We start from the raw sequence: 72,089 nt of genomic DNA, 5'->3' as shown, positions 1-72,089 counted from the left end.
TATAATTATCGTATGTAATATACACATACGTTATTTTTTTACATTAGTATCAGCTCAGCATTGCATATAACTTCAGAATCTTACATTTATTCACAATGTATTATGAAGAATCTTTCATACATTATTTTCAGCAACTATATTCTTTTTTCTTTTTTCTTTTTTTTTTGGCTGTGCCGTGCGGCTTGCAGGATCTTAGTTCCCTCATCAGGGATTGAACCCGGGCCTACGGCAGTGAAAAGTTTTAACCACTGGACCACCAGGGAATTCCCACAACTATATTCTTTTTAACAATTTGTACTGTTTTAGATATGTTCCATATTTGTTTAACCATAGCCCTGCTGATGGGTATCTAGACTGGTTGTGAGTCTCACTGTTAGAAGCAGTGCTGCAGTGAACATTCTCATGTACAAGTCACTGCACACATATACAAATGTATCTGTTGCCTGAATTTTTAGAAGCAGAATCGCTAGGCTAAAGAGTGCATGCATTTATGATTGTGATAGATGATGACAAATTGCTTTTCAGAGAACTTGAACCAGTCACACTCCAACCTAAACTGCAAGAGAATGCCTGTTTCTCTATATCTTTGTCAATATGGTATATTATCACAGTTCTGATTTTGGAAAATTTGATGGATGAAAATGGTACCCTATTGAAATTTAACTTGCATTTCATTTGTTACGAGGAAGAGTGTACACTCTTCATATGTTTAAACACCATTTGTATTATCAGCTATGCAAACTCTTTATGGTCTTTGCTCATTTTTTATTGTTTTTTTTTTTTTACTAATATCCAAGATCCCTTTATGGCCTTCCCAACAGCATATGAGTTCCAGGAGGCAGGGAGTTTTAATTGGTTTGAATCCCCGAAAGCTTAGAATGGTGCCTGGCACATAATAGTTGCTCATTAAACATTTGTTGATTAATTAATTACTAAGGGATTTAGCCCCTTGTCTGTCATATATGTTGCCATATTCTCTCCCAGCTTGTCATTTGCCCTTTGACTTTGTGACATTTTTTTCCCGTGCAGGAGTTTTTAATTTTTATACGTTTAGAAATCTTTTGTTTTATGCTTTTTGTACCTTTGCATCTTATTTGGCAAGATGTTCATTTCTAAAAACAAATAAATTCTCCTGTGTTATCTCCTAGGAATTTACAGTTTGATTTTTTTAACATCTTTATTGGAGTATAATTGCTTTACGTTGTGTTAGTTGCTGCTGTACAACAAAGTGAATCAGCTGTATGTATACGTATATCCCCATATCCCCTCCCTCTTGTGTCTCCCTCCCTCCCACACTACCTATCCCAGCCCTCTACGTGGTCACAAAGCACAGAGCTGATCTCCCTGTGCTATGCGGCTGCTTCCCACTAGCTATCTATTTTACATTTGGTAGTGTATATATTGAAACATCTGGAAATTATGTTAGAACAAGTGATAAAGTCGGCATCAAACTCAACGATTTTTCCATTTGGCTGCCCAGTTCTGACATACTCATTGAAGTATCTCGTTCCCCCGGTGGTTTGAAATTCCACTTTATCATCCACCAAATTCCCATATGTGGGTGGTCTATTTCTAGTCTCTCTATCCCTCCATCTGTATATTCACATGCCAGCACCAGGCTGCTTTAATTATTAACGCCTACTCTTTTACATGGTGTTTATAGCGTCTGAGTGATCAAACTCACGTAAATATCACAGTATGATTAACCCATTTTTGGCCTTAGGCCTAAACATATAGTTTTTTAAAAAAGTGTATAAAGTGCTTTTGCAGACATTGTTTCACTTGATTTTTACAATACATCTGAAAGGGAGGTAGTGGTAGTGTTTTTGTTGTACCATTTTACAGATGAGGAAGCTGAGGCTCAGAGAGGTTGGGGGCTTTTTGCCCATGATCATTCACCTAATGGTTTGTGGGATGAAACTCCTGCTCTTTCCTGTAGCAAAGTGTTGCTTAATGGAAAGATGCATTGTTAAAATAACAACTAAGACAGAATTACCCTGAGTCCTATAACCAAATCAAGTCAGTGATTTATTTCCACATATTTTCCTTGTTCTCCTGTATTCACTCCCTTATGCTGTCTTCCTCAGATTTAATGGAGACGCTCAGGTGAGTCAATGTCAGAGAACTTTGAAGAAGATAATGACTCATTTATTAAGAGATTCTTAGCACAGCTCCTGGCATCCAGTAAGTGCTCAATAAGTGACAGCTGTATTTACATTCTTATTCTTATTTGTTTGATTAAGAGCATGAGCTTTCAAGTAGGACAGACCTGAGTTCCAGTCTTTACTCTTCCATTTATTAGCTGGCTGACCTTGGGCAAGTTACTTAACCTCTCTGAGCCTTGGTGCCCTCATATGTAAAGTGGGCCTTGTGATAAAACCTCGGGTTTTGTGATGATTAAATGAGATAATATACGAAGCCTCTATTAGCACAGCGTCTGGCACATGCTAAACATTCAATCAAAGTTAATGGTTTTCTCATTGATTATTTTCTTCTGATGATCCTAAACTTATTTCTCCACAAGTGGGGACATTTCCATATTCTTTTTCCAAGAAAATCAGGGATAGTTAGTTCTTCAGTAATCCTTTATTCACGGACACACTCTTGCATACCTGATGACTCTCTGTTGCCTTATCTGAAAAAATGGAAATAAAAATTAATGGAGGAAACTCACTTTAATTTAGACTCCACTTATTCTTGCTGGACCCCACTGGATCTGTTTGCATTATTTGCCAAGAAAGCGTTTGTGAAATAAATTGAAAGCATACATAAGACTTGGGAAGAGTCTGAAATAATTGAGGGAATGATTTCCAAGTATGCTTAAATATTTGAGGAGTACTCTGAGTACAGACAATTTATCTGAGATCTCTGAACCAACCGTATCCATTTATTAACTAGTGATTACAGCTGACTGTACAGTTATGGACTGAATGTTTGTGTCCCCCTCAAATTCCTGTGTTGAAGCCATAAGCCCCAATGTGATGGTATTAGGAGGTGAGGCCTTTAGGAGGTAATTAAGGTTAGAAAAAAGTCATGAAGGTGGAGGCCCCACGATGGCATTAGTGCCTTCATAAGAGGAGGAAGAGACACCAGAGCTGGCTCTCACCCACCCACTGCCATGGGAGGACACAGTGGGCAGGGGACCCCCTGCAACCTGAGAAGTGGGCCCTCACCAGAACAGAATTGTCCAGCACCTACTTTTGGACTTCCCAGCCTCCAGATCTGTAAGAAATGGGTCTGTTTTTTAAGCTGTGGTATTTTGTTGCTGCAGCTCAAGCAGACAGCCATGTTCCAATCTCTCTCCCCTCAGTGTGTTCTTAAGGATAGGTCACACCACGTCCATCTGTAAGGCCACTGTGCCCAGTATGGCGTGCCTGTCTCAGGAGCAAGTTATCTGCCCACGACGGGTGCTCAGAGAGTGTTGGTAGAAATAGCACATAGTCCAAGGACTTTTGCTTAGAGATACTTGGTTACTCTAGATTCAGTGATTTGATTTATCTTTTTTTTTTTTTACATCTTTATTGGAGTATAATTGCTTTACAATGGTGTGTTAGTTTCTGCTTTATAACAAAGTGAATCAATTATACATATACATATGTTCCCATATCTCTTCCCTCTTGCGTCTCCCTCCCTCCCACCCTCCCTATCCCACCCCTCTAGGTGGTCACAAAGCACCGAGCTGATCTCCCTGTGCTATGCGGCTGCTTCCCGCTAGCTATTTTACGTTTGGTAGTGTATATATGTCCATGCCACTCTCTCATTTTGTCACAGCTTACCCTTCCCCCTCCCCATATCCTCAAGTCCATTCTCTAGTAGGGCTGTGTCTTTATTCCTGTCTTACCCCTAGGTTCTTCATGACATTTTTTTTCTTAAATTCCATATATATGTGTTAGCATACGGTATTTGTCTTTCTCTTTCTGACTTACTTCACTCTGTATGACAGATTCTAGGTCCATCCACCTCATTACAAATAGCTCAATTTCGTTTCTTTTTATGGCTGAGTAATATTCCATTGTATATATGTGCCACATCTTCTTTATCCATTCATCCGATGATGGACACTTAGGTTGTTTCCATGTCCTGGCTCTTGTACATAGAGCTGCAGTGAACATTGTGCTACATGACTCTTTTTGAATTATGGTTTTCTCAGGGTATATGCCCAGTAGTGGGATTGCTGGGTCATATGGTAGTTCTATTTGTAGTTTTTTAAGGAACCTCCATACTGTTCTCCATAGTGGCTGTACCAATTCACATTCCCACCGGCAGTGCAAGAGTGTTCCCTTTTCTCCACACCCTCTCCAGCATTTACTGTTTCTAAATTTTTTGATGATGGCCATTCTGACTGGTGTGAGATGATATCTCATTGTACTTTTGATGTGCATTTCTCTAATGATTAATGATGATGAGCATTCTTTCATGTGTTTGTTGGCAGTCTGTATATCTTCTTTGGAGAAATGTCTATTTAGGTCTTCTGCCCATTTTTGGATTGGGTTGTTTGTTTTTTTGTTATTGAGCTGCATGAGCTGCTTATAAATTTTGGAGATTAATCCTTTGTCAGTTGCTTCATTTGCAAATATTTTCTCCCATTCTCAGGGTTGTCTTTTGGTCTTGTTTATGGTTTCCTTTGCTGTGCAAAAGCTTTGAAGTTTCATTAGGTCCCATTTGTTTATTTTTGTTTTTATTTCTGTTTCTCTAGGAGCTGGGTCAAAAAGGATCTTGCTGTGATTTATGTCATAGAGTGTTCTGCCTATGTTTTCCTCTAAGAGTTTGATAGTTTCTGGCCTTACATTTAGGTCTTTAATCCATTTTGAGCTTATTTTTGTGTATGGTGTTAGGGAGTGATCTAATCTCATACTTTTACATGTACCTGTCCAGTTTTCCCAGCACCACTTATTGAAGAGGCTGTCCTTTCTCCACTGTACATTCCTGCCTCCTTTATCAAAGATAAGGTGACCATATGTGCGTGGGTTTATCTCTGGGCTTTCTATCCTGTTCCATTGATCTATCTTTCTGTTTTTGTGCCAGTACCATACTGTCTTGATTACTGTAGCTTTGTAGTATAGTCTGAAGTCAGGGAGCCTGATTCCTCCAGCTCCGTTTTTCATTCTCAAGATTGCTTTGGCTATTTGGGGTCTTATGTGTTTCCATACAAATTGTGAAATTTTTTGTTCTAGTTCTGTGAAAAATGCCAGTGGTAGTTTGATAGGGATTGCATTGAATCTGTAGATTGCTTTGGGTAGTAGAGTCATTTTCACAATGTTGATTCTTCCAATCCAAGAACATGGTATATCTCTCCATCTATTTGTATCATCTTTAATTTCTTTCATCAGTGTCTTATAATTTTCTACATACAGGTCTTTTGTCTCCTTAGGTAGGTTTATTCCTAGATATTTTATTCTTTTTGTTGCAGTGGTAAATGGGAGTGTTTTCTTGATTTCACTTTCAGATTTTTCATCTCTAGTGTATAGGAATGCCAGAGATTTCTGTGCATTAATTTTGTATCCTGCTACTTTACCAGATTCATTGATTAGCTCTAGTAGTTTTCTGGTAGCATCTTTAGGATTCTCTATGTATAGTATCATGTCATCTGCAAACAGTGACAGCTTTACTTCTTCTTCTCCGATTTGGATTCCTTTTCTTTCCTTTTCTTCTCTGATTGCTGTGGCTAAAACTTCCAAAACTATGTTGAATAAGAGTGGTGAGAGTGGGCAACCTTGTCTTGTTCCTGATCTTAATGGAAATGCTTTCAGTTCTTCACCATTGAGGACGATATTAGCTATGGGTTTGTCATATATGGCCTTTATTATGTTGAGCAAAGTTCCCTCTATGCCTACTTTCTGCAGGGTTTTTATCATAAATGGGTGTTGAATTTTGTTGAAAGCTTTCTCTGCATCTATTGAGATGATCATATGGTTTTTCTCCTTCAGTTTGTTAATATGGTTTATCACGTTGATTGATTTGCATATGTTGTAGAATCCTTGCATTCCTGGAGTAAACCCCACTTGATCATGGTGTATGATCCTTTTAATGTGCTGTTGGATTCTGTTTGCTAGTATTTTGTTGAGGATTTTTGCATCTATGTTCATCAGTGATATTGGTAGTTTTCTTTCTTTGTGACATCCTTGTCTGGTTTTGGTATCAAGGTGATGGTGGCCTCGTAGAATGAGTTTGGGAGTGTTCCTCCCTCTGCTATATTTTGGAAGAGTTTGAGAAGGATAGGTGTTAGCTCTTCTCTAAATGTTTGATAGAATTCGCCTGTGAAGCCATCTGATCCTGGGCTTTTGTTTGTTGGAAGATTTTTAATCACAGTTTCAATTTCAGTGCTTGTGATTGGTCTGGTCATATTTTCTATTTCTTCCTGATTCTGTCTTGGCAGGTTGTGCATTTCTAAGAATTTGGCCATTTCTTCCAGGTTGTCCATTTTATTGGCATAGAGTTGCTTGTAGTAATCTCTCATGATCTTTTGTATTTCTGCAGTGTCAGTTGTTACTTCTCCTTTTTCATTTCTAATTCTATTGATTTGAGTCTTCTCCCTTTTTTTCTTGATGAGTCTGGCTAATGGTTTATCAATTATGTTATTCTTCTCGAAGAACCGGCTTTTAGTTTTATTGATCTTTGCTATCGTTTCCTTCATTTCTTTTTCATTTATTTCTGATCTGATTTTTATGATTTCTTTCCTTCTGCTAACTTTGTTTTTTTTTTCTTTCTCTAATTGCTTTAGGTGCAAGGTTAGGTGGTTTATTTGAGATGTTTCCTGTTTCTTAAGGTAGGATTGTATTGCTGTAAACTTCCCTCTTAGAACTGCTTTTGCTGCATCCCATAGGTTTTGGGTCGTCGTGTCTCCATTGTCATTTGTTTCCAGGTATTTTTTAATTTCCTCTTTGATTTCTTCAGTGATCACTTCGTTATTAAGTAGTGTATTGTTTAGCCTCCATGTGTTTGTATTTTTTACAGATCTTTTCCTGTAATTGATATCTAGTCTCATAGCGTTGTGATCGGAAAAGATACTTGATACAATTTCAAATTTCTTAAATTTACCAAGGCTTGATTTGTGACCCGAGATATGATCTATCCTGGAGAACGTTCGATGATCACTTGAGAAAAGTGTGTATTCTGTTGTTTTTGGATGGAATGTCCTATAACTATCAATTAAGTCCATCTTGTTTAATGTATCATTTAAAGCTTGTGTTTCCTTATTTTCATTTTGGATGATCTGTCCATTGGTGAAAGTGGGGTGTTAAAGTCCCCACTATGAATGTGTTACTGTCGATTTCCCCTTTTATGGCTGTTAGTATTTGCCTTATGTATTGAGGTGCTCCTATGTTGGGTGCATAAATATTTACAATTGTTATATCTTCTTCTTGGATCGATCCCTTGATCATTATGTAGTGTCCTTCTTTGTCTCTTCTAATAGTCGTTATTTTAAAGTCTATTTTGTCTGATATGAGAATTGCTACTCCAGCTTTCTTTTGGTTTCCATTTGCATGGAATATCTTTTTCCATCCCCTTACTTTCAGTCTGTATGTGTCTCTAGGTCTGAAGTGGGTCTCTTGTAGACAGCATATATATGGGTCTTGTTTTTGTATCCATTCAGCCAATCTGTGTCTTTTGGTGGGAGCATTTAGTCCATTTACATCTAAGGTAATTATCGATATGTATGTTCCTATTCCCATTTTCTTAATTGTTTTGGGTTTGGTATTGTAGGTCTTTTCCTTCTCTTGTGTTTCTTGCCTAGAGAAGTTCCTTTAGCATTTGTTGTAAAGCTGGTTTGGTGGTGCTGAACTCTCTCAGCTTTTGCTTGTCTGTAAAGGTTTTAATTTCTCCATCAAATCTGAATGAGATCCTTGCTGGGTAGAGTAATCTTGGTTGCAGGTTTTTCTCCTTCATCACTTTAAATATGTCCTGCCAGTCCCTTCTGGCTTGCAGAGTTTCTGCTGAAAGATCAGCTGTTAACCTTATGGGGATTCCCTTGTGTGTTATTTGTTGTTTTTCCCTTGCTGCTTTTAATATGTTTTCTTTGTATTTAATTTTTGACAGTTTGATTAATATGTGTCTTGGCATATTTCTCCTTGGATTTATCCTGTATGGGACTCTCTGTGCTTCCTGGACTTGATTAACTGTTTCCTTTCCCATATTAGGGAAGTTTTTCAACCATAATCTCTTCAAATATTTTCTCAGTCCCTTTCTTTTTCTCTTCTTCTTCTGGGACCCCCTATAATTCGAATGTTGGTGCGTTTAATGTTGTCCCAGAGGTCTCTGAGACTGTCCTCAGTTCTTTTCATTCTTTTTTCTTTATTCTGCTCTGCAGTAGTTATTTCCACTATTTTATCTTCCAGGTCACTTATCCGTTCTTCTGCCTCAGTTATTCTGCTATTGATCCCATCTAGAGTATTTTTAATTTCATTTATTGTGTTGTTCATCATGGCTTGTTTCATCTTTAGTTCTTCTAGGTCCTTGTTAAATGTGTCTTGCATTTTGTCTATTCTATTTCCATGATTTTGGATCATCTTTGCTATCATTATTCTGAATTCTTTTTCAGGTAGACTGCCTGTTTCCTCTTCATTTGTTAGATCTGGTGGGTTTTTATCTTGCTCCTTCATCTGCTGTGTGTTTTTCTGTCTTCTCATTTTGCTTATCTAACTGTGTTTGGGGTCTCCTTTTTGCAGGCTGCAGGTTCGTAGTTCCCATTGTTTTTGTTGTCTGTCCCCAGTGGCTAAAGTTGGTTCAGTGGGTTGTGTAGGCTTCCTGGGGGAGGGGACTAGTGCCTGTGTTCTGGTGGATGAGGCTGGATCTTGTCTTTCTGGTGGGCAGGTCCACGTCTGGTGGTGTGTTTTGGGGTGTCTGTGGACTTATGATTTTAGGCAGCCTCTCTGCTAATGGGTGGGGTTGTGTTCCTGTATTGCTAGTTGTTTGGCATAGGGTGTCCAGCACTGTAGCTTGCTGGTCGTTGAGTGAAGCTGGGTGTTGGTGTTGAGATGGAGATCTCTGGGAGATTTTTGCCATTTGATATTATGTGGAGCTGGGAGGTCTCTTGTGGACCAGTGTCCTGAAGTTGGCTCTCCCAGCTCAGAGGCAGAGCACTGACTCCTGGCTGCAGCACCAAGAGCCTTTCATCCACACGGCTCAGAATAAAAGGGAGAAAAGGTAGAAAGCAAGCAAGCAAGCAAGAAAGAAAGAAGGGAGGGAGGGAGGGAAGGGAGGGAGGGAAGGGAGGAGGGAAGGAAGGAAAGAAAGAGCGAAGATAAAATAAAGTAAGATAAAATAAAATAAAGTTATTAAAATAAAAAATAATTATTAAGAAAAAAATTTTTTTTAAAAAGAAAAACAAAACAAAACAAAACCAAAAAAACGGACGGATAGAACTCCAGGACAAATGGCGGAAGCAAAGCTATACAGACAAAATCTCACACAGAAGCATACACTTATACACTCACAAAAAGAGGAAAAGGGGAAAAAATCCTAAATCTTGCTCTCAAAGTCCACCTCCTCAATTTGGGATGACTCGTTGTCTATTCATGTATTTCACAGATGCAGGTACATCATGTTGATTGTGGAGCTTTAATCCGCTGCTCCTGAGGCTGCTGGGAGAGATTTCCCTTTCTCTTCTTTGTTCTCACAGCTCCCGGGGCTCAGCTTTGGACTTGGCCCCGCCTCTGCGTGTAGGTCGCAGGAGGGCGTCTGTTCTTCGCCCACAGAGGATAAGGTTAAATGAGCAGCTGATTCGGGGGCTCAGGCTCACTCAGGCCAGGGGGAGGGAGGGGCACGGAGTGCGGTGCGGGCCTGTGGCGGCAGAGGCTGGCGTGATGTTGCACCAGCCTGAGGCACGCCGTGTGTTCTCCCCGGGAAGTTGTCCCTGGATCCTGGGACCCCGGGAGCGGCGGGCCGCACAGGCTCCCCGGAAGGGGGGCGTGGATAGTGACCTGTGCTCGCACACAGGCTTCTTGGTGGCGGCAGCAGCAGCCTTAGCGTCTCATGCCCGTCTCTGGGGTCCGCGCTGTTAGCCGCGGCTCACGCCCATCTCTGGAGCTCCTTTAAGCAGCGCTCTTAATCCCCTCTCCTCGTGCACCAGGAAACAAAGAGGGAAGAAAAAGTCTCTTGCCTCTTCGGCAGGTCCAGACTTTGCCGCGACTCCCTCCCGGCCAGCCGTGGCGCACTAACCCCTTCAGGCTGTGTTCACGCCGCCAACCCCAGTCCTCTCCCTGCTCTCCGACCGAAGCCCGAGCCTCAACTCCCAGCTCCCCCTGCCCCGGCGGGTGAGCAGACCAGCCCCTTGGGCTGGTGAGTGCCGGTCGGCCCTGATCCTCTGTGCGGGAATCTCTCCGCTTTGCCCTCCGCACCCCTGTTGCTGTGCTCTGCTCCGCGGCCCTGAAGCTTCCCCCTCCGCCACCCGCAGTCTCCGCCCGCGAAGGGCCTCCTAGTGTGTGGAAACCTTTCCTCCTTCACGGCTCCCTCCCACTGGTGCAGGTCCCGTCCCTATCCTTTTGTCTCTGTTTATTCTTTTTTGTTTTGCCCTACCCAGGTACGTGGGGACTTTCTTGCCTTTTGGGAGGTCTGAGTTCTTCTGCCAGCGTTCAGTAGGTGTTCTGTAGGAGTTCCACGTGCAGATGTATTTCTGGTGTATCTGTGGGGAGGAAGTTGATCTCTGCGTCTTACTCTTCCGCCATCTTCCCCTCGTCCCTCTGATTTATCTTTAATAAGTTAAAGATACCTTATTGGACAGTCCTACTCAGGTATCCTGTGGGCCCCTCAAATTCAGCTAAATGCATTATTTCATTCTGTAAAGTCAGATCTCACCCCAGTTTCCTATTTTTTTTCCTCGGCACCATCATTTTTCCAGACTCAAAACTTGGAGTCATTTTTGCTTTCCTCCGTCCCCATCTCCTCTCCATTTATTAAGTTACCAAGCCCATGGTTCCTGCCTTCAAAGCAACTCTTGTCTCTCTCACCTCCTTAATCCATTGCCATTCTCTCCACCAGGCCCCTCACCTCATCTCTGCAGTACTGGAATGAGCTTACTTTCCTTAGCAGAAACCCCTTCCAATTCTGTGTTATTTTTATTACATTTCTTTTCTTCTGAAATATACAAGTTAAGCAGTCACAAAAGAAATGTATAATGAAAAATATTAATGTCCCTTCATTTCCCCTCAATCCCACTTCCTTAAAGGCAATAGAAGTTAACAATTTGATATGGATCTTTCCATATTTTCCTGTATAGTTTTAAAGAAAAAGGTCATACAGTACAAGTAATCCAATGGAGAGAAGATAGTTCTTTCAAGAAATGGGACTGGAACAACTGAGTATCATGTGGGGAAAATGAACCTCTATCCTTATCTTGTACAGTAGGTGAATGGAAAACTTACAACTTCTAAAAGAAAACACAGGAGAAAAATCTTTGCAATTTGGGGTAGCAAAGATTGCTTGAATAGAACACACAAAACAGTAGTCATGAAAGAAATAATTGAAAAGTTGGGCTTTATCATCAAAGTTAAAAAATTCTGCTCTTCCAAAAACACCATTAAGAAAATGAAAACTCAGGCTTCCCTGGTGGCACAGTGGTTGAGAGTCCGCCTGCCGATGCAGGGGACGCGGGTTCTTGCCCCGATCCGGGAGGATCCCACGTACCGCGGAGCGGCTGGGCCCGTGAGCCGTGGCCACTGAGCCTGCGCGTCTGGAGCCTGTTGCTCCGCAACGGGAGAGGCCACAACAGTGAGAGGCCCGCGTACCGCAAAAAAAAAAAAAAAGAAAAAAAAGAAAATGAAAACTCAAACATCCAACTTTAAGAAAAAAATTCTCTCTCCCTATGTATATCTAAGAACTTGTGTTTAGATATTTAAATAACTCTTACAATTTAACAGTAAGAAGACAACCTAATTGAAAAATAGGCAGAAGACTTGAAAAGATGGTTTACAAAAGATGTACAAATGAGCACATGAGTAGATGCTTGTCATTAGTTTTCATGGAAATGAAAACTAAACCACAACGAGATACCATTATACATCTAATTAAATGCTTAAAACAAAAAGGCTGACAATACCAAGTGTTGGCAAGGTTGTGGAGCAACTGGGAACCTTGGTGCTGGTGAGAAATTGTTTGGCATTTCCATATAACGTTAAACAGACACATGTGATGGAATATCTCTTGTAAATAGTTAAGAAAAATGAGGGCTTCCCTGGTGGTGCAGTGGTTGAGAATCTGCCTGCCAATGCAGGGGACACGGGTTCGAGCCCGGGTCTGGGAAGATCCCACATGCCGCGGAGCAACTGGGCCTGTGAGCCACAACTACTGAGCCTGCGCGTCTGGAGCCTGTGCTCCACAGCGAGAGGCCACGACAGTGAGAGGCCCACGCACCACGATGAAGAGTGGCCCCCACTCGCTGCAACTAGAGAAAGCCCTCGCACAGAAACAGAAATGAAGACCCAACACAGCCAAAAATAAATAAATTTATAAAAAAAATGAAAAGAAGTGTTTGTACAAAGACTTGTATACAAATGTTCGTAAAAGCTTCACATAATAGGCAAAAACTGGAAACGACCCAAACATCTATAACAGGTGACTGTGGTCCATTCCTATGATAGAATCACAGTCAGAAATAGAAGGAAGGGGGACTTACCTGGTGGTCCAGTGGTTAAGACTCCACGCTTCCACTGCAGGGGGCACAGGTTTAATCCCTGGTCAGGGAACTAGGTCCCACATGGTGCAACTAAGAGCCTGTATGCTGCAACTAAGAGATCCTGCACACTACGATGAAGATCCCGCATGCCGCAACTAAGACCCGGCACAGCCAAACAAACAAACAAACAAATAAATAAACAAAAGAAATAGAAGGGATGGAATTGCTGGTACAGGCAACAATGTGGATGACTCTCAAAATACTATGCTGAGCAAAAGAAGCCACGCACAAAAGAGTACACCCTGTATGATTCAATTTGCATTAGATCCTAAAACAGGCAAGATTAATCTGTAGGGTTAGAAAACAGTCAGTGATTACATGGGACTGGTGGAGGGGATGCACGGCAAAGGGGCACAAAGGAGGGTGGAGTTTTGAATTCCTTGATTGAGGGGGTTGTGAATGGAGGTTCACATTTGTTAAAACTCAGTGAATAGTACATTTAATAGGTATATTTTATTGTATGCCAATTATAACTTGATAAATTGTGTGTGTGTGTGTGTGTGTGTGTGTGTGTGTGTGTGAGATAACAAGAGTGTGTTGTACAGATTATTCTGCGTGTTTTGCTTAATGATGTGTCATGGACACTGCCCTGGGTCAACACAGAGACCAGCTCATTTTTTAAAACAATGCATGTATAAGTTTTTAAAAAATGTATGGATGAGTTCTTTTTGATGGACATTTAGAATGTTTCCTTTTTTCTTCCTGACACACGTGGCTGCTGTAAACATCTTTTTGTGTCTGTTCTTATATTCTGGGGCTTTGATTTCTGGAAGGGTAGATTTTCCAAGTCTGCACTGCTGGTTCAAGGGGGCATGGACATTTTAAACTTTCATAGGTATCATCAAGTACTTTCTGTAGCAGAAAGACACTCTTGCCAGCAACATATGAGAATACCTTTTCCTGCATCATTACCAGAACTGAATATTATCACTCTTTTTGCCAGTAAAAAATGTTATCTCATTTAAATTTGCATTTCTCTTGCTACTATAGGTGTTGAACATCCTTTTTTTTCTTTTTTCTTTCTTTTGATACTTAAATTTTATCTTCTAAAAATCACTTGTTCATATGTATGCTTTGCCAAATATTCTGTGGCATTGTTTTTCTCTTTAAAAATTTAATTTTCCTATCAGTGCCTTAGCAGAGTTTTTGTGTATTGCGTATCTTGTTATTAGTAAATTATTTTTGTCACCTTCTCACCTATCTTATAATTTAAGAAACGCAGTGTAGTCATTGAATGAACCTCTCTGCAATAACCCCCGAGGCCTAGCACCCTTTCAAAGTAAAGTCCCTTGGAAATTTATAAACTGGTTAAAAGAGTTATCGGAAAATAAATTCTCACTTTTTGACTTTACATAAATTTCTGATGATTCAGGTATGCCTTCACCTAAAAATGAAAATATACACAAGGTTATAAAAATTAAATGCCGTGTTCAGTAGTGTAGTTTGTTGGTTTCTTTACTAAGAAGACATTGCCACATGGCACCAATGCTAGATTGGTGTCACTCCCATGTGCTATTCGTTAATAGTAGAATAAAGTCTCAATTATATATACTGAATATTTCTTGTGCTTCTGTAACTCCAAACCCCAGTTAATCCTTTTTCATGTTTGAATTGGAGATTGGTGGGCTCCTGAAACTTCATTAATAGGGGCAATTTCTTCTCAAGAAGTAGTCACACTCATTACAGAACCTGGCAGTTTCTTTCTCAAGAATGGTCCATCTATAAAAATCCCAATGGGATGCAGCTGCATCCCAAGACTACAAGAAGGAAGTGCTTGAGTTTGGGATGTTTTGTGTACTGAATTAGCCCAGGATTATGAACCATAATCCTTTCCCGTGAGAAGGAGGGTAGGTCTCTCCCTGTCCATTGACTGTTCGCCCAGAAACTCAGGTCCTGGTGCCCAGGCTCAGCTACACAGGTCAGCCCTTGGAAGGTGGAGAATTGCAGCATAAATGACCCCTCGTGCCGCCCCCAAGCCTGTGGGGAAGATGGACCTCCTCCCTCCTCAGCCAGAGTGTGGGTCCTAGTGTGGTTTCCCTGCCCCTGGATACACAGCCCTGTGAAGGAGGCCAGCCTGGCACAATGCCTGCATGCCAGGGTGACAGTTCTCAGCAAAGAAACCCCAGGTGACAACCTCCAGTTCGTTTTGCACACCATTCCAGACCAGTTCTAAAACTTTCTCTTCAGCCACTTCCCTCCCAAACTGTTAGCAGTTTCCCACTATCCTCTGGATAAAGAGCAGATGTGCTCCACGGAACTTCATAGCCTGGTCCCCAACCCAGCTCCCACTGTGCCCTCCTCGCAGACAGGGCTGCCATCCTAGCCAGTGAGGGCCGATCTCCCCTTGCAAGTGTGCCCGGCCTGCTCCTGCTGAGGACCTCCTGCTTCCTCTGTCCTAACCCTCTCTCCCTACCCTTCACGGTCTAGTGCAGGCGTGACTTGTTCACAGACATCCCAGATCTTCTGGGCTGTGCTGACCTTTCTTGCATCTGAACTTCACTAGACTCTGTGTTAGCGTTTCTCTGGGCTTTGAGTCACGTGCTGTCATTTGGAAATTACCATTTTATGAGTTTCGGTTTTGTCTTCCTGCTTTAGCACGTGGTGCTTCTCTGTGAATTGCCGTTGAATCCTCGAAGGGAACAGAGACTAAGTCTTACATCCTTTCTGTTCCCCTTCTGGTCTTTACTGTTGTAGTAATGCTGAGCCCATAGAAGAAGCTCCACACAGCCCTGTGTCATCAAATCACGTGCTTGTACTTGTTAGCAACACTACTGAGCTCCATAAGATGCTACAATGCAGATTAAGTAATTCGGATCCACTTTCTTCCAGTTTTTCTGAATTCTTGCATTCATTCATCCAGTATTTTTGAGAATTTACTATTTACAAGGTACTGTGCTATGTGTGGGGGGATGTAATGGTAAGAAAAAAAAAGAGAGAGAGAGAGAGAGGGAGAGGGGGAAAGGAAGACACAGTGCCTGGACTCATGTGGCTAAAAGTCCCATGGGGATGACAGGCATCAAAGAACCACACCCAAAGCACAAACCTAGCACAGAGTAAACGCCAGAGTGAATGGCCACGTGGCTCTGTGAGAGCCCCGCAGAGGAAATTGGTCCAGTGGGAGGGTGACAGAAGTCTTCCCTCCAGAGTGATCACTGTACCGCATGTTGAGGGAAGCTGGACAAAGGTGGGGATGGATTCCAGCTGGAGGGATGGTGCTGGAAGAAACAGGCCACGGGGAGTGGAAAGAAGCTGAATGTGACAGTGCAGAGAGAGGCGAGGCCGGGAGATGGGTGGGGCTGCATCACAGGGTGAGGCCCACAGGCAGGGATTTCCAAGTTGTGTTAAGAACACGAATATCAGTGGATGGTTTTAATGGGGAGACTGGAATACCATTGGTGCGGGGGAAGATCACCCTGGCTGCAGCATCAGCAGAGGAGGGGAGGCCACCAGGGTGAACGTGAAGAGACCATTCAGGAGGCTATGCAGAGGTCCAGGTGAGAGACCATGGTCCCTCGTGTTAGGACGGCAGGAGAGACAGAGAAAGGAAGGCCTCATTGTTAAGAATTAACAGGGCTTCGTGATGAGCTGGGTCTAGGGGTGAGGGAAAGAGGGGTGTGTGCAGGTGCAGAGGTTTCTGGGGAGCACAGCAGGTGGACGGTGGTACCATCCACTCCAATGACACACTGAATCACGACTCTGGTTTTGGATACGTCAAACTTGAGGTGCGTGTGAGAAATCTGGAGCAGAGATGGCTAATACACAGCCATTTCCCCCTTATTCCTTGAATAGGAAGTCCTCCTGAATTTCACTGGGCATAGGGCTGCCCAGTTAGAGAAACTGTTTCCCAATGCTCCTTGCACCTGGGTGTGTCCATAAATCTAACTTCTGGCCCGTGGAAGTGATGTGCACAACTTCTGAGGTCACGCCCTTAAGGGGAATCCACCTGTGCTCCCCTCACCGTCTTCCCCTTCCTGCTGGCTGGGATGCGGATGTGGTGGTGGGGTGGAAATGACCACCTTGGACCCAGAGCTGGGACACTCGTGCGGAGGGTGGCAGAACGTCTGTCAGGCCGGGCCTGCCTGTCGCCTGGCTATGATTTGAGAGGGAGCTACACCTCTGTTAAGACATTGCATTTTGGGGTCTCTTTGTACCTTAACTTGTACAGTATCCAAGCAGAGATGTCAGGTAGGCATTTGGGCTCAGAGGGAAAGTCTGGAAAAGAGGTACGAGTTTGAGAATTCTCAACATGTAGGAATAAGGAAAGCCAGGAGTGTGGAGGAGGCTGTCTGTGGGGGGAGAGGAGAGGCTGGGGGGAGCCTCTGGAGTCCACACACTGAACGCTTGGGTTGGCAAGTGTGAACAATCAAAGGAGGCTGAGAGGACTCAGCTGAAGCAGACCCGGGAAGGAGCGGGTTGAGGGTCCAGGAGCAGAAGGGAGGAGGGAGTGCGAGCAGTGTCGTGGAGCTTGAACAGCGTCCGCGAGCGCTTCGGTGGTGCCGGGCCAGCCTCATCCATGACAGCTGGGCAAGTTGTCTCACCAAGGGGTTGTTTGCAAAGAGGATTATTATTGCTAATGCAACTCCGTAATAACTGTGCACATCTCTGGCAAGAACACAGAGACATCTAATTACTATTTCTCAATCCAATTTTCATGATAAATTATCCAGAAAGATTAGAAATTGTCAAACTCAGCTTGATACTTCATATAAAACGCTAAACAAACCTACGTGCTTTAGTATCCTATCTCCAGGTTCCAGAAATTCATTTAAATTAAAACAAAAAAATTTAAGTTGTGGTTAAAAAAAACACATAACATAGCATTTACCTAACAGGCAGCTGACCACAAGTTTGCTATAACTGTTGTGGAGACAACAACAGGGAAGAATCTATCATAAAACAAGGTCAACAGTTGATTTAGGGAGGTTCTAACAGCGAGCCTCACTGATCAAATGTCCTTAATTGCAAAGTTGTACCACTGTCTTTCCCGATTCTGAAGGAGACAGGCCAGGAGATGTGAGAAAGGCCGGCAGCACAGATGATCTAATGTGGTCCGCTGTCCCCGTCCCAGCAGACAACCCTCATTTCCAGCAAATAAGCGGCAAGCCAAGACTGGGGATAAACTTCCCTGATTCTAGAGTCCAGTGCTTTTTTGCTACATCACCGTACACGATTTTGGTCTTGCTAAAATAATTTTTAAGAAAATTACCATCTTGGCCATTTTTGAGTGCACCGTTCAGTACCAAGTCCATTCACGGTGCTGTGCGACAAGTCTCCAGAGCTTTCTCAGCTTGCACGACTGAAACTATTCCCATGAAACAACTCCCAGTGCTCCCCTCCCCCAGCTCCCAGAAACCACCATTTTACTTTCTGTCTCTGTGAATTTGACCATTTTAGGTACCTCACATAAGTGAGATCAGACAGCATTTATCTTTTTGTGACCGGCTTATTTCAGTCAGCTTAATGTCCTCAAAGTTCATCCGTGTTGTAGCATTTGCCAAGATTTCCTTCCTTCTTAAGGCTGAATAATATTCCGTTGCATGCATACACTACATTTTGCTTTCACAAATTCATTTTAAAAAAGTCAACTTTCCAAATTACTGTATCCTTCTGGTAAAGCTTCTTGTCTACCCAGAAAACACGTAGAAGGGAGATGGCAGATTAGTTACCAACTTTCTCCAAGAAAACGGACCCTCTAAATCAGGGGTGGGCAGGCTTTTCCTGTAAGGGGCCAGGGAGTGAATATCTTTGGCTTTGGCGGTCATACTGTCCCTGTCACAGCTACACAATGACTCTCCTCCCAGGGTGTCTGCCCGGCTCCCGCACTTTTGTAGTTGCTGATGTTTCTGTTCACTGTCTGTCTTCCCTGCCAGCCTTGAAGGCAGGGGCTATCCCCTCCCCCGATGGATTTCTAGCACCTGGTACAGCAGACCCATGGCAGGGACTTCACATATATTATATGTCCTTGGGGGAAATACGGTGTTTGTTGACTGGCTCATCCCTGCAGTGTGTCAGGCTCCTTGGGAAGGAGTTTGTTCACACATATTTGCCTAGAGGACAATGTCTAGTCCTTTAAAATACCAGTGTTTGGATGTCAATGTGCCAGAACCAAAGATGAGAATTTAAGACAGTTTTGATAGCTCTGGGTAATATGAGAGTGAATGGCTTATGTATTAGCATGAAAGTAAATGTTTTATCCTTCTTCTTTCTGTTCTTACTGACCTCGAAACAGCTGTGTATGGTCATGTTTGTTGATCACTGCACTGGGGCCCTGGCTGGTGGGGCACGTGGGCAGACGCTCATCTTTGCTCTCTAGGCCCTATGCCAGGTGTGGCCTACGTCACCTGGAGGGGGTGTCACCTGGAGGGCGCATCTTTTTCTAGTTCATACTAGAACTAGAAAAAGAACTGCGCCACCAGGTATCTTGTGGGCCAGCTGTGCCTGCACTGACTCTGCTTAGCTCAGAATTTTTCTGGCTTATACATTGGTCTCCTAACCTAGCTTTTCTGCCTCTGAGTTTTCCCTCATATAATTTTTTTCTGCTAGATTAATCTCATCATTCCTGTGCTCAGAAAACTTCGGTGGATTCCTGACATTCTCACGAGGGTTTCCTAGCCTTCTCCAGGTCTGGCCCCGTCCCACTTGTCACGCCTGACCTGTGGCCACCGCCCACCACTCTCGCTGTGCTGGCTTCGCCGCAAGTGGACCCTTGCTGGCTTCCTGGCCGCACAGCGCCGGCGGCAGGAGCACTGGTGGCTCACATTTCCTGGCTTCTCAGTGTGAGCCAGGGCTGCACCAAGAGCTTTGCACACCCTGCTCCCCCGCTTCTCAGACGGCCCTCTGACACAGGCTGTGCAGGACTCCCCCCTCGGCCCTGAAATGCTCCACATGCCTTTTCTCCTTTACTGAGAACAGCTCCTTGAAATAGAGTCTCTAAAACCACATCTGATGAATCCCGAATAGTCTTACCATCTTTTCTATCATTCACATGCATTATGTCATTTAACTGTCTCAAGGACTCTGGGAAGTATATTATTATCTTTGTTTTTCAGCTGAAAAAACTTGAAGCTCACAGATGTTACGTAATTTTCTCAAGGGCACGTAGTTAATTACAGGCAGAGCTGTTTCAGAGGCCTCAGTTGGTTTGATACCAAAGGCTGGACTTAAAAAAGACCAGTGGTTCTCAAACCTAATTGTCCATAGGGATCACCAGTCACTGGGAACTAGTTTAAAATGGGCACTAACTCTAGAGATTCTGCCCCAGTGGACCTGGAGGAGGGCCCAGGAATGTGCATTTTCCATATGCAGTTCAGGCGATTCTGCTGCGTTTTGTGGAACGTGCTTTGAGAAACCCCCGTGCTAGACTGTCCTGTCTCAAGTGATGAATATTAACCTCTTCTATTTGGCGGTATATGGTCAGTACATTCAGCTGCTTCTGAATCATGCTTATTGGCCTAGCTCATCAGTTATAGAGCAGGATGCTTCCTTTTTATTTGTTGTGGCAGAGGAAATGCATCCATTTTGTCCCAGAGAGGCCCTGAAATCTTTGAATGTAGATTTAAGAGAAGCAGAGCACAGATCTACTTCGCACCATTTAAAATAGTAATCTGCGGGAATTCCCTGGTGGTCCAGTGGTTAGGACTCCATGCTTCCACTGCAGGGGACCCGGGTTCGACCCCTGGTCGGGGAACTAAGATCCCACGTGCGGCCAAAACAAACAAAGAATAAAGTTAGTTTAAAAAGAAAATAAATAGTGATCTTCTTCAGAGGGACAGTGCTTCCCACTCTGATTCTGGAGGTGAAAGAAAGAATTCTCTGGACGAGTGTTGAAAGCATTGGTTATACATTGAGATCCTGCAGCTTGGCCAATGAAAGATCTATAAATGCTTGGAAAATCCGTGATTTTCCTGATAGGTTTAACAGAGTGTGTCATTAAGGGAAATGGCCTTGCCCAATATTGGGATCGACCACAGAGCATCGAGCCAAAGGGAATTTTCTCAAGCCTGAAAATTTAATGGAATTTACCCTGCTAGGTTTCAGACTTTCTTGGGACCCATGATCCTTTCATTCTTTCCATTTTTTCCCTTTCGGAATGGGAATGTCTATCCTGTGCTGGCCTCCCTGTTGTATTCTGCAAATAGAAACCTTGCCTGGGTTCATGGAAGAGGAGTTTTCCCCCAGGTTGAATCATACCCCAAGTCTCACCCATATCTGATTTAGATGGTATTTAGATGAGATTTTGGACTTAGAGTTAATGCTGGAATAAATTAAGACTTTTGGAGATGTTGGGATGAAGTGAATATATTTTGCATGTGAGAAAGACAGGCATTAACTGTCCAGAGGGTGGACTGTTGATTGTGTATTCTCCAAATTCACATATTGAAGTCTTAACCCCCAGGATCTCAGAATGTTACTTTATTTGGAAATAGAGTCGTTGCAGATGTAATTAGTTAGGATGAGTTCATACTTGAGTAGGGTGGGCCCTAATGCAGTATAACTGGTGTCCTTATGAAAGGGAGGAATTTGTACAAGGACACACACCCACAGAACACCACGTGAAGATGAAGAGAGATTGCAGGGATGCATCTACAGACCAAGGAATGCCAAAGATTGCCAGCAAACCATCAGAAGCTCGGAGAGAGGCATGGAACAGATTCTCCCTTGCAGCCCTCCAGGAGAAACCAACCCTGCCAACGCCTTGATCTTGGACTTCTAGCCTCCAGAACTGTGAGACAATGAAATTTCTCTTGTTTAAGCCATTCAGTCTGTGGTACTTCGTTATGGAGGCCCTAGCAAACGAATACAGATTTTGGCATGATTTAATGCTTTCTGGACACAGAACATCTTCCCTGAAGACTGTCTTTATCCCTGAGTTAATCAGTCAAGGACTCCATTTTCAGAAAATTCTAAGGTAAAGGGGAAATCTCATGGAATGGGAATTTAATTACCAAAATGTTAGTGAGGCTTGGTGTCTCCACAGTACCACTCCCTGAAGCCGTGGAATGAACAAGCACAGCCCAGAACCCACCCTCACAACTGGGCTCAGAGCTAAGCGTTGCTGGACATCCCTTGCGACCTGCAGTAGATTCTCTTAAAAACAAGCACTTGAATGCAGTGACTTTCTGAGTGCTCTCCACTGAGCTCCCCTTAACAATGCTCTCTTGCGGACAGTGCCAAGATATTTTGGGCTTCCCTCCATCTCAGTCCAGCCAGGAGTCAGGAAAGCTGTTCCCCGGCTTCCCAGTTCCCAGAGGCCAGGGCAGGTTTCCATCTGCCTACCACCTGTCGGTATCTGACCCGTGAGGGGCTGCTGTGGAGACAGCTGGGACAGAGTTGGAAACTCATTATGTTAAAGATGGAGGAGAAGCTTTCTGTAGGCTTGTGTCGTGGGCTGCCTCTTAACAGGGTTTTGTCACTGTTAGATTTGAGGTTAAAAAAGTGTTTCTTCCTTTGATGAAAAGAGATATTTCTAAAGGAGAGGAGCATGGGGAAATAATGTGGCCAGACCAGTTATGGAGCCATTCCGAATCCTTGCAAATATTATGGTGGCCATACTGAATACAACTGAATTCAAACAACTGTCAGGTTGGTACCAGGCTCCTTGACAAGGGAAGTATAGGCATGGAGACTGAACAGGTGGCTGAACCGATTAGGGAGGAACACGTCCTTCTTGTGCAAAACCTGGAGACCCCGGGCTTTGCTGAGGTCACCGCTGTCAGCTTGCCCTTTTCTCAGTGAAGGTTATATTGTCAGACGGACTAAAGGCTTGGGGTGGAGGAAATTTACTGTGTAAAATCCAGATTCTCCAGGACAGATGATGTTTCCTTATCCAAGGGAAAGAATGTCAACTCGGGTCTCAGTGTTTAGTTCTCTATCCTGACCCCTTGCCAGCCAGAATTCGTAGCTGCCATAAGGCACATCCCAGTGAGCCCCTGCCAACAGGGAGTGCATGTGGTTGTTTACTTTTGAAGGTTAGCGCGATGGCAGCTGTTGTTTCCCTCCATCACCGGAGCTGGTGGACTCGTTTGTTCAGCTGAGTGGGCTGTTTCTCCTGGTGGGAAGATGTTTAAGGCTTCCGTAGCCAGAGAAGGCTGGGAGGGGCTGGGTGAGGAGTCAGGCAGCTGTGCAGGGGGTGGTCTCTGTCAAGGGCGGAGGGGAACTGGATATGTTTGAGGGGTGGGGGATCTGGAATAGCAGAGAGAGAATATGGTGGGGATCACACTCAGGGGTTGGGGGCGTCCGGTGAACTGACAGATGGAAGAGAAGGGAGGGGGCCCCTCCATCACTCATGGTGCAGCCAGAAAAGAGAAGTCGTCCAAAATGTTTTCAACAGAGAGAACTTAATACAAAGAATTTATTACCTGGGAAGAGCTGAGAAGACACAGGGGGTGGTGAGGCAAATTAGAGATGAATAAAGCAAGAAGCCAGCTGTAGCATCAGGTATATTAACTTGAGCACAGAAGCTGGGGCACTGGCTGGAAATGGGAACCAGTTCGGGCCTGCCGAGTGGGAGCTGGGATGGTGAAGGGAGGGGCTCCTGGTGGGAGGTGGAGCCACTCAGAGACGCTGCCTGAGGTGAGAAGGTGAAGAACCCTGGCCCCTCCCCATCCCCAGAGCCGGGGTGGCGGGGGAGGGGGGGGCAGGGCGGTTAACATCTTTATTGGAGTATAATTGCTTTACAATGGTGTGTTAGTTTCTGCTTTATAACAAAGTGAATCAATTATACATATACATATGTTCCCATATCTCTTCCCTCTTGTGTCTCCCTCCCTCCCACCCTCCCTATCCCACCCCTCCAGGCGGTCACAAAGCACCGAGCCGATATCCCTGTGCTATGCGGCTGCTTCCCACTAGCTATCTACCTTACTACGTTTGTTAGTGTATATATGTCCATGATTCTCTCTCGCCCTGTCACAGCTCACCCTTCCCCCTCCCCATATCCTCAAGTCCATTCTCCAGTAGGTCTGTGTCTTTATTCCTGTCTTACCCCTAGGTTCTTCATGACATTTTTTTTTCTTAAATTCCATATATATGTGTTAGCATACGGTATTTGTCTTTTTCTTTCTGACTTACTTCACTCTGTATGACAGACTCTAGGTCTATCCACCTCATTACAAATAGCTCAATTTCGTTTCTTTTTATGGCTGAGTAATATTCCATTGTATATATGTGCCACATCCCCAGAGCGTTTTTCTTTCCCAGACTCCTGGGAAGCCACTTGGCAAGAGAGCCCAAGAAGAGAAAGCTCATGGATGTACTTGAGAGCGGATGGCAGGTGACCAGCATAGCCATGACAGACAGGCACTGGGTTAGGAGCCACTGGGAGGTGCCTGTCAGTGCTGTTATTGTATCTCTGGAGATCCGAAGGGGACCAGAGGGATCAGAGGGGTGCATTAAGTTGCCCAAAGGCACACCAGGGCAGAGCCAGAATTTGAACGTGGGACTGTCCGGCTCTCGGTTCTTCAGTACCATGCTGAGGATAGGATTGGCCTTATGAGGACAGAGGGTTTCTGGGGATGCTTGGGCAGAAGCGCACAGAGTCAAGAAGACGTGCAGGTGCAGGGTTATTAGGTGGGAGGAGGGCCCACAGATGGGCCAGAGTTGGGAGGACAGTGGAAAGGCTGGGGTGATGGGGTGATGTCTGCCCTACTCTGCTTGGATTCGAGCATCAGAATTCTACGAGCAGCCACAGGAAAAATGAGAAAGCCATTTGGCCATGATTTGGGGGTTGGGGGAAGAAAGAGGGAAACTCCAGGTCATGCCAAGATTTCAAGCAGGGGGACAGCTCTTTGGTGCAGCTGCAGGCAGAGCGCTTGCTGCAGTGCTGTCCGCTGGGCAGCCGGCTCCATTCTGGGAAGACAAAGGCCTCGGCAACCCCAGAGCTTTGAGCACACGCATCTTTTCCGGACTCAGTTGGATCTCCCCGTGAGCAGCACGGTGCGGAGGTTTGGAATGGATGTTTGTGTTGCAACAGTGTTTTCCAGGTGGTTGCCTAAGTTAAGTGATGAGTCTGCATAATGTGCTGGGAGGATTTGAACTCAGATGGTGAGTCCATGTTTACTGCAATGCTGACTAATTCTTGCACTGCATCGGGGGATGGGCTCAGAGTCATTGAACGTGTTTTTAAAGTTCACAAACAGGTTACCCAAGTACTCACTGCACGGGGTGCAATCTATGAAAGGCTTTGTGCTCTTCCTGTGTTCTCTAGAGTGATGACTCCAAGATGGTGCCACCAGGAGGTCAAAGCTCCTTTTCTGAGCCCTCCTCCCTGGCAGCTCCTTCTGAAAGGAAGGAGAAGCATTTTAACCCGTGGCAGCATCTCAGCCACCAAGCCCCCTGCCCTCCACTGCACCCCGAGAGTGGGGCTTTGAAAACACCCAGTCCTGTGTAAGAGATCTTTAAAGTGGATGAAGGACACGCTGCCTTCAAAACGCCCACCTGGATAAATAGAAAACTTCTGAAAGCAAGTGTTAACAATTGAAAGAACAGGGGAAATTGAAATGGTACCTTGGCCCCATGCATCTTACCATCCCCAGCCGTACTTCGGAAGTTTCCTTCTGTGGAGGGCGTAGAGCAACGTGGTTCTTCATCGGGACTGAGTAAAGAGCATCCGCTTTGAGTCTGAAAAGCTCAGTCTAGCAGCTCCTTTCATTGGACAGTTTGGCCCAAGGAGCATTTTATGAATTACACTCATCACAATAACATGCCCAGGAATCTGCTTCTGTGCTTGGAGAATACTCCCGCTTTATAAATGGTCCACTTTATTTAGCCCAGTGTACACACGCATGACTGAATGCTCCCCTGGGAGTGAGGGTGGGTGAGATTGGGGAGGAGGAGGAGGGGGAAGCGAGCAGTCGGTCCATGTACTGGAAAACGGCGGCCACGAAATCTGCTGGTGGCCTGGACCTCATGGTCTAGGACGACGGGACCCGGAGGCCTTGCTCTGACAGAAGCGGCTCTGCCCTAATGGGTCCTGGGCCCGTGGTCTGCCTGTGGTAGCCACGTGGACAAGTGTTGGTTGCATGGCTCCTCGGTGCCACCTTCTGCGGAGGTGCTGGGACTCACCAGGAGGTGGCTCTTGTCCCTGAGGACTGCAGAGTCCTACAGTAAACGAAGGATCATGGGGCCGGTGGCAGGGTGAGGGTGAGGACACAGGGCGATCCTTACCTTGGGGGTGGGATGAGTGGGGGCGGTTGGTGGCCGGTGCTCACTCTTTGGCTGCTGCTTCTGTATTTGTACATGGTAACTTCTAAGTGAACTGTGAGTTTGGGAGAAGACATTCCCACAGAGCCTCTTTCTCTCATCTCTTTTCTCTCTCCTCTCTCCCCATTTTTCCTGTCTCCCTGTGGCGTGAAACCATGAGCAGCGGTCATCTTTTCAAAGTTAGTCCATAGAATTGGGACCAAGTCCATCACAGCAAGGCCAGGGCTTCAGAGAAAGTGGACTGAGTCTGGAGAAACACTGAAATCTGATTGTCAGGTTCCAGAGACAGGCATGGTCAGGGCACAGAGCTGGTCGTGGACCAGGTTTGGCTGGTGAGTGAGGACCGTGGAGGTCCAGGAGGACTGCAGGGGTGGAGGGGAGCAGAAGCAGGGAAGAGACCACCCCCAGCAAGAGCTCGTGGACACAGAGGTGACCTCCTGACCCAGTGGGTGGCCTCATATGCTCTTGCTGTTGGGCAGAGAGCTGTCTGGGAACGAAGGTCGCCCGGGAGCTGCAGGTGGGCACTGGGCAGGGGGTGAACTCGGTGAGGAGGTTACGGCAGCAGCGAGGGCAGGTCTGGCACTCGTCTGGATTTAGTCTGAGCCTTTTTCTGTTTTGCTTAGTTTATTTCCTGGAGCATGGACCCAAAGAAGTCCTCCTGACTTCTGAGGGAACTCTGCTTTGGAGTAACTTCTGAGCGAGCTCTGCCCGTCAAGAAGCAACATCTCGTCGGGACGCTGAGTCCAGGCTGGCTTTCACCTCAGCTTCCTTCAGCTGATTTTCCTTCCTTGTTCTTCTTTTTTAAAGAGGAGATGCTGTTTGTTCTGTCATATGGAACTGTGATTACTCACCAAGGAAGGATGCCCCCTCGAGGCTGTGGCAGGAGCAGGGGAAATTCCTCTCAACACTGGCCCCGAGGAATTCTCGTGACCCTGGTTTCCGTTTTGGTCAAAACTGAGATGAAAGGACTGGACCCTGCATTGGGGGGAACTAGAATTTTGACCCTGAGGGAGGCAGAGCTGGATGAAAAACGAGCCCTTCTCTGTTCTGTGAACGAGGAGGCACATCCTGCTGTAAGTTGGACAACTGTTGTGTGTCAGACTTCTGGCTTGGAGCCCGTCCCTAAATCTTAGCCTCGGGAGGGGAGGAGAAGCAACTGTGGAGAAGGGGCTGATCTTTTCCCCATCAAAGTGTTAGATGACACTATCCGATGTCAGCTTAGTCTGCTTGGGCTGCTGTAACAAAATACCACCGAGTGGGGGCTTAGGAACGACACATAACTTACTTCTCACAGTTCTGGAAGCTGCAGGTCTGAGACCAGCGTGGCAGCAGCTTCAGTGAGGACGCTCTTCTTGGTCACAGACCTCTCTCTGTGCCCTCACACGGAGGAGGGGCTGTGGGCCCTGTGTGGCCTCTTTTATACGGACACTAATCCCACCATGAGGCCATTGCTCTCGCGACCTCATCACCTCCCAAAGGCCTCACCTGCCAACACAATCACCTTTGAGGGTTAGGGTTTCAACACGAATTTTGGGGCAACACAAATATTCAGACCACAGCATCTACCTGCATTTTGACTTTGTGTGTTTGTAATAGTTATTAGAAATGCAATTAGAAATAGCAGGTTTCCTAGAGAAAGTTTCCAGTTGGTAAAAATGGGACAACTTATCTTGGATGATGACGGAAATTTCTAGTTGAAGGATTTTTTTTACATCTCCTTACTTCCAGCCACTCTGATATATGTAACTCTGTGAACTTCATTACTTCTAGATTTGGTATTCTCTAAAAAATTAAAAAAAGAAATTAAATTACGCACATGAAATCGACCGTATTAACCATTTCTAAGTGTGCAGCTCAGTAGTGTTAAGTATATTCACATCGTTGTGCAACCAGTTTCCAGAATTCTTACTTCTTGCAAAACGGAAACTCCCCATTCCCCCCTCCCCCAGCCCCTGGCAGACACCCTTCTACTTTCTGTCCCCGTGAAGCTGATGACTCCAGGAGCCTCACGTAGGCGGCATCGTACTGTGGTTGTCTTTCTGTGACTGGTTTATTTCACTGAGCATAATGTCCTCAAAGATTTGGTATTCTTTTATTTCATCTTTAAAATAATATTTCCACTTAACATCAGAGGGATAGCCCATTCAAACTTTGGAAAGGTCATCGATAGAATGTGAAAAATATTCTCTAAGCCTGGACATTTTAAAGGCATGTATGTATCTGGAAAACAGCATGCTGCTAACAGCAGAGTGGGACATCTCGGAGGTGAAAGTCACATGGGCTGACGCCTCCCTGGTGAAGGCAGAGGGGCCGTGTTAAGTGGTGCCAGCCGGAGACCTCGTGTGCAGCAGGGAGCTGAGCCTGCAGGCCTGGGACCAGGGGCAGGGGCGCTCTGCAGATGTGCCTGCTTGTGGTGGGTGCCCGTGGTCACACTGCTCCCCCGGGGCTGCTGCAACAACTGCCAGCGGAGTGGGTCTGGCAGCCGCGCCAGAGGGGGACATCTGCCTGGGCTCTCGCCGGAATGGGAGGACAGGGGGCAGCTGCAGAGAAGCAGAGACGAGGGCAGGAGCGGAGGAGATGGAAGGCACGCCCTCGACCTCCATCTCTGCCTCCCGCCCCAACACAGGCCCGCGGTTTGGTCAGGGAATTCCGAGGAAGCTGTTCCAGTCCTAAGCAGCTGTCCAGCCGAGTCGCACAAATGCCAGAACCAGGGGGACGGGAGGGGGACACCAGGCCGTTCGTCTCCCAGGCGGGGCCTTTAGACTCTTCTTGGAGTTTCCTTAGGTCTCGGCAGTCAAGCAAATAATCTCTAAGCACCGTGACATCATCTTTTTCAAAGAAATGCAGTTTGCTACTGGCAGTAACACAGATTTCCCACCCACAAGAGCCCATGTGTTTTCTCACTATTTATCAGAACTTTACACTCTGATGAGTGATGGAATACAGTGGCCATTTGTTACTGCTGTGGCATTGTTTGCTGTCAGGAATGACACTGGAACAAAGAGGTAATCAGTTAAACGATTGCATTCAAAATTTATTCTCTCTTGAGGGAGTATACACACACTCACATAGCAATAGGGTTAATGTGTGCAGCCTTTATAAATGATCTGTGTAGTAATTTTCACTTTAAAATACCGTGTTCCCATCCGTCGTCTCATTCGGGTGTCACGAGAATGCTTATAGGGTTGCTGCAGTTGGCAAGAACAAGACTTAGAGGAGAAATGCTTGTCCGTGGCCGTATAGGAGGTCCACTGGGGCTGCAATATAGGCCTCCCGACTCTTAAACCAGAGCTTTTCCCTCTAAACTGTACTTGAGAAGAAGAACGTGTCAGAACCAGAGCAAGAGATAGACTGTTTCTCCTCCTGACTGGCAGGGCTTCTCCCACGTCCAGCCCGAGCAATCCTGAGGTGTCCAATTAGCGATGACTTGAAAATCAAGGGGATGTAACTGTGAGGTTGAACTGTGCAAAACTTCCATTTTTAAACAGGTTAAAGTATTCAAGTATCAACAATTTCATGTTTCAAATGAATCGGTCTCCCTAGATTTGCATAGGTTGCATTTCCCATGCAGCATCAAATTGGTCATTTTGTTGGTTAATTTGGCCCGTTGCTTTCCTCTCCATTTTGCTGCCCCTTGATCCGCTCTGCAGTGGCAGCAGAGCATTATTTTCGTGGCCTCCATGACCAAATGGAGCCAGCCACAGAGGCAGCAGGCCAAACAGTGCAGTTAAACCCAAACCAGGCGATTCAGGGTCATGTAAGTATGACTCACGAATGACCAGCCCGCAGGAAGTTTCAACAGGTCTAACTGGCTCCTTGTTCCTGCACATTTTACCTGTAAAGGGAACTAAATTGGTACTCTTTTCCATTCATCTGGCATATTTGATGTATGTGTTCTGGTGAGTGGGAGACAGCTGATTTCCAAGGCTGTTGCAGAGGGATGATTAGAAAAGCAGGAGGGTATCTTGGCCAAATGTCAAGAATGAAGGAAGGGGCAGTGAGTCAAGTGGCTAAAGAGACGCACATTAGAGTCATTCATTCTTAACCGCTTGGCAGAAGCTGGAACCTCGCACCGCTGGCCAGGCTTCCCACCATCTGGAGCGAAATCAGGACACTCCCACCAGGGCTAGAAGGGCTCCAAGTGGGGGCAGCTGACAGAAGGGCCACGGCCGCATGGCAGGAACACAGACAGAGGAGGACAGTGCTTTCTGCATTTTCTTTTCTGGTTATGAGATGCTTTTGTGAACTGCTGGAGACTGGTCACAGAGTGATTAAGCTGGACAGCTTCTGGCGCTGCTGCCCTGGAGGCGCAGTGTTTTGAAGGTGCTGCACCCCAGATTTCTCAGGGTCCCTTTTCTGGCAATAAAGGCTTCATTTCTCTTGGTACTCCACATGGTCAGAGCCCAGGCTGAAGAACCCTGATTCCCACGGCAAAATTACAGACCCAGCGAGCTAGAGTTAGAAAGACAGGGCCCGGGCAGCGTCCACAAGCCCAGTTCCAACGTTGCAGAGCCTGCTGGAGGGAAGCAAAGACTTCCATAAGCCAAGGGATAGAGGCATGCAGGAGGTCAGCTCTCCGGGGAAAATGCACGACGACTCTGATTTGTAACATCTGCTGATTGCCGTGGTGTCAAAATCCTCCCACTGTGACCAGTTTCAAACCACCAATAGTCTAACAACCGGCTTGCAAAATTTCTGGATGTTTGATAATCTTTCCCCAGCCTGGACAGCTTGAACGCAGCATGACTTGGTGGCATAAAAACTAGAGTCGGGCAAATGCACGAGCTGAGGTTTAACACGAGGGGTCCTGGCGTGGAAGCGTCTCAGGGCCGACTGTCCCCTCCATCTCCTGCTTCCCTCCCTTCCTCCTAAGCTTGCTCCCTGGACCAGTCGCTGCTCGGGACAAGGGTTCTGGTCTCAGGCTCTGACCTTTAACACTGTGCCCGCCCAGTCACATCCCGAAGCACCCAAAGCCCCACGACTTCCTAGATGAGCTCACACAGGTGCTGGGCTCTCAACCGCTCTCCCTGTACCCAAGCCAAGGGCCTACCTGCCAGGAGGCTGCTGCAAGCCTCCTGTTGGGACACTGGTGAGGGGGTCCCATAGCTGGAGCATGGGTGGTCTCAGATGCCTCCCCTAGTGGTCCCTATGTGGAGTTTAAAATGGCACCTCCATGAGTAAAAATTCAGTTAACTTGTTAGGAAGGTAGAACCCAGCTTTTTATGTAGGATGGGTTTATTCAGAAAGAAATTCCCATGACTCCCAACTGAAAGAATTCAGAATTTAATGATAAATCTATCTTCCAATTATGCGCACTAGGGCTGTGTCATCTGCATTTCGGCAAACACATTTTTAGCTAAGCCTCAGGTTCCTTATTTGTGAAACTGAGTGGCCATAGTGAACTGACCTGTAAGGCATCTGTCTGTTCTATGCTTCTGGGATTCTACTTACGGTCAGTGCACGTTTCTCTACACTTCTCTATATGGTTTTTGGTCCTTTATAAATTTTATCGTTGTTTTTTCTGCTCCGGGGACATCTGGTATTCCACTAAACATCATTATTTAGCTGTGCCACAAATAACTGTTTTAGGCTGAAGGAACTCGGAGGGCATTCTAGGTTAGACCAGTACTTTGCTGAGCATCTTCCTCAGAATCCCTGATATTCTAGGGTGCATTGTGTAACTCCAAAAGGGAAACTTAATGCTCATGGATTCCCAGACTTTTTGATCTCAAATGGTTTTTTTCTAAGGACAGTGTATCAATCTTCCAGGGCTGCTGTATCAAAATGCCACAAACTGGGTGGCTTAAACAACAGAAATTATTTTTTTTTCATGGTTTTAGAGGCCGGAAGTTCAAAATCGAGGTATTGGCAGGGCTGTGTACTCCCCGAGGGGTGAGTCTGTTCCATGCCTTTTCTTCAGCTCCTGGTCTTGCCCGCAGCCCTTGGTGTTCCACAGCTTGTAGATGCATCGCTCCAGTCTCTGCTCTGTCACACGTGCGATCTCTCTTTGTGTCTCTGCATCTTTCCTCTCCCAGGAAGGCTGCACAGACACCAGTCACACTGCATTAGGACCACCCTAATTGAATACGACCTCATCTTAACCTGATCACATCTGCAAAGGCCCCTTTTCCAAAGAAGGTCACAGTCACAGGTACCAGGGGTACAGATGTCAACATACCTTTCGCGGGACGCAATTCAACCCGCAACAGCCAGCCATTAAAATTTCCTGAAACTGGTGGTCCAGCAAACACATTTTGGGAAATGCTGCCCCAGGAGCTTGTAATTAGGATTCACTCACCAGGTATGTGGTCCAACCCTTAGGTCAAGAGTTCTTAACGTGATATCAAGGGGTTTGTGCCCTTGGATGAGAAAAAAATTGTATCTTTATTTGTACTATTTCTGATTGAAATTTAGCATTTCCTTCATTTTTCAGTGTAGGCAACAAAGCAAAGTAATATCACTAGTACTGTGACTTTGTCAGAGTTTTCCACCTCATACTACAGTTATTGCAGGTCTCTTGGGACATCATTCATAAATCATCACCATCTCAAAATCACAGTGGGTGTGAGACTCGGCACTAGATCTTATTTAATGGGTTAACAAGCAAACACATAATGCAGATCTGTTTTAGTATTTTGATAACTGTATTTCAACCTCATCAGTTTCCTTTGTAATCCTTTATATTTTCTTTTATACACTTAAAAACACTATTCTGAGCAGACTGTAGGCTTCACCATTCAGCCAAAGTCCACCCTGACCCAAAAAAGTTAAGAGCCTCTGTCCCCACTCATGGCCCCCATGACTGATACAACCCAGCTTCCGTAGAAGGGTTTAGCTGAGAGACAAAACACTAGCAGAATCTTTCCATTTTTACAAATAAAGAATTAATACATAAGCCAAACACAAATATTATAAAATACTTTATTTGTAAATGAAATACCCAATTGGGGCAAAATGTAAAAATGAAATAGACATAGGTACAATAAGTTATACAAGAATCTTCAATTATCGTCGCTCTGTATTGATTATAAATAGATCACATTACCAAGGAAAGCATTGTCTAGGTGTTGGGATAATTTAGTTAAAAGTATCTGAATAACTTACTAGACACATTCCTCTTGGTGTGTGAACAAATGTATCAAATAATTGAACATACTCAGCTATACTCCCTGTGAAAACTGCAAAGTCCTGGTCAGACGAGGCTAAACCTCTGAGCTGCATGAATGAGCTTGGTCACATTGTGGTCCAGTCTTGGAAGGATCACTGACACATAACCCCTGGAGCACTTTGGCCTCGGTGAAAGCACCAGAGCGTCGAGAGGCTGAATTCCAGCTGGGCTCTGCCCCTGAACATTTAAGGAACTAAGCACGTCGTCTGATTCTGAGCCTGTTTCCTCATCTGTGAAAAATGGGGATGCTGGTGTGTGTCCTTTCTGTCTCCCAGGGCAACTAGTAGATTTGATTGAGATAACCGATGTAAAAGTTCTTCGTATGTAGAAGTGCTGTATGAGGATGAGACATAGAACTATTCTTTCATTCTTTAATGTGCCAGCATCCAAATGGGCATAAATTGATGGCATTCTCTTGTATATAAGGAGAAAATTAATATATATGGGTTTTTTTCATGGACACTCAAATGCCAGTGTCCCCCCCCCGCCATCATTAAGTGCCTGAAAAGGCATTGGAGGTCCCAGCAAGGCTGCAGGGAAGTGGGCCTGGGTGCTCCTGGGCTTCCGTTTGCCACCTCCTTCCCCTCAAGGTGTCCCCCCCACCTATCTCCTTTCTGCCAAGCCCTCCCTTATGTACTCCCCGCGCCCCAGCCTGTGCTTCCCACCTTCCTGTCCTTCAGAATGTTCCATCTTGCAGTTTGTTCCCACGGGGCAGTGGTCCTCACTGTTAGCTGGACGTTAGAACTATCTGGGGAGGCTTTTCTCTGTCCTGATGGGGGGACCCCCACCCAGATGACTACATCAGGGTCTCTGAGGGAGGGCCTGGCGTCAGTATTTTAAGGCGCCCCCGGTGCAAGTGCCACCCGGGTGTTGCCTGGAGGTTGATCGGAAAATTGGAGTCCCTGTTCACCTGCAGCCAGCTATCCCTCCCAGGGAGGCTTTGTTTAACTCAGGCCAGCCGTCTTAAGTTTTCTTAAAGAAGGTTCCCCCAGCGCACCTCACTCCGGTTCCCACTGCTTCCGTCCACCCTCATGACGTTCTCCGGGAGCGTTATCCTCATTCCAATCCATCCCCCTAGGGAGACTCAACCACTTAAACGTGGTTTAAGCCGAAGCCATGCACTTCCTTCCCAGAGCATCGAGGTGCCTTTCTGAGGAACAGGGCCTCCTGCTGAGATGGGCAGCTGCCCCAAGCCCTGCATCTGGGCTCACCTGGATGCCTCGCCTGCGCCTCTGTGTTCCGCTGCATCAGGGAGAGGATTTCGGAGAGGAGCTGTGGCTTCTGCTCCCTTTACACTTTCTCGCGGCCAGTTCTCTCCTCCACTGCTTTGCACATTCATAGGGAGGGCTGAAGGCTGGAGCTGGGGGAACTGTTTCCAAGCAGGCAGGTGCACAGCCCTGCAGCCTGCAGGAACATGCTCAGCCCAGGAGTGTTAGCTCTGCACCTGCAGTCTTGTGTCTTCCTCAACCTGGGCCCCTCATCTAGGTGTTCCAGGGGTCTGCATCCGCCCTGCTCGGGGCGCAGGCACGATCCCAAGACGCTGTTGCTATTGCCCCGTGGCAGGGTTCTGACCTCCTGAGTCCTAGGCGGCTGCCATCACCATGGGATTTAAAGGCCATATAGAAAGGCCCCCCACTGGGTCCCTCTAGTCTTCCCAGGTCCCCGACACTCCCACCTTTGAGAGCTGCTCCTTTGCCAAATCATTGCATCTCCAAGAGCCCTGGGTTGGAAGGTTTGCACCCTACGAGGACTCATCCATTCATCTCTCATCTGGTGTTGCCCCTTCCGGAGCCCCGAACTGAAGCAGGAATGTGCTCTGAGGTCTGGACTCGCACTTGTGTGCTCTTGGGCAAATCACTCGCCTTCCTGAGGATCAGTGTTCTCATCAAAGAAACAAAGATTTTCATATTTTCCCCACATATTTCTACAGGACTGTGGTTGAGATCATTGGAGATAACAGACAAGAAATGGATTTTTCTACAGCAAAGCCCATTTGACAACGTGTAAGACAGTTTCATTACTGTTATCGGAAAAAAAATGTGTGGGTCTGCTTTGTGCACTGCAGCTCGCTGACGGCGAGGGGCAGAGTTTGGAGGAAAAAGGTGCTGCAGTGGAAGCTCATGATGTCCTGAGGGTGAGCCCAGGGTCATGGGAATCTGGAGAAGACAGCCTGAGTGGGGAGGAGAGAAAATTAATTGGGAAATGCTGGCCAACTTCCCTTATTCCACATTGTGCCAGGAGCCAGCTCAACCACCACTGGGATAGGTGATGAAGAAGCAGCAAGCCCTCCGCTAGCTCCCATGTGCGTATTTCAGACTCAGCAGGAGGGTGGGCCACTGACAAGAATAATACAGACCAGCAGGCAGGGCAGGAGACACCCGAAAGGAAAACAAGGAAACAGGTTTGAGCTGGGCCTGGCCTCCTTGGCGTGGACTGCCTGACTGGCACCAGGCTTCTAGGGTGGCCCTGGGTGTGGTGCTTGATGGGGCCAGTAGAGCATCCACCAGGCTCAGCACCCAGGCCTTGGGGAAGCTCACTTGTGCAGGGGGGTAGGACCTTAGCCTTGCAACCAGGCTGGGTGAGGCAGGCTCAGTGCAGAGCACTTCCTTCTTTGGGGGTCATGTGTCCCTTGTGATTAGAGAGATTGGGGCACCTGCTTCTTCAGGACCACCTTGTGTGGTCCAGGCTCTGCCCTGTCTTCCCAAGAGACTGTGCCTGTAGGCAAGTCACATCACCTCTCCAGGCTGTCCTGTTCATTTCTGTAAGGCGAGGAGAGTGGCCAGTATGACCTCCAGGATCCCTTCCAGCTCGGCATCAGGTTGCCCTATGATCCAAGCCTAGTTTCTAAGGAACCCGAGAAACAATATGGCGTATATGACTGGAGCCCATGGATTGAGTGTTTAAATTTTTTCTGAAATTATAAGATCTTTCACATTAAAACCAATACTGAAGTATGGCATGCCTCAAAAAATTAAACATAGACTTGTCATATGATCCAGAAATTCCACTTCTGGGTATACACCCTTAAGAATTGTAAGCAGAGATTCATACAGTTGCACACCAATGTCCACAGCAGTATTATTCACAACAGCCAAAAAAGGTGGAAACAACCCAAATGTCCATTGAAGGGTGAATGGAAACAAAAAGTGATACATACACACAATGGGATGTTATTCAGTATGAAGAAGGAAGGGATTCTGACACGTTCTACAATCTTGAGGACATTATGCTCAGTGAAGTAAGCCAGCCACAAAAGGACAAATACTGTATGTGTACCTATATGAGGTACTTAGAATAGGCAAATTCATAGAGACAGGCAGTCGAATGCTGGTTACTAGGATCTGAGGGAGAAGAAAGTGGGGAGTTAGTGTTCAATGGGTGCAGAGTGTCAGTTTGGGAAGATGGAAAGTTCTGGAGAGGATGTAGGTGGGGGCTGTACAACACTGTGAGTGCACTTTACACCCCTGAAATGGACACGTAAAATGGTTAATTTTATGTATATTTCATCAGAATAAAACAAATACTGGAATATTTATGCATGTTAATGGTTTTAATTTGGTATACAAAATAATGGTAATGAAGCATAATTCCTGCTGGTTTGTGGCCCTCTTGCTGATATGAAGAATGAAACCAGTCACTGAATAATTAACTTAAAAAATCAGTTAAAGTGGGGAATTACTAAAAATGATGCTCCTGTACTATATTGTAATTTAACTCAAAATTTCTAAATGTACATTTAATCATCAGTTTTGGGGTCTTTTTCTTTGGGTGTAGGTTTGCTGAGTGGAGTTCAGCATGGTCTCCCTTGCACAAACCACACCCAAGGTATATCATTTACAGATTCTAGTTTCAGAGTGTTTGCAGTGGAATGAGGTCTTAGAGACACTTGTGAATAAAAATGAAGGCAGAGTTCTCCTAGATTCTTATGACCCTTCTCCATCGCCAGTGCTTTTATAATTGTATCAGCTCACCTAATTCCACATCTCTATGTCTGTGTAACTCTCTGTCCATATAAACATATTTAAATAGCTAGTCTTTATGAAGCTTTCCCAAGGCATTCAATGCATTGTGTTCTGGAACAACCAGGCTGCACAGCCTTAGGAACACACACCATTCCTCGTTTGCAAGCATAAAGCCCAATGGGAGAAAGCAGAAGTGCACACTTCATCATAAGACAAGTGAAAAGATAAGCCGTAATGCGGGAAAAGATACTTGTGACACAAAAACTGACAAAGGAGTAGGATGTCAACCACATAAAGAACTTAACCAAATCCATAAAAAGAAATAACCCAGTAGGAAAATGAGCTTAACACTTGGACAGGCATGAAACCAAAGAGGAAAGCCAAATGGACGCTACTCAGAAAAGAGGTTCAACTTCATTAGTAATCAGGGAAATGCAAACTGAAACCCCAACGAGGTAACACTACATATGAGACAGGCAAAAACTAAGAATGCTGAAAATACTAACTGTCGGCAAGTATTTGGGGCAGCAGAAACTCTGGGGAAAGTTGTAACCTGCTAATAACCTCTTTGGGAAGCAGCTTGTGTTGTCTATGGAGATTGAAGACACACACACCCTGTGGTCCCGCACGTCCACTCTCAGGTCGATTCCTGGAGAAACCCAGGCAGAGGTGCACCAGAGTGTACATACGGCAGGAGTGCTCATGGCAGCCTGGCTCACTCAGCTCAACCCAAACCACTCAGCACCTGTAGGATAGGTACATAAATTCTAATACGGTCGAACAATGAAATACTATGTAACAATGAAAATGGACAAACTTTACACAAAACAACAGGAGTAAATCTTCAGGGCATAGTATCAAGCAATAGGAGCAAGACAGAGAATACCTTGCGATCACATTTATTTCAGGTTGAAAAGCAGGTAAAGCTAAGCTCTGGTGTATCATTTGGCGATGTATACATAGATGGTTACCTCTGGGGGTGTTGTGGGCTGAATGTTGCAGTTTGAACCTCCCATGTGATGGTATTGGGGGATGGGGCCTTTGGGAGGTGATGTTTAGACAGGTCATGAGGCCATGTGGAGCCATCGTGATGGGCTTATAAGAGGAGACCAGAGAGCTTGCTTCCTCTTCCTCTCTCTGCCATGTGAGGCCACAGCGAGAAGGCAGCCGTCTGCAAGCCAGGAATGGATTCTCACCTGAACCAGACCCTGCTGACACCCTGATCTTGGCCTCCCAGCCTCCAGAACTGTGAGAAATAAATGTCTGTTGTTTAAGCCACCCAGTCTGTGGTATTTTAGCAGCCCAGGCGGACTAATACAGGGGCGTTGGGTGTGTTTTCAGTTGGGAGGGACATAAGGGGGGCTTCCAGGTATTGGCAGTGAGGCCCCAAGGAGGGTTACACAAGAGTGTACTCTCTGATTATTCATTAAACTCCATGTGTATGTTCTATTTATGTAAAGGTATGTAAATTTCAAAGCAATCATTCACACTAAGAATGAATAAAGGAGTATGTGGGTGTGCCAGCAAGTAGCTTCCTTGATGCCTGGCTTCTTTTTTTAAAAAAATATTTTGTGACACTATGTTTATTTTTTATTTTTTAATTTTTTTGCTGTACACGGGCCTCTCACTGCTGTGGCCTCTCCCGTTGTGGGGCACAGGCTCCGGACGCGCAGGCTCAGCGGCCATGGCTCACGGGCCCAGCTGCTCCGTGGCATGTGGGGTCTTCCCGGACCGGGGCACGAACCCGTGTCCCCTGCATCGGCAGGTGGACTCCCAACCACTGCGCCACCAGGGAAGCCCTATATTTTTAATTTTTATTTTATTTTAATGTGGACCATTTTTAAAGTCTTTATTGAATTTGTTACACTATTGCTTCTGTTTTATGTTTTGATTTTTTGGCCATGAGGCATGTGGGATCTTAGCTCCCCGACCAGGGATCGAACCTGCACCCCCTGCATTGGAAGGTGAAGTCTTAACCACTGGACCGGATGCCTGGCTTCTTGATTGTGGCATGTCTTATGAGGGGACAGGGGGCCATGGTTAATCCAGGAACCCGATCAGGTGGAGCTGTGGTGGAGGAGGTGAGGGGGTGTCTGAGAAAACATGATAAAAAGGAAATACTGATACATTCAGGTTGAGAATAGAGGTTCTGAGGAGTTATAATATTTTATTTTTCATTTTACATTATTACATAACCCACAATATGACAAATGAAATGCATTTTACTCTTTTTGGTGACAGTTCCGTTGAGTTCCTTCTCTGGCCCAGTCTTTGTATCTGGGAGAAAATGAGCATTTTCTGGGTATTTGTAGGTATAATCTGGATAAAGGCAGAAAAAGGAATTGTTTTCAGAAGTATTATGACAATATATAAAGCATAGTAAAGGGATGTAATCTCAGAAAATATTCAAAGCCTACCTCTACTTCCAAAGTGACCCTGTGGAACTTCGGCAGGATCCCACAGAAGCCTGGGCTTCTTGCAGTGGAGCTTGAAAACCCTGCTGTAGGAAGGAGGGACCCAGCCCTGGGCGTGTGGGGGAGAAAGGAAAGCTGAGTAATTCCTAACTCTAAGGGCACATTCTTCCCAACTCCATCATAGCTTTGCTACATCTCGGAGCTGTTGGCCTGTGGGTCTGATAACTGAGGTACTGAGAGAAGAGGACCTGCCCTCCTCTACTCCCTTCCCTTGTCACCCAGTGTCAACACTGTCTCATTTCATTTGTGTTCAGTATGTGTTTGTTGAATTAAATTCTTGAAAGCATCCAAACGGAACTCAAAGAGCTTTGGGGATTCAGAGGGGTGAGGCTTTCTAAGGGGTTATTTCTGCTTGGGAAATGGGGCGAGACTTCATGAGAGGGAAGGATACTGAGCTGAGCTTTGAAGAATGAAGAGGGGCTGTAGACAAGGTTGGATTTGAGAGAGGAGGTTGAAAAGGCACAAGGCAACAAGGACAAAGCATGCTTGGAGATCGCGGTGGTACTTGTTTGGCCGAGCCTGTGGGAAATAAAGGGAGAGAGTTAAGCAGAGGTGGAAGTGAGGCGATTCCTGCATGCTAGAGCCAGAGACGGTCACAGGCAATGCGGACGACGAGTGATTTGGAACAGAGGTGTGCCTGGGCCAAAGGGCAGTCTGGTGGCAGCACATAGGCTGGCTTGGACAAATGATTGGCTGAAGCCAAGGGAATGGGTTGGGGGGGCTGGTACAGGAGGTCTGGGCAGGAGGTGAGGAGGGCCAGACAGACAGGGCTGGTAGAGCACATGGGAAGTAAGGAGCAGCTAATGCTCAAAGAAAGAAAAACAGGTATAATATTAGTTACAGATGGGCTGAGGGGTGCAGCTGGAGAGAGATGGCTGAGGTTTGTAAGACCAGTGACAAGGAGTAAGAGGGTGCCATGAGTGGAAAAAGAAGCTGGTGTGTGTGAGCACATAATGAGCTGTATTTTTTGCTGGATTTGAGGTGCTGTGGGGACATCTAAGTGGAAACATCCCACAGCTGGAAATTTGGAACTGGAAGCCAGGAAAGAAGTTGGAACTAGAGCAACAGATTCAGGAGACAAGAGCCTGGAAGTGAGCCCTGGGTGTGCACTGGCCCCAGAGGGAAGCTGCGTGGAGCAAGAGAAGACAGGATTTGGTGAAGGTGCATATTTAGGATGAAGAAGAAAGAAAGAGGCCGTGAGTCAGAATCAAAGGATAATGTAAAATTAGATGAAGAAACAATTTGGCTTTTAGCTCTGTCCATTCACCTCTGCAATTCCCAGGGACAGAGCCATCTATGCTTCATTTTAGGATTAGACCAATCCTGGGCTCTGTGAGGAAGCTCATCATTTTTGGTCTTAAGTGGTTCCAGGAAGTTAAACTTGCTTGTTGAATAGGCTCCGCTACAATACTTATCTTTGTTGCAGGTTGTAGCTAAACCCGCAAGAGCCTGGAGTAGGGAGGACCACTGTGAATGATGATGCCTGTAACTCTGCATGAGAAGGACCAATAAATAATCAACGCAGAGCTCTTAGTATGTGACAGTCTCTGCTAAGAATTTTGCAAGCATTATCTCACTTATTCTTTAATCCACTTGGCCAGATATTAACATCTTCCCAGCTAACAGAAAGGAGACTGATACTCAGAACAAATAAGTTCACAAAGCTAGGAGGTAGCAAAGGGTTGGAGTCCAGGCAAGCTAACCCAACAGCCATAAGTACTACATTATCCCGAGAGAAAGAGAAGCAGCAGGAATGAGAGTCCAGATGTAAGAAAGATGAGAGTGAGAGAAAGTTCAAGATTAGTTGATAACGTTAATTACCAAAGGTGCCTTGGACTGACAGTAAAGATTCCCCAAGTCGACGAAACAAATAGGTCTTTATATCCTGGACAGTAAGGGAGGATTTAGGGTTTCCTGGAACTAATCATGTTTTGATACAATCTCCCCGCCTAAAGATATGCAGAAGCCATCTCTGAGAAGACTTACAAGGTACTAGAGAATCATGAAATCTGAAATGAATCCTGAGGCGTGTGATGTCAGAAAGATGGCAGAATAGGAAATTTCTACTGTCATCCCCTCACAGAATGTTGATTTGACAATCACGCATGGACAAAAGTACCTTTTTGGGAGTCCAGGAGTCCAGCGGAGAAGGTCCAACAGAAAAATCTGAGCCTGGATGCATTGAAAAGGGTAAGAAGAATGGTTTCTTCTCCTTCACCTGCATCACTTCTCCCCCAAGGTGGCACAGCTTAGTGCCAAGAGAGACCCCCTTGGGCTGCATTTCTCTCCCAGGGAAAAGTGACAGTGTGTGAGTGAGCACCCAGCTTCCCGAGCTGTGCGGGATGCTGCTCAAGGGGCCCACTTCCTTCTCACCCCACCCAGAATACTGAGGTGATTTGCACAGTTGAGGAGTTGGGAGGGGCTGGGAGCACAGCAACTAGGACTCAGAACTCATCAAAAGGTTGCTGCTAAGTGCTTTGCAGTTCATCCTATTAAATGCTTTGTGCCCTCCGTCAGGAAGCTCCCCCACAAGCCAGTGGGGACACCTCACTTGTGGTCCACCTAACTGGCCCATGGGCACCTCTAACGTTCTGTGCACTTCAACCTCCTCTCCCCGCATGGCCAGCTCCTGGCACATGCTCCCATGGGTGGTGAGCGCAAGACTTTGCAGACGGCTGTGTGATTGGGAGAAAGCCCACAAACTTGAGTGCTTCAGGGCACTGCTCTAGAGAGAACTGGGAGGCTCTTAGAACCCGGCCAAGTCTCCACCGAAAACTGTTAGAGCTAGTCAACAAACTCAGGAGAATTGGAGGATACACAATCAACATACAAAAATCACTTTCATTTCTGTATACCAGCAACAGAATAGCTGAAAAAGAAATTAAGAAAACATTCCCACTTAAAATACTTAGGAATACATTTAACCATGTGGGCTAGAGACCTGTACACAGAAAACTATAAGACTTCGACGAAATAAACTGAATAAGACACAAACAAATGGAAACATATTCCATATTCGTGGATTGAAAGGACTAATGTTGTTAAACTGTCCATACTATCCAAAGCGATCTATAGATTCATATCAAAATTCCAGTGGCATTTTTCATAGAAATTGAAAAAAATTCTGAAATTCATGTGGGACCACAAAAGACTCCAAATGGCCAAAGCAGTCTTGAGAAAGAAGAATGATGCTGGAGGCATCACAATTCCTGATTTTAAACTACATTTCAAAACCACAGTAATCAAAACAGTATGGTACTGGCATAAAAACTCACACCTAGGTGGATGGAACAGAATAGAGAGCCCAGAAATAAACCCATGTCAACTAATCTTTGACAAGGGTGCCAGGAACATACAGTGGGGCAAGGACAGTCTGTTCAATAAATGGTGTTGGGGAAATTAGATATCCTTATGTAAAATAATGAAACTATCCTTATCTTAAACCACTCACAAAAATTAATGGAAAATGGATCAAAGCCTTAAATGTAAGACCTGAAACTGTAAAGCTCTTAGAAGAAAATATAAAGAAAAAGCTCCTTGACATAAGGTCTTGGAAATGATTTTTTGGATATGACATCAAAAGCACAGGGAAGAAAAGAAAAATAAACAAGTGGGACTACATAAGCTGAAAAGCTTCTGTACAGCAAAGGAAATTATCAACAAAATGAAAAGGCAACCTATAGAATGGGAGAAAACATTTGCAAATCATATATCTGATATGAGGTTGATATCCAAAATATATAAGGAACCCATAGAACTCAGTAGCAAAAACACCACAAATAATCTGATGAAAAAATGGGCAGAGGACCTGAATAGACATTTTTCAAAGAAGGCATATAGATGACCAACAAGTACATGGAAACATGCTCAACATCACTAAACATCAGGAAAACGCAAATCAAAACCACAACGAGATATCACCTCACACTTGTTAGGATGGTTATTATCAAAAGAGATATATATGGAACCTAAAAAAAAAAGTGGTACTGATGAACCTAGTTGCAGGGCAGGAATAAAGAGGTAGACATAGAGAATGGACTTGGGGACATGGGGTGGGAGGGGGAAGCTGGGTGAAGTGAGAGTAGCATCAACGTTTATACACTACCGAATGTAAAATAGTTGACTGGTGGGAAGCAGCAGCATAGCACAGGGAGATCAGCTCAGTGCTTTGTGATGACCTAGAGGGGTGGGATAGGGAGGATGGGAGGGAGGCTCAAGAGGGAGGGGATATGGGGACATGTGTATGCACATGGCTGATTCACTTTGTTGTGTAACAGAAACTAACACAGTATTATGAAGCAATTATACTCCAATTAAGATCTATTAAAAAATAATAAAAAGACCAGAAAACTGACAAGAGATAACAAATTTTTGCAAGGATATGGAGAAAAGGGAACCCTTGTGCACTGTTGGGGGGAATGAAAGTTGGTACAGCGATTATGGAAAACAATGTGGAGGTTCCTGAAAAAACACAAAAGAGAATTCCCATACGATCCAGCAAGTCTGCTTCTGGGTATACATCCAAAGGAAAGGGAATCAACGTCTCGAAGCACTCTCATATTCACTGTGGCATTATTCACAATAGCCAAGATATGGAAACAACCTAAGTGTCTTTTGACAGATTAATGAATAAAGGAAATGTGATATATATTTATATATATATCACAATTATACATACACACACACACCATAGAATATTATTCAGCCATAAAAAGAAGGAAACCTTGCCATTTGTGACAACATGGATGAACCTGGGGGACATTATGTTCAGTGAAATAAGCCAGAAACAGAAAGACACATACTGTATGATCTCACTCATGTGTGGAATCTTAAAAAAAAAGTTGTAGAAACACAGGGTAGAGTGTTGATTGACAGGGGTTGGCGGGTGGAAATGGGGAGATGTTGGTCAAAGTGTACAAACTTTCAGTTATAAAACGAATAAGTTCTGGGGATGATGTGCGGCATGGTGACTATAGTTAACAACACTGTATTGTGTTTTTTTTTTGTTGTTGTTGTTGTTTTTTGCGGTACGCGGGCCTCTCACTGCTGTGGCCTCTCCCGTTGCGGAGCACAGGCTCCGGACGCGCAGGCCCAGTGGCCACGGCTCACGGGCCCAGCCGCTCCGCGGCATGTGGGGTCTTCCCGGACCGGTCCCCCGCATCGGCAGGCGGACTCTTAACCACTGTGCCACCGGGGAAGCCCTGTATTGTATATTTGAAATACGCTAAGAGAATAGCTCTTAAGCGTTGTCACCACACACACACACCATGGTAACTGTGTGAGCTAACAGATGTGTTAATCAACTTAATTGTGGTAATCATTTCACAATGTATACATATATCTATTATGCTGTATACTTTACAATTGTACTCGTCATTTATACCTCTATAAAACTGGAAAAAATAAAAACCAATCGTGAATCCGAAGGTAGTGAGAGGAAGGGTGGTAGCTGGTGTGACTTCCTCCCCGACGCCACCTCTAGCTTGTGGGTGAGCCTCCTGAGGCGAGCTAGTAATCTAGTATTAGACTGACGAATGTGAAAAGTACATTATAACACTTTACTAAGAAGCATGAGCCGTTGTCCTGCCTTCAGAGAGTCGTGGGGAGACAGAGGTCACAGGGTAGGGGGAGGCACAACCTTAGAAAGGACAGGCCAGCTCAAACTCGCAATTTTATTTTTGTGAATCGATTAATGTCCAGGAGAAACACTTATCTATAGAAAGAATGTTTTTCTAACTGCTCCCATTAGAGACTGAAGATCCCTCTAGTGCTCCTATTCTGCGATTCTGAGAGCTAAAAAGAACGAGTGTGTGTGTGTGTGTGTGTGTGTGTGTGTGTGTGCGCGCGCGTGCGCGTGCGTGTGTGCGTGCGCGCGAGATGCGTGTGTGTGTAGATATAGAGTGAAATCCGCACCTTCTCCAGGGCCTGGTGGAATAGTGGAGATGATGTGGAAACAGCTAAGGAGCTGTAAGAGCTGGTGGCGGGTGAAGGTGAGGGCAGTGGTATATGTGTATATTTTTAGAAAGAGGGAGAGAGAATTCCTTTGTTGGGGCTTGGAATCCCTGGACAGCGCTTCACCTTCAGTGATGTGTCTTTTCTTCTTCCTTTACTTGGGGCTGGGCAGGCACCTGACAGCCTGACCCCAGGGCTCTGCAGAGAGGCTGAGAAATGCTTGTCCAGGCACAGGTGAAGTAGGATGTTTCTGGAAGAGCCGGCTCCTTTATTTCACACTAGACTCTGGTGACTGGTGGATTGAATGAGGCAGAGCATGGGAATAGTCGAGCTCAGCGCTGACACGTAAGCCTGCAGTACCGGACAGCTCTTAATAGTGCGATAGAGACAGGGCTGGAATCTGAGCCTGACTCTTGCCCTGCATCCCTGTCGGCCTCTCCCCACGGCACACGCCCACACGCCGCTCCTTTCATCCTCCTGGGCTCCCCATGTCTGCGATCAGGACTGCCCTGCACGCATCTGAATGAAAATGAATAACAATACAGGTTAGATCACAGGGCTGGGGGAGCCTGAATAGGGGTCCTGAGGCTTCACTGGCTCAGCGTGAAAACTTGGCCTGTCTTTTGCAGCCCAGAAGCTGGAGGGATAATGGACTTAAAGTGGTGCCTTCTCTCAGGCTAATTAGAAAGTCAGCAAGCCAGGGCCCTGGGATTCCCTGTGCTCCTCCCCATGAAGGGGAAGCAGCTCCTGACCCTCGGGGCGCTGAGCAGGGAGGCGGTGCTGGCAGGGAAAGCGCCAGGTGCAGCAGGGGGCAGACCCCGGGTCACCCGCTGCAGCTGCGCAGACTGCCTGCTAACCTCCCGCAAGTTACTTTGCCTCTTGCAGGCTTCGTTTTTCCCCCGTTAGAGCAGGGATGATACTTTGCAGATTAATCCTTTGTCAGTTGCTTCGTTTGCAAATATTTTCTCCCATTCTGAGGGTTGTCTTTTCGTCGTCTTTATGGTTTCCTTTGCTGTGCAAAAGCTTTGAAGTTTCATTAGGTCCCATTTGTTTATTTTTGTTTTTATTTCCATTTCTCTAGGAGGTGGGTCCAAAAGGATCTTGTGGAGATTTATGTCATAGAGTGTTCTGCCTATGTTTTCCTCTAAGAGTTTGATAGTGTCTGGCCTTACATTTAGGTCTTTAATCCATTTTGAGTTTATTTTTGTGTATGGTGTTAGGGAGTGTTCTAATTTCATTCTTTTACATGTAGCTGTCCAGTTTTCCCAGCACCACTTATTGAAGAGGCTGTCTTTTCTCCACTGTATATTCTTGCCTCCTTTATCAAAGATAAGGTGACCATATGTGCGTGGGTTTATCTCTGGGCTTTCTATCCTGTTTGCTCAACATCTCTAATCATTAGAGAAATGTAAATCAAAACTACAATGAGGTATCACCTCACACCAGTCAGAATGGCCATCATCAAAAAACCTACAAACAATAAATGCTGGAGAGGGTGTGGAGAAAAGGGAACCCTCTTGCACTGTTGGTGGGAGTGTAAATTGATACAGCCACTATGGAGAACAGTATGGAGGTTCCTTAAAAAACTACAAATAGAACTACCATTCGACCCAGCAATCCCACTACTGGGCATATATCCTGAGAAAACCATAATTCAAAAAGAGTCATGTACCACAGTGTTCATTGCAGCTCTATTTACAATAGCCGGGACGTGGAAGCAACCTAAGTGTCCATCGACAGAGGTATGGATAAAGAAGATGTGGCACATATATACAATGTAATATTACTCAGCCATAAAAAGAAATGAAACTGAGTTATTTGTAGTGTGGTGGATGGACCTAGAGTCTGTCATACAGAGTGAAGTAAGTCAGAAAGGAAAAAACAAATACCGTATGCTAACACATATATATGGAATCTAAGGAAAAAAAAAAGGTTCTGAAGAACCTAGGGGCAGGATGAGAATAAAGATGCAGACATGGAGAATGGACTTGAGAACACGGGGAGGGGGAAGGGTAAGCTGGGACGAAGTGAGAGAGTGGCATGGACATATATACACTACCAAATGTAAAATAGATAGCTAGTGGGAAGCAGCCGCATAGCACAGGGAGAGCTTTGTGACCACCTAGAGGGGTGGGATAGGGAGGATGGGAGACACAAGAGGGAGGAGATATGGGGATATATGTATACGTAGTTGATTCACTTTGTTATACAGCAGAAACTAACCCACCATTGGAAAGCAATTATACTCCAGTAAAGATGTTTAAACAAACAAACAGGGATAATAAATATTTGCAGGGTGGCCATGAAGAAACAAGGCAGCACCTGCATGGTGCCTAGAGCACTGGGGGCTGGGTGAGGGGCATGTGGGGTTGTGGGTTCTCTTGTTGCCCCCAGTGTGAGCTACCATGGTAGAGAAGACAGGGTGAGTATCCCTCTCATGAGGAATTGGAATGCAGAGTTTGCAGGGTTTAGAAGATGCTGCCTGGGACCATGCTTTAGAAGGAAACGAAGATTCCTTCTAGGTTTCATGGATCAGAAAAAACAGAGAAGGCAGGACATGTCCTGGCCCTCGAAGGACAGGTAGGGTTTTCGGGAGAAGCATCATAGGGGAAGGAGGTGGCTGAGCAAATCCTCAATGGAGGGAACGTGCTGTTTTCAGTGGTCGGTGAGGAAACCAGCCAAGTGGGAACAGAGAGTTGACCCAGGTGGGAGGGGATGTTGGCACCTCATCTTCCTCCTTGTCATCTCGTCACACCTCACTGAAACGACTTGTTGAAGTCTCTGTTCTCCCGGCCAGGTTGTAAGCACATGAGAGCAGAGACTGTGCCTAACCGAGCTCACCCTGACCTGTATCTCTAGGGCCTGGCACTGACTAGATGCTCAATGTATATATCAAATGAATGAATGAATGAGGCCATGGGTGGACGTATTGGGAAAGGTAGGTTATGTTCGGGTTGGGGAGGGTCTGGGCTAGAACCGAGAACCCACTGAAAGTTTTGAAGGAGGATGTATCTGTCTGAAGGGGGTGTTTTAGGAAGGAGTAACCTGAGAGCCCATGGAAGATGGGTTGAAGGGTGGAGGATTTGTAGGTGAGATGGAGGCCAGTGAGGAGGCAGTGGGATCCTGAAGGCATCAGATGGTGGGTCCTAGACTCATCCGTTCCCAGTGGTGATGAGACAGGAAAGTAGGTGTGATCAGATGAGTTAAACAAGTGCTCCACAGAAAGTTTCACCCTGTGGCCTCTTCTGATGGTTCCTGGAATTCTTAAGATTCTGCGTCTATTTTCCCTCTCCAGAATAATAATAATAGTAAAGGTCCTAAAATTTTCAAACAGTTAAGAAAAAGAGGGAAAAAGCCACAACTTCCCACTGTTTGCCCATGTGGCTTGGCCATGGAATAGGTGGCGGAAAGTCAGCCCAAGGAGGGGACAGGGTGCGGTGGGTGCAGGGTCTGGATGGTGAGAGGGCTGGGCCAGAGCACGGAGCTGAGGGCCTCGGCACTGTGGCTGCTGGATTCTCTGCTTTGGAGAAGGTGGAAATTCCTAACTTTCCTAGTGTGGAGTGAGAGAGGAGGAGGAGGAAACATAATAACTTTAATTTCCTGCCCAGTTAAAAACCTTGACTTAGGCTTTGTGGAGTGATCCTACACAGTGTTCTAAAGATTTTATAAATTCCTCTCTAGGGATAAGCCTCCAGGGAGAACATGCCCCAAGGGACTACTCCTTTTTGAAGAACAGGCCTAGAGCGGAGGGTTAAAACTTCCTCAGAAATGCAAACAATCCTCTTCAGATTAAAGGCCTTTAGCAAGTGGCTTATATTTTGCCTTGTTGCAGCTTCAGGTGTTCAGAGACCAGTGGTTGGAAAAGATCTACCTTCAAGGGTATAAGCAGACAGAAGAGCCTGACATTTCCAATTTCCATCTCAGAAAGGACATCAAGAACTGGGTCCTGGATGGGAAGAAAGCGTCGTTTTCTAAGCCTTGAATCTTCACATTTGTAGTTTTTGTTACACCTGGTTTGTTTCTGGGCCTGATGAGTAGAAAAGCATTGCAGACTAAATAAGCCTGAATGCCTGTCTTCAGCGCAGCAAGCGGGGGAGGCTGGGCCTCTCTTCAGCCAGGCTTGGGAGCGGAAGAACCACAGGGGACCAAGAGGTGGGACGGTCACAAGCGGGGAGAAAAGCCAGACAGTCTTGAAGCCTTTGTCAGTGAAGGAAAAGGAGGGCGTCCTAGTTAGAAGCTGTAATAGTTAATACTGTGTGTCAGCTTGGCTGGGCCACAGGGCCCAGATATGTGTTTGAACAGTATTCTGGATGCTTCCGGGAGGGTGTTTTTGGATGAGATTAACATTTAAATGGGTGGATAAATGTTTGAATAAAGCAGTTTGCCCTCCATAATGCGGGTGGGCCTTATTCAGTCAGTTGAAGGCCTGGATAGAGCCACCCCTGAGCAAGAAGAAATTCTGCTAGCAGATAGCTTCAGGCTCAGACTGCAGCACCGGCTCTTTTCTTGGCCTCCAACCTGCCGGCCTATCCTGCAAATAGTGAACTTGCAGGTCTCCATAATCTTGGGAGACAATATGCCTCAAAATAAGTCTCTCTCTCTTTCCATGTATATATACATACACATCCATCCTATTAGTTCCGCTTCCCCACTGAGTGCCCCTGACTCACTCTGTTCATCACTCCTGCTCGCTTTGATCATCTGTGCTATTAGCAAACTCGGATGAGCTCAAGCCATAGACGGTTCCAAGTATGCTGAAAATTCAGAGAAAAGTCTGCGACGTTTATTAGAGGATGTTTGAACGTTATTTAGAGAATGAAGGACATGATGATACTTGCCAAATGGCATTCCTTTGGCTCAACATTAGAAAACAGATATGGAACAGAGGGCAAAACATTAGAACAACATTTCTATTCAATAATAAACTTCACTTTGAAGTAGATGGTTAACCCTGAGTATTCTAGTTAGTCTCAGTGTCCTGGTTCAGCAGAGCTTCGGCCAGTTAACGCTCCCGACTTGTGCAACGCAATACATAGCTTTATGCTTTGGAGCGTGCTTGCTGAATTGAGTGAATGTCCTGACAGTTCAGGGGAGCAGGGACTGTGGCTGGACAGAGTGGTGCGGAGAGACTGCTGAAGCATGTTCAGTGGGGGAGACAGAGCACGTGTCTTTCTGGCCGGACACTCTGCCTTTCTGAGAAACAGAGGGCTGTGGCCAGAGGAGCATCACTTCGAAGCAGGTCACCATGAGCACGAGAACAGTACAAGTCGTGACTGCACCTGAGGCCACCGGTCTGAGAGCCGGTCTTGGCTCCACCACTTTTAGGGTTGAAAGTAAACGTTGGGCTAATAGGTTAGTCTTGAATCCTGACATTATCCCACGGTGGAGAGAAGGGGCAGAGAGAAATTTCTTGCCAAAATAAGGAAGACCATTTCAGACATGTTCATTGTAATGACACAGCCTTAGAACACTGTTCAAATGCTAGGAGAGAAGATGGACTGCTAGGCAGTGAGGTTTTAGTGGAAGGAAGGTGGACCTCGTGTCCATAAACACTGGCCTTGCCAAACTCCTCACTAAACTCCTGAAAGGCCTCGTTCTCTCCCCGGTCTGAGTCTTACCACATCTTTGCTGCAGACTACTACCAACCTACCTCCTCCTTGAGCATTGGGTCTCTATATGGAAGAAGCGTTTCTTGCGCCTCCTGTGTGCCACCTCAGCCCTGTTGCTGGCTTTTCTCAGCCCTTTTCATGTAGAATTAGTGCCTCCTAGACCCTGTGGTCCTTGAGGGAAGGACTGTGACTTTTGCACGGTTATATGTCCAGTGTCTTGAGGAGGGCCTGCCACGGTGTACCTGGCTCCCTTTCCTTCTCCCTAAAGTTTGACCTTGCCCCAGACCCCTGTATCCAATTCACTTCTAAAGCAGGGCTCTACAGGGCTTATCTATTCTCATCTAGCTGATCCTGTTATTGGACCTGCTTTGACCATAAAACCCTACTTCTCACATTTATTCCTTATTATTATATAGTCCCCAGTTCTTCCAGAGCATGGATTGCCTTTCTTTGGGCCTCAGCTTCCTTTAACTGTATCAGATACCTGGAACTAAGTCTCCCCAGCTCTGAGAGTAACGGAGGTTGGTTGCCTCCACAAGAACTTGTGTCCCTCACCTGTTCACAGCACTTGGCTTAGATCCGGCCCTAGATCTTAGGCTTCGTCTAAGCCATCACCAAATGGGAATTTTGCCTTGCGTTCCCTTCTCAGCCTGTTCTGAACCTAACTTTAAGTACGTGTCCTGTAATAACTGACCCCGGTCTTACTGTGTGTTTAATCCTGGGCTCTCCCTGGTCCTGAGGGACTTCTTGGACTCCAGATCCTGGGATTCCCTACCTCTGGGAGCAGTTCCCAGAGGTAGGGAATGAGCTGTGGGTGCAATTCCATAAGCCTTAAGGATGAATAGTAATGTGTCTCAGAAACATACTCGAAAGCCAGGTTTTCTGTATTTGGAGATTTAAAGTTTTCCCCCACAGATTACAAATCGAAGACCAGCTGTACTGAATTGAAAGAGCCCAGTTGTATTCATGCCAGGTGGGTCCTACTTCTGTGATGTAAACGTAGGGCCCTGTGATACAGAGGTCCAGTATGGTCCCCGAAGATGTCCATACTCTGATCCTGGAACCTGGGCGTACCTTACCTGGCAAAAGGAGGTTTGCCGATGTAATTTAGGTTGCTCACCTTGAGATAGGGAGATTATCCGGGGGGGCCCAGCCTAATCATCTGAGCCCTTAAAAAGCAAAGACCTTTCTCTGGATGGAGTTAGAGAGACACAACAGAGAGGGAAGTCAGGGAGATTCTAGTCCCTGTGCCTCTAGTCAATGTGCCTTTGCTGGTTCTGAGGTGTAGGAGCCACGTGCAAGGATTCTAGGAAGGCCTCTAGGAACTAAGGTGCCCTCAGCTGACAGCCAGCAAGGAGACAGGGACCTCACTTCCGCAACCACAAGGGACGGAATTTGGCCAGCAGTCTGAGTGAGCTTGAAAGCAGATTCTTCCTCAGAGCCCCCAGTAAAGGAATGCGGCCCTGCTGACAGCCTGACTTCACCCCTGTAGCCTCTAAAAAGGGGACCCAGTGGAGCCACACTGTACCCAGACTGCTGAGCTACAGAATTGTGAAATAAGGAGTGGTGTTTTTTGTTTTTTGTTTTTTTGCGGTACGTGGGCCTCTCACTGTTGTGGCCTCTCCCGTTGTGGAGCACAGGCTCCGGACGCGCAGGCTCAGCGGCCATGGCTCACGGGCCCAGCCGCTCCGCGGCATGTGGGATCTTCCCGGACCGGGGCACGAACCCGTGTCCCCTGCATCGGCAGGCGGACTCTCAACCACTGCGCCACCAGGGAAGCCCGGAATGGTGTGGTTTTAAGCTACTACATTTGCGGTGATTTGCTCTGGCGGCAATAAAAAATGAATACAGGGCTTTGTCAATGTCAGAGCCTTCAGGAGGATTTGCCATTTCCTCTTCTATCCAAGATTCTCAGCGGCAAAAGTGCTTCTCTGAAGCTCACCCTGGTCTGTGCGGTTAGTAAGGAAACCTATGAGCCAAGAGCACAGGGTTTTCGTCTCTGCTCACAGCAGCTTTCTTCCTGCTTGGGCGCTTGCTCAGAACGGCATGTTTGGAGTTCCGCAGCCTCCCTGCTGAGCCAGATCCTGGCCATTTCATCACCCCGCCAGGGAGCTTGCCCAGTCAGCCTCCAAGAAAGCCGTCATAAAAATGCAAACACTCATGTCATGTACCCGCCACCTCCAGTGGCAGAGTGGAGCTGGGCTTATTTTGCAGCAAAAGCAAAGCATCAAGGCAAACGTTTCTGAGACAGACCTGTCAAGCAGGTGAGTCACCTCTCTGAAGACTGCTTCCTGTTCAGCAAGTGACATTGTCTTCTACAGAAATCGGGCTGGAACAAAGGGCTCTGGTGGTCTCCTCCTGGATTCCCCGTGAATGGTGGGTTTCCGTGGGTGAGGCCCAGAGCTAATGATGCCGATGGCAGGGATTAGCTCTGCAGGCGGGCCAGTGTGGTCCATGGAGGGTCTCCATCTAATCGAAACTGTCCTAACCGAGCACCTGTGCCAGGCCCTGTGCTAGGAGCTGGGGATGGGAAAAAGAGTCAGATCCTGCCCACAAAATTCACAACAGAGTGGGGCGATGAGCCCCTAAGCAAGGAGGGATGAACTGATGTTACGTGAAGGTGCGGAAAATCCTCCCTGTGCGGAGGCAGGAGAAGTTAATCTGCCTGCATATCCTGAGGAGGCTCCACAGGAGAGATGACATTTGAGCCCCACTTTGCTGGAGGGGCAGGATAAATACTAATCGATGCCATACACTCGGTGCTGTACATGCTGTAATCTCATGTCAGTGGACTTCTGATAGGAAGAGCACCTGTAGGGTTAGGCACAAAAAAGCATGAAGAAGTAAAGATTTCCTGTGAGTAGGCGTTCTCATGGATTACCAGAGTGCTGTGGCTTCTAGGTCCCTCGGTGGACAGGGGCCTGGGGTGGCAGGACTGGATCATTGCACCCAGGGGTTACGCTGCCAACTACTGTGATGGAGAATTCTCCTTCCCTCTCAACGCGCACGTGAATGCCACCAGCCATGCCATCGGGCAGACCCTGGTTCACCTTATGAATCCCGAGTACGTCCCCAGACCGTGCTGTGCGCCAGCGAAACTGAATGCCATCTCAGTGGTTTGCTTTGATGACAACTCCAAAGTCATCCTGAAAAAATACAGGAACATGGTCATCAGAGCTTGTGGGTGCCACTGATTCAGGATGAGCTGCTGGGGACACATGCACCGCCTTGGACTCCTGCATCACATCTGCCTTAAAAGGTACCCGGAAGCACCGAGAAAGTGGGATAAGACGCCGACACCATCTCGTGCTGCCTGCTGCCTTTCCGCCCTAACAGACATCTTAAAGGACCTCGTCCGTAACCTGCTCACATAGTAAATGTTGTGAGTAGTTGTCCTGATACACCCCTGCATTTACGTCTATATCCATCTATCCATATTGAAATCTGTGAGTTCACACCAGTCTTCCAATCCCAAACAACACCTCAGGGTTCAGTCTAGTTTTTCCCCTTTCCATATTTGTAACTCCCTTCTTCAGCTGTGGAGTGTGGCCTGTTTTAGTTGGTTTGGGTTGCTGTAACAAAAATACCAGGGTGGAATTTGAGCTACTCTGTGTGGCTTATAAACAACAGACATTTATTTCCCACAGTTCCAGAGGCTGGAAGTCCAAGCTCAGGTTGCTGGCACATTCAGTGTCTGCTGAGAGCCCACTTCCTGGTTCATAGATGGTGCCACCTCACTGTGTCCTCACATGGCAGAAGGGAGAGGGGAGCTCTGTGGGGCCTCTTGTGTAAGAGCGTCAGTCGCCTTCATGAGAGCTCCACCCTCATGATCTAATCACCCCCAAAGGCCCACCTCCCACTACCATTACATTGGGGATTAAGCTTCAACATACGCATTTGGGGGTTGGATGGGGGACACAGATGTTCAGCCTATAGCATAGCCCCGTGTGAAAAGTAAGGCTGGAGAATAAGGTATATTGAGAAAGAGGACAGATGCGAACCATGGTTTGGAGTCTGCTTAGGAAGGACCTTGAGTGTTATGACACGATAAGACTTTGTCTTTCAGGTACTGGTAAGTTGTTCAAGGTTACTGAGGAAAGGATAATAAGATTTAACCAGAAGAGAAAAAATAATAGAAATGTAAATAGAAGCACATAAGGTTTTTAGGTAGAAAAGGAAAGACGGGAAAATTTTTGCAGACTTATAAAAGTTCTCTAGGACTACGCTCAGCTTAGTTGCTTGACTACTCACTCCGTGTTCATTCCTGTCCTAGTGAGGTGCCCCACTGTGATAAACTGAGCACATTCCTTCACTCTCTGGTCTGCCTTTTACTTGGAATCTGAAAGTCACAGTGAACGATCTCCAGAAGATACCCAGTACATGTATTTCCCCACTGTCCATGTTGGTAAACAGGAAACATTTTATTTACCCAGGAGCAATAACATTTGTTATAATGGGAGTGGGATTCATTGCTAGGGGACCATGGTATCCTTTTTCAATGACTGAATCAGTCAAGAAGCTTTTGGTGGCAAATAATTGAAAACCCAACACGACTAGCTTAACTAACAAGGAATTTTAATGACGCCTGTAGCTGGAAGTTCAGAGGAAGGCTGGGTTCTAGGATGACTTAATCCAGGGGCTCTGGACCATTTGCCTGGGATCCTCTGGGCTGTGCTTCCTCTGAGGCTTGTAGTGAGATGATCACACTGCTCTGGGTCTCACCTCAATGCCTGACGTTATCCAGAAGAGAAAGAAAAATGTTTTCCAGCATCTCTTCAGGAGAAGAAAGAACTTTACTAAAAGTTTCCTGTAATGGTTTCCTTGTATCTTAAGACAGAAGTTTTCACCTTTTTTTCCTTTTATTTCTATTTTTTGTTTTGAAACAACCTTAGATTTACAGAAAAATCGCAAACACGGTATAAAACCTTTTTTTCTTTGAACTACTTGAGAGTAATTCACCAACCTGAAGTTCCACAAATGTTTATAGCAGCTTTATTTGTATTGCCCCAAACTGCAAACAACCTAGATGTCCTTCAATGGATGAATGGTTAAACAGACTGTGGCACCTCCATACCGTGGAATTCTACTCAGCACTGAAAAGGAACCAACTATTGCTACATCCTGGATGAATCTCCAGAGAATTACGCTGGGTGAAAAAAAAAACCAATCCAAAAGGGTTACAGAGTGTCTCATTCCATTTATATAACACTCTTAAAATGACCATGTTATAGAAATGGGGACCAGATTAGTGGTTGCCAGGGGTTAAGAAGGAAGTGAGAGACATAGAGAACAGACTTGTGGTTGCCAAGGGGGAAGTGGGGTAGAGAAGGGATGGAGTGGGAGTTTGGGGTTAGCAGATGTAAACTATTATATATAGAATGAATAAACAACGAGGTCCTATTGTATAGCACAGGGAACTATAGTCAATATCCTGTGATAAACCCTAATGAAAAAATATAAAAAAGAATGTGTATATGTGTGTGTGTGTATGTATATGTATATATAGATAGATAGATATAGATATGTGTATAACTGAATCACTTTGCTGTGCAGCAGAAATTAACACAACATTGTAAATCAACTAGACTTTAATAAAAAAAGAAAGAAAGAGAAGGAAGTGAAGGTAGGAGGGGTGGGGGTGTTTATAAAATGGCAACACAAGGGATCCTTGTGGTGATGGAAATGTTCTGTGTCTTGACTGTATCCAAGCCAGTATCCTGAGTGTGATGTTGTACGATAGCTTTGCAAGATGTCCCATCAGGAGGAATTGGGTAAAGGGTACACAGGGTCTCTCTGCATTACTTGTACAACTGCGTATGAATCTATAATTATCTCAAAATTAAAAGTTTAATTTTTTAAAAAAGTTAAAGGAGAGTTAAATAAATACAGGAGAAATTTTTAAAAAGCCCCTGAAGTTCCATCCACCAGAATAATTTAGCATATATTTCCTATGAACAAACACATTCTCCTTCAAATTCTCATCCACAGACTCTATTCAAGTTTTGCTACTAGTCCCAATAATATCCTTTATAGAATTCCTGACTTCTTTGACTTTGACATTTTAAAAGTGAATAGCCCAGTTATTTTACAGGAGGTACCTCAACTTTGGTTTATTCGTTATTTCCTCATTGAATTCAGGTTTTGCATCTTTGGCAAGAATAGCACAGACGTGATGTTGTGTTTCTCTTCATGCATCCTATCACCTGGTGCATGGTTTCCATTTGTTTAGTCATTGGAGGTACTTATTTTGATCACTTGATTAAAATTGTATCTGCAGGCTTCTCCACCATGGAGTTACTTTATTTTTTTCTTGTAATTAATAATTATTTTGTAGGGAAGTATACTGTGGCAATGTGAATATATACTTCCTATCAAATTTTCAGTATATTTATTTATCTATATATTGATACTAGTATGGACTCATGAATTCCTATTTTGCTCAATGGTCTATGATCTGTAACTATCCTTATTTATTTTGATAACCAGATTATCTATGGTTTGGTCAGTGGGAACCCCTTTAAACTGGCTTCTGTATCTTTCTGAAATGTTCCCTAATTTGGGGGTACGTTCTTACTTTCTGGTAGAACAAGATGTTCCAGGCTCATCTTGTTCTTTCTCTGCTTGGATCATTGAATCAGCCATTTCTCCAAGGATCCCTGGTTCCATTTAGTGCAGAATGATATTTAGAAGCCAAAATTTGGATACTAAGTGTTCTTGTTGCTACTGGGTGTCATTGTTTCTAGATTCTCTCAGCAGAGAGTGAGGGAATGTATCCTGGGGTGTATACTTGCATTTATATCTGTATTTACCTCTATATTGAGATCTGTATCTGTATCTATATCTATATGTATCTCCATGAGTTCACACTGTCTCCAATTCTAACACAACAACACAGGGTTCTAAATCACCTCTGAATCTTCCTATCTCGCCTGAATCAAAACATTACCTGGCATATGACAGACTCTCAGTTTATGACAAAGGAGTAATCTCTCTCTCTCTCTCTCTCTCTTTTTTTTTTTGCCACACTGTGCGGCTTGTGGAATCTTAGTTCCCCGACCAGGGATCGAACCCAGGCCCCTAGCAGTGAAAGCGCTGAGTCCTAACTACTGGACCACTAGGGAATTCCCAGGAATAATCATGAAAGACATCAATGGAGCATCAGCCCTGCTGGAGGAAGTGCTCAGATCATGGGGATGGAAGCCAGGCTGCTGGGATGGGCAGTTGAATGGGAAGGGCAGCAGTTGCCAGTTACATTCTCTATACAGACTTTAATTCTTCAGATCTTCAAAGCCCTAAACAAGTAAAACATAAAATCAATGCACTGTAAAGAAAAATTAATTACTGTATTTTATAACATATAAACAAAAAAGTATTCTCTGGAAAAATCTAACTCAAAAAAAGAAGGGAGGAGAAGACAAGATTAAAAAAAACTTTGCAATTCATATTACAAAGAGTTAATTGTCTCAATATACAAAGAGCTTTTACAAATCAGTAAGAAAAAGATTAACCATTCAATGAGCAAAAGTGGACGCAGGGCATAAACTGGCATTCATAGAAAAAAATGAAAACGACTTAACTGTATGAAAAGACGTTCAACTTTATTCACAATTAAAGAAATGCAAACCAAAACAACAAAGTGTGCCAATTTTACCTATCAGATTGGCAAAGTTTTTAAGTCCAATAATACCCAGTGATGGCCCAAGTTTGGAGAAACTTGCGTCTATCAGCATTTTGGTGGGAGTGAAAATTTGTCTGTCACTTTGATACAGGAATTTGTTGACATCTTTAACATTTTAAATTTACATACTTCTAAATTCAAATAATTATATGGGGAAGGGAAAACAGAGGGGGACTGAGATAGGCTGTGATTTCAGAATATATTTATTCTGCCCTGACGTAAGCCCTGGGCTCTATTCCAAAAGCCTTGTTCACATAGTTTCCTGCTCATGGCAGCTGTTTATTTTATTTGTCTTTTCTCAGCAGTCAGACTATGTTGTCCTTTGGCTCCAGCACCAAGGAGCTGTGCTTCTCATCATGGGAATGGTGATGCAAGAGACCTGCCTTCAGTTTGATGTGGTTGCTGGGATGAGACTTGTTTGCTTTTAGTAACGGGAATGTGTTTGTACTGCTCTTTAGTGCGCACTGTTATTGCTAACTTAGCATCCATTCTCCCTTCTTCCTTCCTAAGAAACTCGAAGAGGGCTGGGACCAAGGCAGTAAGTAGTAGAGGGGATGGAAAGTGGAGGGTGGGTACAAAAGGGGGAGTAGTAGTCAAGGTTTGGTCTTGTTGGAAGGGGGAGGTGTGTGTGTCAGAGGAGCAAGGAAGCTGGGGGTTTGGGGAGGCGAGGTGAAGAGTGGGCCCTCTGAGAGCTCCAGGTTTCCCTTGGTGTGGATGGCGATGCTGCTGACCAGGAGGGACACGGGAGGAGGAGCAGACTTGGGAGGCGAGGTAATTTAGTTTGGGACTTACCGTGCTTGAGGTGTTGGTGGGACAACCAAGTAGAGACAGCCAGTAGGCAGTTGGCAATAAACAGCTAGGTTCTGGAGAAAGTCTAGACCAAAGATAGAGATGTCTACTAGTCATTGGTCATGGTTGACGGAGGATGAGATGACCAGGTCATGAAAGACAGCCCTGCGTCTTATGTATGTATTTTAATTTAACAAGAACTGACATAGCCCTTGCTCTGGACCAGGCACTTGGCAAATATTTACTCATTTAATACAAATGAAACTTTGAGGAAGATTCTGTATTATTATTATCCTCATTTTGCCGATGAGAGAATTGAGGCTCAGAGAAGCCCCACAACCTGCCCAGGTTCTTGTAGGTCATAGTGGCACAGACCAGGCTCCAACCCAGGTTACCTGGCTCCAAAGCCCGTGCTCTCACCGCTGCACTATGCTACACGGCCACTTTATACTGGGCATTGCTTGTCTGTGTGTTTATCAGGAAGTTTATAGGAATGAGAATAGCTTCTACTTACTCTGTCCTGGGGCCCCGCTGCTGTTTGTATAAAGACTACGTCCTGCTGTTATAGGTAAAGGCTAAGACATCTGTGAGTTGAGGAGGATCTTCTAGATTTATGAGTAAAGGCATCATGTTATCTGTGCTGCTTACATCTCCATGGGTGCAGGACACTGAAGTGACAGCAGGAGACCTACACGGAGGGCCGCTGGGTTCACCGGCACTGCTTGTCCTCTTTCAGTTAATTTCCACTCCCTCACCTTTTCCACTTCTTCCCTCAGTGACTTCTGGATTCTTGTTTTACCAAGTTCCGGGTGATGTTGTAAATTTACAACTCCTGCAGTAAAGCTCCTCCAAAAAACCACGTATCAGTAATAGAGAGCATACAAGAAGAAAGCGTTAACAGATCTCTGACACATTTGGAGATACGGCAAGCTTTCCGTGGTCTAAAAGCAAAACAGAAACACAGCTAAGAGGATGTACTGCAGTCGTGGTTCTTCTGGGCTTGGGTTCTGAAGCAGGTACAAAGGGTGGGAGTTTGTGTTCTGCAAAGTCACGGGCAGTAAAGCACTTCACATAGGGCAAGGGATCTGGGCCAGGCCCATTTCATGAAACTAGGTGGTGGGATGGGTCTCCCTGCAGTGATGGGAGCTGGAAGAGCTTACTACTGATTGTTTATTCTGTTTGGGGGCCCCTGGCTTATACAAATAGCAGGCAGGTGAGAGGAAGCAGACCCAGCCTTGTAACCAGGACCTGGGCCAGGCTGCCTGCTGCCTCGATGACTGAATCTGAGATATTCACTATAACATGGAAGTCCTGAGCCACTGAGAGAATATTTGTTTCAAGATTGGGAGCCCTGAGAGAGAGGTATGTAAAGGGGACCACCAAATTGCTAGGCAGGGACAACAGATAGTGGAAGGGGAGAGAGACAGAAGAGAGGCTTCCACTCAAGATGAGCCTACAACTGAAATTCCTTAAAATTTCTAAACATATCGAAAAAGAGCACTAAGGAAGGCTACCAACAGAAGAAACTATTGGGAGATCAATTCACTGTAGGCAAAATAATAACAATAAAAGACTAGTTAGTCAAAAATCACTTCCTTGTTGAGTGCACGACTAGACTCCATTTCTTAGCCTTCCTTGCAATTAGGCATGAGCATATGATTGCCAGCCAGTGCAATGTGAGTAGAAATGAGGTGTGCCACTGCATACCTGACTCATAAAAACTTCCCAAATGCTCTCTCCATTTACAAGCTCACTGGGACAGAGACACTCCTTGTAACCTCGGGAGCACACGTGGAAAAGGGCAAAACCTCCATCAACCTATGTCCTTCAATGACCCTTTGGAGGAGTTGGTTTACTGACCTATTCACCCACACAGGGTTGTTACATGACCCAAATTAGCTGCTATTGTGTTGAGCCATTACATCTTTGGACCCTCAAAGAGATCAAGGAAAGAAAACGTATGTAAAAGATGAATAATAATAAGAAACAGAAATAAAAATATCAGTAGATGAATACAGAAAAGAACCAACTAGAAATCTTAGAAACAATGATAAATGAAATTTAAAAACTCAAATGGAATAAATGCTACACTAGACACAGTTGACGAGAAAAACTGATGAATTGGAAGTATCACCAGAATATAGTATATAGAGAAAAAGAAACACTAAATATGAAAGAGAAGTTAAGAGTCACAAAAGGGAGACTTCCTGGTGGTCCAGTGGGTAAGACTCTGCGCTCCCAATGCAGGTGGCCTGGGTTCAATCCCTGGTCAGGGAACTAGATCCCTCGTGCATGCCACAACTAAGAAGTCCGCACGCCACAGTTAAGAAGTCCTCATGCTGCAACTAAAAAGATGTTGCGTGCCACAACTAAGACCTGGCACAGCCAAAATAAAATAACTAACTAACTAAATAAATATTAAAAAAAAGAGTCACAGAAGGGAGTTCAAGGTGCTCCAAGAATCATAAAATAGGAATTCCAGAAGAAAATAAGAATTGACTCAATGGGTAAAGCAAAATTTGAAGATGTATCACTGAGAATTTTTTAGAATTGAAAGTCATCGTTTTTCAATTAAAAGTGTGCATTAAATCAATAAAAGTAAATGCATACCCAGATGCATTGCAGTGAAACATTGAATATCAAGAATAAGGATAAAATATTAAAGGCTATTAGAAACAATAAACCTATAAAAATAATCATTAGAATGACATCAGACATCTACTTAACAACAATAGATGTCAGGAGACACTGGAGTAGTATCTTTGAAGTATCTTTGAAGTGCTGATGAAAAATAACTGACAACCTAGAATTCTGTACCTAACTAAACTATTCTTTATGAATGAGAACAAAGTAAATAAATTTCAGACAAAGATTGAGTTAACCACCTATAGATTCTTATTGAAAGAACTAACACAGATATATTGCAAACAGAGGAAGAGTGAACCAAGAGGGGGGGAGCAGGATCTAAGAAGCAATGGTGAATACAAAGAATTAATAATATATATTTTACCAAAGGTAATCAATGAGAAAAAAATATAATTTTTGTGTGTATGTTAAAAAAAGTACAACTCATGGGCTTCCCTGGTGGCGCAGTGGTTGAGAGTCCGCCTGCCGATGCAGGGGACGCGGGTTCATGCCCCGGTCTGGGAAGATCCCACATGCTGCGGAGCGGCTGGACCTGTGAGCCATGGCTGCTGAGCCTGCACGTCCGGAGCCTGTGCTCCGCAACAGGAGAGGCCACAACAGTGAGAGGCCCGCGTACCAGAAAAAAAAAAAATACAAAAAAAACCCCTGCAACTCAAATTCTAGACAATCTTCACAAGGAAGGGGCTGTTCAGGGGTGGTTAAGGATGCTGAGTTTCTGGTTGTGTTTGAAAGGAGAATAAAGACACTGAATAACTTTCTTATTTATGGTTAATTATGATTGTTGAAAATTGAAGAGTGAAACTAAAGAACAAAGCACAACGTATCATTCAAAAGCAGCAAAGGAAGTAGGAAGGAATAAAGAAAACATTATTGAAATTTAAGAGAAGTTAGGAAAGGAGAAAAGAAGAAACAAAGAAAAAAAAAAAAGCCAAAACCACAAGAAAAAGATGGTGGAAATATGTCCAGATAGATCAGTAATCACGATAAGAGTAAATAGTTGAAGGCCTTTTAAAAGACATAGACTTTTAGGGTTGATTTTTAAAACTTAAATTCAGCTTTGTGCTATTTACAAGAAACATAAGAAATGACACAGAATAGTTAAAATTAAATTGGAAAGCTAAACTGGAAAAACTGAATAGGCAGACCAATTGTAGGGCACAGATCATTAATAGGGATAAAAAGGACATTCATAATAAGAAAGGAACAATCCTGCAAGGAGCAGCAATCATAAATTTGTATGTTTTTAACAACCTAGCCTCAATATATGAAGCAAAATCTGAAAGAATTACAAGGAAAATTTATAAGGAAATTGGAAGATCAAGTTGATATAAAATAAAGATACGAAGGATTTCAATGGCACAATTAAACTAGACAAAAGGTAAACTAGATAAAAAGAGAACCCTGCACCTAACGTAGAGATCATACAGTATTTTCAAGCACACTTTGAACATTTATAAAAATGGACTCTAATAACACAATCATATTCTCTGACTTCAATGCAATTAAATTAGAAATCCACAATAAAAAAGAGTATATGGCAAGAAGTAACCTCATGTATTTGTAAGCTATAAAACCAACTCCTAAAATAGCTTTTAGGTTAAAGAGGAAATCACGATGGAAATTACCAAGGGAACATTCATGGCTTTCTACTCCAGTTACCTTGCGAAGGAAGCAGATTGTTTTCTTACCCTGATTTATGCTTAAATAGTTCCTTGTGTTTTTTCCTTTTCCCTCTACCATTGCTCTAATTTCCAAGCCTTTTGCTTTGAGAACGTTTTCTGGAAATCTTCTTTACTTTTATAGCTTTTGCATTTTTATTCTTGTTCTTTACCCTTAAAACTGTCTGCTTTTATATTGTAAACATATCGTCTTAGTGATTTTTGGCGTTCAGTGCTCACTTTTATGTTAACATTTAAATCTCACGGACTTCTAATCGTCTCTCTTAAATATTGATTTTAAACTCTTTTAAAATAATAGTCCCATTAAAAATTTTTGTCCTTTCAACAATTTTTTTTCTCTAAGCCTTAAAAAATTCTTTCTAAACTTCCTACCTTGTATTTATTATTTAACTTGGTAGTTTTCTTCTGTTAGTCTTTTTTCCCCCCTTAATTTATAGAATAAGAGCCAGCCTTGGAAGCTTGGCCTCAAAGTGGTGCATGGAAGAAGCTCCTCTTTAGAGAGAGGGAGCTTGTGTCTCCTGCCCTTCCCATCCCTGCAACCACCAGGCTGCCCTCTGGCACCTGCTAAGGGATCTCAGCACTGGCTGAAGGTTGGGTTTCACTCCGTGGGACTCTGGAAGCTCCTGGGTTACTACTTTCAGCACCATGGTTTTCTCTGTGCAGGTGAAGTGCTTGATGTGTTGCAACACTTTTTCTTCCTCAGTTCAAGGTCTCTGATATTAGTCTTTGTACCTTAGGCCATCTACACCACTAGCCATAGGGTCATCAACACCACTGGCCACAGGGTCATCTATACCACCAGCCACAGGACCTCCTACACCACCAGCCATGGGACCAGCTACACCACTGGCCACAGGGTCCTCTACCCACTAGCCACGGCACAGTCTACACCAGCGGTCCCCAACCTTTTTGGCACCAGGGACCAGTTTCACGGAAGACAGTTTTTCCATGGACGGGGTTGCGGGGAGGGATGGTTCAGGCGATAGTGTGAGCGTTGGGGAGCCGTGGGGAGTGGTGGATGAAGCTTTGCTCGTTGGCCCGCCGCTCACCTCCTGCTGTGCGGCCTCGTTCCTAACAGGATGTGGACGCTGCGGCCCGGGGGTTGAGAACCCCTGATCTACACCACTAGCCACAGGGTCATCTACCCACTAGCCACGGGGTCATCTACACCATTAGCCACGGGACCATCTACACCACTAGCTGTGAGGCTGGAGGGAATGGAAGGAGGGCAGGGATCATGGCGGGAGGCCGTGGCCCTCCTCAGTAAGGAGCTGGGTCGTTCTGTAAGAGTCCCAGTGTCTTTTCTTGCCTGGGCTTCTGTCTCACTCATTCTCACACTTTATTTCCAAATTCCCTTCTCAGTGGGAATGCAGACATTTTTTTCTTGATACACGATTCTCCTTGGCTTCCTCTCCTATCATGGAAGAAGTTCAGGAAGAACTTGGCTGGAGCAGAGGTTCTTGTGGATTCGGGTTGAAACATCAGGATCCTGCCGTCTGGCTGTCCTGCTGGGTAGAGCAGCTTTCTGCATTTGGCAAGACCCCAGTGGGGCAGCCCAGACCTGCCTGGACATCAGAGCCTGCCGGACAGGGAGACAGGCTCACCTCTGCACTGGGCCCCCGGGAGAATGCTCAAAGCACAGGAAGGTTTCTTTGCTTCTTGTCCACCCCCTGCAAGGGAGGAGGTGCTCTTCTGAAGAGGTTAGAGCTCCCGAAAGGACACGTGGCCCCTTTGCAGCCTTGTCTACGATGACAGCATCCTCTTCTTCATTCCGCTTTCTCCCACTGCAGCTTTTCTTCAGTTCCCTGGAGTCTGCCCCTCAGTGACTAACACACTCCCTCTTGGATGTCGGGGCTTCCGAAAGTAAGGAGCTGAATACTTAGGTTTTTATGAAAGATTTTAATAAAGCGTCTTTGGGGGAGGCCTTAATTTTAAAACTTGCATCTTCCCATCTTCAAGGAGGTTTAGATCCCTTGTCCTTCTCGTTATCAGGGACACACAGCTGGACACAGGATAAGCCTACTTATCCCACTCCTACTTCTGCTGTCTCTAAACCATCAAGCTGAGCTACAGGAACACCTTCGTTCCAGTGTTGATTTGGTTCCCTGACAAGTTTCCTATTTTTCTTTTCTTTTCTTTTCTAAAGTATTTTATTGAAGTACAGTTGACTTACAATGTTGTGTTAATGTCAGCTGTACAGCAAAGTGACTCAGTTATACATACATAGATTCTTTTTCATATTCTTTTCCACTATGGTTTATCATAGGACAGTGAATATAGTTCCCTGTGCTCTACAGTAGGACCTTGTTGTTCTTCCATCCTATATATACTGGTTTTCATCTGCTCATCCCAAACTCCCAGTCCCTCACCACCAACCTTGGCAAACACAAGTCTGTTCTCTATGTCTGTGTGTCTGTTTCTGTTTTGTAGATATGTTCATTTGTGTTGTATTTTAGATTCCACACATAAGTGATATCATATGATATTGGTCTTTCTCTGACTTACTTCGCTTAGTATGACGATCTCTAGGTCCATCCATGTTGCTGCAATGGCATTATTTCATTCTTTTTCATGTCTGAGTAATATTCCATTGTGTATATGTACCACATCTTCTTTATCCATTCATCTGTTGATGGACATTTAGGTTGTTTCCATGTCTTGGCTATTGTGAATAGTGCTGCTATGAACATGGGGTGCATGTACCTTTTCAAATTATAGTTTTGTTTGGGTATATGCCTAGGAGTGGGATTGCTGTATCATATGGTAACTTTATTTTTTTAACATATACATTCTCTCAGCGAGTGTGCTCTCAGCTCATACAGATGGCTTTTTTTAAAATGTTTATTTATTTTACATATTGTAAGGCATCTCTGGTTATCTGAAAGTCAGGATTGGCTCATTGATTCATTTAACAGGTGTCTATGATGTTTCCACTCTGAGCCACATCTGAGCATCATTAGAAAATTGGTGAATTACTTACCAGTAAGCCATTCTTTTAGAGGAGAATGTACTAGCCTAATGGAAAATTTCTCTTCATACTTGTTTAAAGGACATCAAATATATTCTTCCCCTTTCTCAGCGCCCAGAGGTTCATTGTCTTCTGTGCATCTGGACCCAACCAGCCAGGTGCGGGTTTTCTGCCTGCCACTGCTGCCAGAACAGCTCCATCCCCCATAAGAACAGGGCACCCCGGAGGCCCCCTCAGAATGTCTGCTCTTGGAAGAATCGTCTGCAGCTTTATCCTGCATCTCCTGTAACGCTCCATCCTCTCCACACTTCTGCTCTCTTCACGACATGCCATGGAGCAAAGCAGGTCTCTGTGAAGAGTCTGGTCCTATTATTATACGGAAGTAGTGGTGTGCTGGTGAATGTTTAACAACCAGCTTTCCAGGAAAAAAAAAGCCCTCATCTACAGAGTTTGCCAGTTTCCATGGTGTAAATACTCCCACCATGTCGGTTCCAGGCTCCAGCCTCCATCACTGAGCCGAGTTGCAAGAGATACGGCTGGGGAGAGGATGTGAGCCGGCTGAAGCAGGTCCCGGTCTAAGACCTCTTGCTGAGGGGATCCCAGGGGACAGAGCCCGCAAGCTGGGGACTGAGGGTCGTCGTGGAGCCGTTCAGAGGCAGGGCAGGTTCTCTGGAAACAGGCTCGGAGATGGAATGGGCAGGAGGCGGCGTTGGGCAGGGAGAGGAGGGAGAAGCCAACTGTTGTCCTCAGAGTTGTCCTGTGTCCTGTGTCCCAGGCTGAGACAGCTGGGCCGGGGCCAGCCTCAGGATGGACCCCGAAGTTGCTGGCAGTGGGGCTTCTCTGCTGACATGCTCCCCTTCTTCAAAGGGAGACCAGGCGGGGTGGGTGTCTGAGTCCTTCAAAGGGGACTCAGACACCACCCGTCGGAGCGTGAGCCCCTCCACGAGGCTGGGCTCGGCCTTCAGCTGGACCTCTGTCAGCCCGTGCCTGTCCGCAGACGATCTCCTGGAGCAGCCTGCCCCTCAGCTGGGCCCCGCCTGTCCCCATCCTCGGGCTCAGCCCCGCAGCCTCCTTCCTGAATCCCATGCAGGTGCCACTCTGCTTGGCCTGCTGCTTGGCCAGGCCTGGACGTTCCCACTACATCTTCCCCCGGCGTCCGACCGCAGCTGCTTCGGGGTTCTGGCCTCGCTCCTCAGTGCTGGCAGCTTGTGGTGAGGCTGTCCTGCTGGGCAGACAGGGCGGACCCTGGGCTCGGGCTCTGTGCGGGGGACTCGGGCCTGCTCTGTGCATGGGTGGGGCAGGCGAAGGAAGCCACCCCACCTGTCCAAACCAGACTGAGGAGAAGAAGCAGATTTGGCCCGACACCACGGGAGCCGGAGTGACCGCAGAGCTCTGTGGTTTACCCTGATTTTCTTACAGGACACGGTGACATGCAGGCAGTACTGACGTCCCAGAGTCCCACGGCTGGTTAGGGACAGAGCAGGGACCAGAGCTCGGCCCAGAGCCATGTCTGTGCATCCTGCTTCCTGAAGCCCGAGTGTCTCCTGAGCCGTAGTCCCCTTCCCTCCCCTAGACAGTGTGTGTGTTTAGAAATGGCCTCGTTAGCAGATTTTATATGCACCTTCGTTAGCTCCTCCGAGAGCTCGCCCCGTTCTGGCAGGTGGCCTGTTTGAGGAGGAATTAGCCTGCCTGCCAGCTGGGTGTTGGATTTACATGCGAGCTGGGCCACGGGGAAATCATCTGGAATAGCTAAGGGGCTCACCAGACTCCTCAGGCTACAGGGCAGATGCGCCGCGAGCATGTTTTCTGCCTTACGGCGTGTCTGGGCCTCAGCCTGTGTCCCTGGGGAGGCAGCCCCTGCGGGGCCTCCAAGAATTTTTCTTCTGGCCCAGGCCCCGTGGGTCTTGCCCCCCCGACTTGTACAGGCCCCATGGGTCTCACCCCCCGACTTGTATTTGCCACTTCATCCTCTTTTAGCAAATATTGTACCTAAAAGAATGAAGTAATTTGCATATAGTATTTAGTTATTTTTGAACTTTCTGGTTTTTCTCTGTGATAGTTTATTTTACAGATAACACAGATTTCTTATCTTTCTAATGTATTCTTTTTGGTAATTTTAATCTATTTATTTAAGCGATTTCCCCATCAGTGATGAGTAAGAGGTCCAGGCTCCATGTGGGGAGGGGAAGGGATGTCCATCTGCTGCTGCAGACCATGCCCTAAGCGGGAGGCTGTGGGATTCTGGGCACCCCCAGCTGTGCCAGGCCCCTCAACTCTGCTTCATTGAATTCTCCTTCTCTTTTTTAGGCAAATGCTTTGATTCAAAAACAGCCAGCAGTGATGGGTTGGCAAAGCCTCCTCAGCCTACACATAGGGGGTACAAAACAGTTAAATACCCCAACTGGGGAGTGGACGGGAGGTGCAGGGAGGTGTCAGATGAGAAGTATCAGTGAGTCAGGGAAGCCTGAGGAATGGTAGGAAGTTGTTTTGTTGTCAGCGACAGCAACCAAACGGGAAGTTTCTTTCTTCCCACCAAAATGCAAGAGTCATATATCAACACCCACCCCCACTCCCAAATCACAGGACAAAACGAAGCCTGTGAATAGAGACGCCATCTCCCAGCTAACAAGCCGCTGCGGTTGGACTGGCTGGACCGCGGAGGAGCCGGCCCCTGGAAGGGAGGAGAAGCGCTGTGCATTTCAACATCGTACAGGTCTTGCTTTCACCAGAACCTAGAAAGATAGTTGATGGAAACGCGGCACTTAAAAATGGAGCTTTGAAGAATGGCAGGCAATGAAATGGAAGGTACCCTGTGACTGCTGTTAAAAATCTCTATTCAGAGAAGCACCAGACAGTAGGAAAGGAGCGATGTACCTGAGCCACACCAAGACAGAGGCGTTTACCCCAGCCAGGTCCAGTCTCCTAGTGAGGAGAATTAACCGTTAGTAACAGAACTCTACTGTGTGTGAATTGTAGCCTGATACGTGAAGAATTATGCTTAAGTTAGCCCTTTAGTCAATTGTATGCTTTTCTCATTCTTTCCTGTATAGGTTCAATCATTCTTAGCGCTTTATTTTGGGAAAGAGCCTGTATTAGTCTGCTAGGGCTGCTGTAACAAAGACCATAGCCTAGGGGCCTTAAACCACAGAAATTGATGTTCTCACAATCTGGAGGCTGGAAGTCCAAGATCAAGGTGTCACAGGGTTGTTTCTCCTGAGGCCTCTGACCTTGGCTGGGAGATGCCACCTCCTCCCTGTGTCCTCACACGGTTGTCCCTCTGTGTGTCTGTGTCCTAATCTCTTCTTCTTATAAGGACACCAGTCTGATTGGATTAAGGCCCACCTAACTGAACTCTGACCTTTACAGAGGTAACCTAATTACCTCTGTAAAGATCCTGTTTCCTGCTATGGTTATGTTCTGAGGTGTTGGGGGTTAGGGCTTCAACACATGAATGTGGGGGAACATAATTCAACTCATAATAGGACATTTCTGGACATTGTTAAGAATGGGTACCTGGTCTGGCTATGCCCAAGTGACAATTTCTGACAAAATTCTGGAGTCCAGGCTGTGTAGAACAGATAAGTTAATGCCCCTTAAAGAATACTGCCTTATCAAAGCTTATTCCTTTCCAAACCTAAATCCATTAACTTAGATACACCAGAGGACACAAAGACCGAAGCTCCTCCCAATTGGGTAATGGGCTTAGTGATGGTACAACATGACTGTGCTTCTTACACCTCCCACCGTCCAGTCCTGCAATGAGGAGATGTATGGTCCAAACCCACTGTCTCCATTCTCTGACCTCAAATTCATGCTCGATATGAATATTTGTCAGATTTAACTATGACATTCTCTGTGCAGAGGCTGGGTTTTCCACGCCTGATCCTGTGGTCAGTGTCACGGCTGATCCTGTGAAGGAGCTGGCACCTGGCGTTAGAGCTCCCAGGTGTGATTGTGTCATGGAAGTGAGGTTGCAGATCTTGCTAGAATGATCTCCAATATCCATTCTCTTCTTCTCAGTACTAACAGAATCCAATTTTATTTGGGTTTAGTAGTATGCCCACTTATAAAAGCTACACCTCGGATCCTCCCATCCTAGGTAAGAATGACGATGTAATATAGTTATGGCTAATGAGGTATAAATGGAGGGTATAAGGTGAGCTTCCGGTTTTCAGAAAAGCAGTTTAAAGGGAGCTAGCTACCTAAGGCAGTCTGCTCCTTTTGCTCTTTGCCCTTCATCCTTCTTCCTGTCTAGAACACGGATGTGATGGCTGGAGTCCCAGCAGCCATCTTATAAGCATGAGCGTGGAGATAGTAGAGTGGAAATCTATACAGGACCTGGGTTCCTCATGAATTGGGGAACTATTACGCCAGCTCTCGCCCACCCTCCTCTGATTTCTCCTCTTGAGAGAGAAAAACAAGGCCCCAGGGCTGCTGGTATCTGCAGTGGCTCCTCCTGGACCACAGTGTAAAGTGTCCTCCCTGGCGTAAGCCACCCAGTGGTCCTGTAAACCCTTACCTTGTTTAAGCCAGCATTTTGGGGCTCTCTTCCCTACCACCAAATGTTATGGGTAACCAGTGCAGGTGGGTACAGTGATTAGAATCATCCCCTTGTTCTCCCTGGATGTGTACAGAGCATCTTCTGAAAACCTCTGTGAAATCCTCCTTTAGGTATGAGTACTCCCAGAAAAAAGCTGAGGTTTACCTGGGTTCACACACACCTCCATCACTGGTTAGCTGTGTGACCTCAGGTAAACTGCTTCACCTCTGAGCCTCACTTTGTTGAGTGCTATCTCTCAGGATCATTGTGAGGACCAGGGAGATATGTACGTAAAACACCTGGCTCTGTCCTTGCACTCAGCAGATGGCCCTCCTGTTGTGACGACATCCCTTGTCCCCTCTAGAGGACGACTCACATCCAGGTGTCCAGGTCTGACTTTTCCTTTGGGTGCTCTTCCTGCGTCTCTCTCTAGCTTCCTGCAGGACATTTCCAGTTAGCTCTCCTGTGTCCCTTCCAGTCCAGTCCCCAACCACCCTCTCTCTGACGATAATCACTGTCTATCCTGTATCTCATTCTGTATCCTGCCTGTTCGTTCAACTTGACACTCCATGTCACGCCGTGGACCATGCCACAGCACACCAGGCCACACCATAGCACGCCACACTGTGTGAACCCACCCCAGGGACACTAGACCACACCACACCATGACACCTCACATCCTGCTGCCCCATGCCATTCTATACGGTGCCACAGCACACCACGCCCTACCACAGCCTAGCCCAGACGGAAATTC

Source organism: Delphinus delphis, chromosome 10 (assembly GCF_949987515.2).
Source record: "Delphinus delphis chromosome 10, mDelDel1.2, whole genome shotgun sequence".
Taxonomy (NCBI): Eukaryota; Metazoa; Chordata; class Mammalia; order Artiodactyla; family Delphinidae; genus Delphinus; species Delphinus delphis.
Note: the sequence above shows the minus strand (reverse complement) of the source record.